The sequence below is a fragment of the Epinephelus lanceolatus genome, chromosome 24 (genome assembly GCF_041903045.1).
Source record: "Epinephelus lanceolatus isolate andai-2023 chromosome 24, ASM4190304v1, whole genome shotgun sequence".
Taxonomy (NCBI): domain Eukaryota; kingdom Metazoa; phylum Chordata; class Actinopteri; order Perciformes; family Serranidae; genus Epinephelus; species Epinephelus lanceolatus.
Genome location: NC_135757.1, coordinates 20,745,382 through 20,812,477, shown reverse-complemented (window position 1 = coordinate 20,812,477; position 67,096 = coordinate 20,745,382). Strand labels below are relative to the sequence as shown.

Genomic DNA, 67,096 nt, shown 5'->3' with positions numbered 1-67,096 from the left:
CGGCAAAAATAGAAGTTCTGCGTATCTGTTGCGGAGGGCTCCGGAGTGCCGGAGCTGAGACGGAGCCGGAACGCAGCACAGCCGCAGCTGGTGGAAACACACACATTGACTAGAATTGAATCCTATCGGCTCCGCTGCTGCGCCGGAGCGCAGACGCAACCAACACGCATCTGGTGGAAATAGTTAGTTAATAGATAAGTTGTTCAACAAATAGATAAACAGATAGAGAAAAGATGTCTGGTTCCAGCTTTCTTTCGGGTTCAAAATATGAATATTTGCTAATTTTCTATGATATTTAATAACTTATTTATTATTAACCTTTATTAAATTTATTTATTTATTTTAGAAAGAATATCCCATTTCTAGCTCCCTTTGCGTTCAAAATATGAATATTTGCTGGTCCTCTATGATATTTTTTAAATTTATCTATTTATTTTTGCAAAAAATATCTGGTTCCGGCTTTCTTTCGGGTTCAAAATATGAATATTTACTAATTTGCTATGATTTTTTTTTTTACTTATTTATTTATTTTAGCAAAAAATAACTGGTTCCAGCTGTCCTTTGGGTTCAAAATATGAATATTTGCTAATTGTCTATGGTATTTATTTACTTATTTACCTATTTTGGCAAAAAAAAAAAAAAAAAAAAGAAAAAAAGAAAAAAGATAATAACAATAATAAAAAAAATCTGGTTTCAGCCTTCTTTTGGGCTCAAAATATGAATATTTGCTCATATAATTTGATATTTATTTGCTTATTTATTTATTTTAGCAAAAAATATCTGGGTCCAGCTCTCCTTTGGGTTCAAAATATGAATATTTGCTAATTTTCTATTATATTTCTTTACTCAGGCCTATTTCAGCAAAATAATAACTGGTTCCAGCTTTCTCTCGGGTTCAAAATATGAATATCAGCTAATTTTCTATGATATTTATTTACTTATTTATTTATTTTAGCATAAATGAACTAGTTCCAGCTACATTCTGCTTCTAAATATGAATATGTGCTGCCTTTCTGCGAAAATAAATGTGGTTGTGCTTTGGAGATTTTGAAGATGTCAGTTTGCTCTCTGGGAAAACCCAAATGTAATGGAATGGATTAATAATTGATTCATCAATCTAGAAAACAATCAGCAGAGTAATCGATGATGAAAATAAATAGTTGCAGCCCTAAAATCACTCTAAACAAAGTCTCCTAAAGTTCACTTAAGAATAGGTCTATTATAAAATATATCTTACTGAGAATTTTTCACAGTGGTATGTAAATTATGACGTCCATTGCTGATAAACTGATCTTAAAATGAACAACCATTGCTAGAAACCTGTTTTACTACTTGCATAATAATTCAATCACTGCCAAAACTGCACCGCGGCAATAAATGAGTGTTACTTAGAGGTGAGTTTAATTAGAGTCGACACCTACCTGACCTGATAGCTCCACTCTGTCCGGTTCACATCACCGTGCAGTCACCGGGAGAGCTTCTCTCTTTTGTTGATGAGACATCCAGGAATAAATAGATACCCGCAGGAAACCATCCTTTGCAAATAAACGCACGCCTGCGGTGATTATCGCTGAGAATCACAGAGTCAGTCAAAGAGTCCGGATCCAACTGTTTGATCGCAGTTTCAAACCTCCTGTCAGTGCAGCTTTGCAGCAGCTGTGTGTCTGTCGGTGTGTGTGTGTGTGTGTGTGTGTGTGTGTGTGTGTGTGTGTGTGTGTGTGGATATGCGCAGCGGCGCAGCAGTTGTACCGCTGTGGTCCCTGTGATCCTCTCACTCCGTTAAACGGGATCCCTGCTGATTCAGTGCTGAACCTGCGACTCACCGGGAGCACTACTGTTACTAACCCCACCCCCCTACACACACTCTAACTTTCTGACGGCACGACACTATCCACAGATTATCATCCACTCTGTCAGAACCCATCAATATGATGGCAATATCTTTTCCCCCAGTGGTGGAAGAAGTAGTCTGATCTTCTAGTTGAGTAAAATAAGCAATAGCACAGTGTAAAAATACTCTGATAGCCTACATGTGAAAGTCGTGCATTCAAAATGTTCCTGACATAAATTATTAGCATCAAAATATACTCTAGATATAAAGAAAAACTGACTCATTTTTGCAGAATGGCCCATTTCAGAATCATATTTATTACATTACTAGATTGTATTGATGCATTAACGTATTTATCACTTTAATGTTGTAGGTGTTAAAGTTGGACCTAATTTTAATTACCTCAAACAGTCAGTAGTTTTATCTATCAGGGATGCACATTAGATTTTTGCCGATATCCGATTTGCCGATATATAACAACTAATTTGGCCAATAACCAATACTGATAATAATATATAGCCACTTCTTTCCCTACCTAATTTTAGTGACCATCAAGTCTCTTCTGTAGTGACATCATATTATGCATGTATTCTATTATCGTGATGCAGATGGAGACATGAAAAACAATACATTTCACTGTAAGTAATTTTCATTAATTGTGCAAAATAAGGAAAAAGCATGGTGGCTAACCCAGTCTCACTCTGAAGTCCTCAAAATCTGGCACTTGGGCAGTGACTTGCGGTGTCAGACATCATTTAACGTTGGTATGATACATGGCCCGTCGCCATTATATTTTAACAGTGCTTGGTGCACCAGGGGGAAACACGGCGGGACATGAACTAAAGTTGAGGCGGTGAAAGTCTAAGTGAGCCAGGTGGGAGAGGTGGTGGATGGGTCCAACAAACACCAACTTTCACATGTTTGAGCGGTGTTTGTGTCCCATAAGATTATTAAGCCAAACCCTGTTCCGCTGTCCTAAACCTAACCATGTGCTTTTGTTGCCTAAACCAAAACATGTGCATTAGTTGTTGGAAGAAAAAAAAAAAGTTAATTCGTGTTGTTGTACTGACGTAGTGTGTTTATTTTGAAAGAGACTGTATGTAAACGATAAATTTCCTGTGAAAATAGAAATGTATTTTGTAAGACTATGCATGTAACAGGCAGAACTTGACACGGTGTCCCAGAACATCAACAACCAACGTACTCAGGGTACCTTTCATTTCAAATCTGGACCTGGAAAGGCCATGACCAAACCTTGATATGTGACGAGGTCGGAGTAAGAATGTGTTGTGTTGGCAGATTCTGATAGTTCATTTCAAAGCCGATATTGGCTGATACGAATGATGTACCCATATGATCATGCATCCCTATAATTTATAATCATACATCATCATTTATTAGTTAAATTATATTTTGCATTAATAATCAAAACTGCAAAGTAACTTGGAGAGACAGACCTTAACTGTCATTGCACAAGTAGCCTACTATGGTTACTACTTCTACTCTACTAAATATAGTAGAGCAGAAGTATAATGCAGAAGAAAATGTAAATACTTAGGAAAGTACAAGTACCTCCAAACTGTACTCAAGTACAGTATTTGTGTCAGTGTACGTAGATACTTTCCACCACTGTTTTCTCCACTATATTATAATTATACTGTTCAGCAATAGTATTTTTTTAATGTAATTTTGATTATTAACTGCTGGAAGAACACCCTTCTCCTGCAACTCTCGCCTCTCCGTCCTAAGCCCCTCCCACTAGATGACCACGAGTGTATGCACACACTTCATACGGTAACCCAGTGTTTTCCATATATTGATTTACATACATTGGTTGATTTAATCTTGTTTCATTGTAGAGCTCTCTCTCTTTGTTTATTAGTCCGCAAATGAGACAAGAATTAGCTGGTTAGCCACCCTACAATCCCTTCACCTCACTCCACACTGCTGTGGACTGCTGAGCAATACATTCCCCCTCTGACCTCGTCACATATTGCCTCTTAGTTGGGGACTTTCCATGTTGACATTTGACGTGCAAGGTAGCCTGGGTACGTCTGTTAATGACAGCATGCCAACTTCAGCCTGTTACACGCATTGTGTGTTTTCATAAAACGTACTACACTGTGTGTTTTCATAGAACGTACTACACTGGTACAACACCATGAATTGATGTTTTGTATTTAGACAACAAAAGCATGTGGTTAGGTTTAGAAAAAAAAACAACAGGGTTTGGCTTTTCCTTCATATGGAAAGTGAACACCAGCCTCCCAGGTGAAAGTCAATGATTACCTGACCCATCCACGCTACTAGTACTTTTAGCCCCCTTAACTTATGTCGTTGTCAAGCATCTCTGGAGACGTACCTTTAGTTGGCTGCCAGTGCAAACCTGGTAGCACTAGGTGTCACAGTGGGCTGGTGGCCAGCAGCAGTGATGGATCTAACCTGTGTAACAGCAGCAACAGAAAGTTTGCTGATTTGGTGGTGGTTGTGTTCGGGTTGCTGCAGCTGCTGACTGGGGGAGCTGCTGATCACTCTCTGCTTGGTGAGGTGGTCTGTAGTAGTGGACAATGAGGCCAAGGATACACTGATCAAAGCTCTAGCTAACATTAGCTACTATGAACTTTAAGCCTTAGAAAGCTGATCTATTAGCAACATTTTCTCTCCATCTCTGTAACACTTTGCTGATATTAACATGTGTTTTGCTTCAACTATTGTCATGAGTCATGATTGATGAGTCCATCTTCCTTTTTTAGCGTTGCTCTGCAGTGTAGGCAGTTGTTGCCAATGCTGAGATAGCAACTTTCTCTGCAGAATTCTCCAACATTGAATTAGGCTTTCACCAAAAGGACATGCATGTCGCCTTGAATCACAATATGCTCAAAATTTATTGTGTGATTTTTGCCCACTGACACCAAATTAAACTGCCTACTTCAGCTTTAAGTGTATTTGAGTTACTTCCTACTTTTACTCCAGTGATAGGAAGTTTGTCATAGATGATGAGGAAATCCCAACAATTAGGGAAAAGTCAGTAAAGAGCTTAGGTAGGTGGTACAATGTAGAGTTGAATGATAAGGAACAGGTGGTGAAATTTAGAAAAGATGTGGCTGAAGGATTGGATAGAATAGATAAATCAGAACTTCCAGGAAAGTTGAAGTTGTGGTGTTTGCAATTTGGGCTATATCCTAGGTTAATGTGGCCATTGTCAGTTTATGAAATTCCAATATCTGTTGTGGAGAGAATGGAAAGGTCGGTTAGCTCCTACATTAGGAAGTGGTTGGGCGCTCCTAGGTGCCTAAGTAGTGTTGCATTGTATGGAAAAGGGATACTTCAGCTGCCAGTATCTAGTTTAACAGAGGAATTTAAATGTACCAAGGTCAGGACAGAGCTCTTGTTATCTGGGAGTAAGGACGTGGTAGTTAGGAGTGTGGTTCCAAATCCAACCAAGGGGAGGAAGTGGAACCCAAGATCGGCAGTTCAGGAGGCAGAGGCAGCTCTTAGACATGCAGAGATTGTAGGTAATGTTCAGTTTGGCCGGGGAGGCCTGGGGCTTAGCTCAGGTAAACCGGTATGGAATACAGCAGGCCTCAAAGATAAAAGAAAGTTGGTTGCAGAACAGATACGCAGACAGGAAGAGATAGTAAGGGGTGCAAAGGTAGTGGCCCAGGCTAAACAGGGACAGTGGTTGAATTGGGAAAGTGTAGAGAAGAGGAAGCTTAGTTGGAGGGACCTGTGGAGTATGGAGGAGAATCGTATTAGATTCCTGGTAGGGGCTACATACGATGTGTTACCAACCCCCCAGAACCTAAAACTGTGGGTAAATGAGGACCCATCATGCCCATTGTGTTCACGTACCGCAACTTTAAAGCATATTTTGTCAGGCTGTAAAGTTGGCTTGTCACAAGGCCGATATACATGGCGACATAATCAGGTGTTGAAATGTTTAGCTGCAGGCATCGAAGGGAAACGAAGACAGGTGAATTCAGAAGGTGTTAAGGATAGGGGCTTAGTAATTCAGTTTGTCCGTGAGGGAGAGAAATACAGAAGGGATAAGTTAGTGAGGAGGCAAGGGTGTGGCCGCCTAGAAGGTGCTTGTGATTGGGAAATGCAAGTAGATTTAGGGGGAAAGCCTGTTGTTCCTCAGGAAATAGTCTGTACCAGGCAGAGGCCTGACTTAGTGTTGTGGTCAGTGAGTCAACAGATTAGTTTATTTCATTGAGCTGACAGTTCCTTGGGAAGACTCAGTGGAAGAAGCCTATGAAAGAAAAAAGCTTAGATATGCAGACTTAGGAGCAGAAGCTGAGCAGCGAGGATGGAAAACTAGGATTTGTCCAGTGGAAGTGGGGTGTAGGGGATTCATAGCAAGATCAACTGTCTCACTCCTGGGGGAACTCGGAGTGCGGGGACAGAATTTGAGGAAGACAGTGAGGGAAATGTCAGATGAAGCAATTAAATGCAGCCAGTTTATCTATTACAGAAGAAATAATGTCAGCTGGGGGCCAGCAGGGGGAACTACTAAGCAGGGCACATAACTCCTTGAGATCAGGTGGAGAGATCCACTTCCTGTCAGGAGAAATCCAGGAAGAGGAAGTATTTAAGTGTGGGAGTGGCCTATTGGAATCCATTTTGTTTGAGGCCATGCGGCAAGGTGAGTGTGCTTGCTGATCCTGTAAGTCCAGTTAGCTCCTTTAACTTTAGCTTATATTGTAGTTATGCTATGTAGTGTGTGAAATAGAGTATGGTGAATGTGACAGGAAAGCTAGTATCAGCATTGCTTCTGCCTGGAGCTCGCATGTATGGAGCCTGGGTTTGGTTGAAGATGGCAGTGCTGTTTGGGCTGAGAAAGCCATGTGTAAGTAAGAAGGAAATCCAGGAAGAGGAAGGTTATTTAAGTGTGGGAGTGGCCTATTTGAATCCATTTTGTTTGAGACCATGCTGCAAAGTGAGTGTGTTTGCTGATCCTGTGAGTTCATTTATCTCCTTTAACTTTAGCTTACATTGTAGTTATGCTATGTAGCGTGTGAAATAGAGTATGGTGAATGTGCTAGTAAAGGTAGTATCAGCATTGCTTCTGCCTGGAGCTCGCATAAACGGAGCCTGGGCTTGGTTGAAGTTGGCAGTGCTGTTTGGGCTGAGATCACTGTCCAGCCTCCTGGAGGTGTCATTGTTGTGAGGGCTCGTCCTGGGGAGGTAGACTGTACAGCCTAACCCGGCGGGGGAGTGTGATAGCCTAACAAGGCTTCCTTCCCTGGGTCTACCTCCTCTGTGGTAGTATAGGTAAGGTAAAGGAGGTTGTTCGGTTAGTGTGGGGAGCAGTGAGACCTGGCATTAGGGGAGTGTCTCTGGGACGCCAGAGATCACTGTCTAGCCTCCTGGAGGTGTCGTGGGACTAACTAGACGAAACACCGGTGAAAGGAGGTTCCCACCCGATGACCCCAAAGACATGTTAGTTATCACTGCTCACGGGTCTATATAGTTAAGCCTTGCCATAATAGCTTATCGTAGGGCTTAGGAGGATTATTCACTGAGTGCTGATCCCTTTTTTTTTGTTTTTTATTAGAGCACAAACTTCTTGTGTTTATTTGAATTCACTACATTTCAGAGGGAATATTGTTTTTTTCTTTTTTTTTTTACAAACAAGATGTTAGTGAGCTGTAGGGGTGCTGGTAGATTAATGTTGTTACCTTTGGACAGAGCCAGACTAGCTGTTCCCCCTGTTTTCAGCATTTGAGCTAAGCTAACTCATCAAATTTCCCCCAGAAAGTGAATAAACACAAGTAAAAGATTTTACTCTGTCCACCACTATAATCAATGTATATTTTTGGTAAGTTGTCAAGTAAAAGTACAAAATATTTCTGGTTACAGTGTTTGAAAATGCTGACATTAGATAGTTTTTTTGCCATTTATATCATTACAAAATTACATTTTTGCTGCACAGGATAAGTGAGAAAAGTTTCAGTAACTTGTGATGGACACTTAGCATCTTTTCTGGTATTTACTAGATGAAATGATTTCTGGACAAAAATATCTGATTGGACTGAAAATGACTTTTTGTCACTGCCCTATTGTACAGTGATCTCTATCACCTATAGAATCTACCCCTTTCACTGCACCTACTGATGCAGCAAATTTGAATTTCAAGCTCACTTGCACCTTTGAACAACACCTGAATGTTTTCTTTATGTTTGGGAGTCCCCTCCTATAATGTGTGGTGCAAAAATGACACTAATGGGCACTTAGTGCAGCTTTAAAGGGGAAAGCAAAGTTGCAAATAAACCTTTTAAGCATAGATGTGCTAAATTGTAAGGTACCTTTTTATATTCATGCATGCAAATCCCACTGGAGCTCGTCTAAGGACCCATTTGAGGGCCCTGAACCCCGTTTTGGCAACTTAGCACTGCCTCCTCACCCGCTGCCTGTGACTGATTGTTTGCCCCTCGTGTCACACTCTGTCATTCTTCATAAGCATTGATTACAATTGTCCTGCTTTGACTGAGGACTTCAATACGGAGCCCTTCACACCCATGGTGACAACAAACCTTCTGAAATTACTCCCAGCTGTATCGCTGTGCCGCAAAGCCACCTGCATGCAGCTAGCGCTTTGCAAAGCATCTGCATGATTAAATGTGCAGAGTTCAGCCCTGTCAATTTTGCTGATAGGCAGAATCATTGATTATATTGACTACTTAGCATACATGCTTTATTGAGACAGTATCTAAGTATCACAAAGCATGCTTGTAAATGTACTCCTCTTGCTCCTTGGTAAAAGATTCACTCCACATTCTCTGATGTTTAAGATACTTGAAAGCTGCCAGGCCATTTGTTTAACACTCTTACTCACCTTGTTGGGCTCCTGGCACACTTCCTGCCTGGTAACCCATCTTAAATAAATTCCCACTCCTCCCCGGGATCACAATGATATGGAGCAGGTCCAACTTTGGGAATCTTTGTCGGGTAAGCATTATAGACTGTCGTAATGCAATTCTTGATACATATTTATCATCTACAGACTGAGCAAAGCTAGAGTTTCAACATCACTCTGTCCCATCTGCACTTCCTGTCTGCTTTGTTAGTGATGACATTGTAAAGTCACTCTCTGAAAGCAACACTGAGCTGCCCTACAGTATATATTGACCTCTCCAAAGCCACACTGAGTACATTTGATAATGCTATCCCGCTGCAGAGACTGTCTGACATTGGATTTCACTCTGCTTGCAGCTGATTTCACTCACGATGGGAGGACGCAGCATGTTTTAGCACTGCAACCCTCCAAACTCTGTGGATAAGGAAAAAGCTGGGGATACCCTCACACTTCAGGACATCTGCAGAGACTTTTAGATTTGCACATCAACCTACCTCGTTGCTTTGACATCAGTCCTTTGCATTATAGAGAAGGTTGTCTGTAAGCTGCTTACAGCAGCGCTGAGTGATAGCATGGACCCATTCCAACTGCAAGGCCTAGCCAGCACAGTGGCAGAGAATGCCTTTACGTTTTGGAAAGGCCCAGTTGGATAAACCCTTATTGAACCGTTATTGGAGGTAAATTAACTGAGGGGAGCACGGCCTACTCCACAGTGTTTTGGCCACTTGATTTGCTGATGTCCTTTTATTGTTATAGCTCAAGCTTCAGAGTGCTTTGATATTTAGAACAGCAACAAACATGATTTTTTAATTGAGCATCTGGCTTTGTGACAGATTATGACTCCTTTGCTCCTTTATATGGCCACAACAAAGGATGGATGAAAGTTTTTCTTAAATGCTAAGATTATCTGATCATTGGCTAACATTCAGTGCTGGGTTACGTGTGTTGTCAGATGAACTGTGAGCCTCTCCAGTTGTTGATGAGTTGGATGTCAACTTGTGAATTGTGATATGGAGAGATGTTAAATAGCAGTCAACTTCTGTGTTGTGGTACAGTTGGTTTTCAACCCTGACTTTGACTCCTGTTGACTGTTGTACAAATGCAGATGCACATCCCTTTGGTGAAAGCCTGATACAATGGCGGAGAATCCTACAGAGGAAGTTGTTATTCCAACAATGGCAACAACTGCCTACACTGCCAGCCCACAAAAATAGAGGCTCGCGGCTGCAGCTTCAAGTTCACATTTTGTAGCTAACATTAGCCAGATCAAGAGCTAGAGCAAGAGTGGAAGGTGTGTCCCACCTCACTCCCCACCGCTACAAACCACCTCACAGGTAGAAGAGCAGGCAGCACATCCGGAGATGGACCCCCAGTCAGTAGCTGCAGCAACCCGAATCCAGCCACCGCTGGGCAATTAGTTCCACAGCTAGCAGTTAACAGAAACAACATAGAAACAAATACATATGTCGAGACAACACACATTGAGTCAAGACAAGTCATTTAAAAGTCTAATCGCTGTGGGGACAAATGAATCCCTCAGTCTATTTATCCTGCATCTCGGCAGCAGATATCTGCATCTGGACGGAAGCAACCCAAACTCTTCATGAAGTGGGTGATCTGGATTTGCCAGAATCAGTCTGGCCTTTTTCACCAACCTCACCTTGTGCAGATCAATGAGGTTGCTTAGGGCTGTGCCAGCAATTTTACTGCACACCCTGACAATTCCTAACAGTTTGTTCCTGTTCTTACATGTTAGTTAGTTAAAAGTTATTAAAGACTCGATAAAACAAGAATAAATCTCATAAATCTCAAGAATCTCATAAAAGTACAATCCACATTAAAACCATGGAGCTTCCGATAAAAATACATCTGCTGATGAGCCTTCTTACAAAGTGAGTCCACATGGGCTTCAAAAGTCAGCTTGTCATCAAGAACAGTTCCCAGCAGTGGCGTGCACAGACTTTTTGAAGGGCAGGGGCGAAAAGAAAAAAAAGGGCACATACAGCGCGTTCATTTTCAGTTAAGTAGATGCCATTTCCTGTATTCTAGTGCATTTTAACACCATATTAGCACCAGATAATCCAAACTGGTTCTGTGAGATATAGTTCTGGCTCAATATAGATCAAAAAAGGGCCCAACATAAAAGTCGTTGCAACAGTAATGTTTTTACCACCCAAGAGGGCAGTTTATCATGTTTTAACCAGCCAAGAGGGCAGTTTAGTGTGTTTTTTGGCTCCAAAGAGGGCACTTTAGCGCACATTTTGGCTCCCAGGAGGGCACTTTGGCTCCCAAGAGGGCACTTTAGCGGGCGTTTTGGCTCCCAGGAGGGCACTTTAGTGCGTGTTTTGGCTCCCAAGAGGGCACTTTAGCGTGCGTTTTGGCGTTTTTCAACAATTGGGCCATGACGGGGGGCGACTGCCCCCTGCCCCCCCCCCCCCCCCGTGCACACCACTGGTTCCCACGTATTTATACTGGTTTACAATTTCAACATTTACAACATTTCCAGAAATGACCACAGTTAAGGTAATTGTACTGTTCTTTCTAAAATCAGTAGCCATCTCCTTCGTCTTTGATACATTTATCTGTAAAAAGGAGGACAGTGAAATCCCTGACTACTGGCCCATGATCAGGGTTGTCACTGCTGAGGATGACTGAGTCGTCAGCAAACTTCAAAATGTGATGCAGTGGATGCTGGCTGTGGCAATCTTTGGTGTATAAAATAAATAAAATGGATGAAAGAACACAGCCCTGAGGAGAACCAGTGGAGGAGAAGAGGACATCAGAGAGTACCCCATTGCCCCTCACTCGCTGAGACCGTACAGTTAAAAAGTCCATCAGCCAACATATGAGGCCAGAGTCAATACCAAAAAAACACTGTAACAAACATTGTATTTCTAAGCTAAAATATGGGGTTGAATACAGTTAAAAGCAGATGAGAAATCAATAAAAAGTAATTTTGCAAAAGTTTTTGGACCCTGTCTTAAAATCATATTTAAAAGAGTTCCTGTTGCAATCCTCAACTCCCTGCCTGACCTATAGCCAAACTGAAGTGGGTCCAAATGATCTTTAACTTTGGATATAAGGACCTCCTTAATAATCTCTTCAAATGTCTTCATTGCTAATGAGGTAAGGCCAACAGGCCTGAAGTCATTCAATGACTGAGTCTGGAGAGACTTAAAAAGAAAACAAAAGATGTCTGCCAGCTGCAGGGCACAGTTCTTCAGAATGCAGTCTCTTATGCCATCAGAACCTGAACCTTTCCTCTCTTTGGTCTTACGAAAGAGATTAAAAACAGTTACACCATCAATGTGCGCTGTGACATTTGAAGACACATTTTCATAACCAGAAAGCTCCTCAGTAAAATCATAAATGTTAAAACGACTGTAAAAAAGATTGAAACCATTAGACAACAGAGTCCTTTTGGTCGACATCCCCATCATGGACATAACCCCCACCCAAGCCTGCTGAGAGTTATTGGACCTGAACATGTTCTCCACCCTATCCTTATAATTTACTCTGGCTATTTTCAGTTCTTTCTTCACTTGTTTCTTAAGTGCATGGTAATGAGTCATATCGCCTTTATTTGGAAATCTAGGGTTTATTGTAAGGAAATATAGTGATAGATTTACTGGGAACCACTGATTCCTCACAAAAGGTGACATGTGAAGAAACAGTGTCTGTGAGTTCATCCAGGCCAGTGCATGCACTTTTAAACATATCCCAGTCAGTGCAGCTGAAGCGGTGGACAGATTCCTCCAGTCAAACTGGAACTAAGCGCTGCTCCGGCTTGTGTTTTCTCAGGACAGGTCTGTAGGACAGAACCAAATAAACAACACTGTGGTCTGACGAGCCAAGTGGAGCTCTGCACAGGGATTTATAAGCGTCTTTCACCGTTCCATAACACAGATACAAGTGCCTCGTAAGTCGAGTGGAACGCGTCATATTGGTAGAAATTACAGAGGGACTTTCGGAATCTGCAGTGGTTAAAATCCCCCATAACCAAGTTTGGAGCGTCCGGAGAGATTCCCTGGAGCTGCTGCACAATCCTCACCGTAGCCTGAGTAGCTAGATCCACATTTAAGACTAGACTTAAGACTTTCCTCTTTGATAAAGCTTATAGTTAGGGCTGGCTCAGGCTTGCCTTGTACCAGCCCCTAGTTAGGCTGACTTAGGCCTAGTCTGCCGGGGGACCCCCTATAATACACCGAGCACCTTCTCTCCTTCTCTCTGTCTCTGTCTCTCTCTGTCTCTCTCTCTCGTGTCCTATTACTGCATCTTGCTAACTCAGCCATTCTGGATGTCACTAACTCGGCTTCTTCTCCGGAGCCTTTGTGCTCCACTGTCTCTCAGGTTAACTCGTATTGCAGCGGTGCCTGGATAGGGTGATGTGTGTGGTTATGCTGCTGCCGTGGTCCTGCCAGATGCCTCCTGCTGCTGCTGCTGTTATCATTAGTCATACTTCTGTTATTATACACATATGATTATTGTCACATATGTATACTATCAGATATTAATATATACTTTCAACATATTGTACCACAGTAACCAGAACTATAATTATAATATTATTACTTTCATTAATGTTGTTGTAAACTACTGTCATTACCTGCATCTCTCTCTCTCTCTCTCTCTCTCTCTCTCTCTCTTTCTGTCTCATTGCGTCTTACGGATTACTGTTAATTTATCATGTTGATCTGTTCTGTACGACATCTATTGCATGTCTGGAAGAGGGATCCCTCCTCAGTTGCTCTTCCTGAGGTTTCTGCCCTTTTTTTTCCCCGTTAAAGGGTTTTTTTGGGGGAGTTTTTCCTTATCGGCTGTGAGGGTCCAAAGGACAGAGGGATGTCGTATGCTGTAAAGCCCTGTGAGGCAAATTGTGATTTGTGATATTGGGCTTTATAAATAAAATTGATTGATTGATTGATTGATTGATTGATTGATTGATTAGCCTTGGGATGGATGTAAACAAGTGTAATAAAAAGCTGCAGAAATTCCCTCGGCAGATAGCAAGGGTGCAGAGACACCGACAGAGGTTCATTGTCAGGAGTACACAAAGGGCCAGATCTACTAAATGTTTGCGTGTATAAAAACGGGTGCAAACTCATTGCGCACGCAAAAAAATGTACAAACTGATTTACTAACAGTGCGCACTAAGGGTTGCGTCTTTCAAAGGTGCAAAATAGCGCGTCTGCATCCAGTTAGTACGTTGCTGCAATGAATATGCGATATGGGGCGTTTACACGCAATTGTGCGTGTGCTGGGAGGAGAAAATGTAAATATATTAATTTACGATGAAACGATGAAACGATGAAAGAAGACGCAGAGTGCGCATTTTTCACACTCGTGTTTTGGAATGAATGAGGAAACAATCATTAAAACATATTGCCTATCCAGCATTGCCATTTTGGAACTGTCCCGGGTCAGTACATGATTCTTTTATTCTGAGAAACAGTTTTCTGTTTTTTAAGTTGTGAGATGGTGAGTTTGGAGATGGCTGGCTTGTAGGTGAGTCAATTTGTAAAATCCTTTGTAAAATAATTATATTAAAAACAAGAGGGTGTTTCATATTGATTCATATGTTTTTTAAGATGATAGTGCATACCCCCTACACCCCTTCCTCCTGACACCTGTTCTCAACCTGTCCACTGCCGGAGAGATAAGGTACAACGAGGCCCATATCCGCACACGGAATATTGTGGAGCGCACCTTTGGAATCCTGAAGAGCAGACTGTATGCTGTAGATTAGAATACAAGTGCTAGTGTGACCCAATAAACTGCAGAGCATCGCAAAGTTAAGCAAATCAACATTTATGAAAAAAAGATGATTGAAATCACTTTTTATATTCCAAACATTATTATCAAACGAAATACTCAGTCTCATTAACGTCTAATTATGTTAAGCCACGCAACATCATATCAAAGACACATTGTTTCAGTCACAAAATATATCAGGCTATAGCTCTAACATTTATTGTGGCAAAAAACAAAACTAAACAGTTCTTTATCGTATAGCCTATTTTACACAAAATGAATATTCACAGCCAATATAAGAAAACTTAAACGTGACAGTTGAGTGTATTATTTGTGTTTCCTTTTACACAGGTGGAACTTGCCCACCGTGCGCACCTCTCCGGTCCCTGGCTGTTGGTCACAGATTTCTTCCCATATAGCGTTCCTTTGTGAGACAGTCAGTCATTTGCGCATATGCACAATGGATGCGCACATGCGCTACCGTGAGGCGCGCGTAGAATCAGCTCGAGGAAGGAGAGAAGAAACCTGACCGCCCATGCGTCGCTGCAGTGATTGACAGCACTCGACATCTGAACAATCAGAGGGGTGCGCTGGCAGGCACTTGCAGAGCTGCAGCAGGTGAAGAGTTGTCGACATGTCGTCCAAAAGAGCCTCAGGAGTATGTGCGGGGACGGGAGGGCGGGCGGGCTCCACAGAGGGGGAGACCCGAGCCTCGGGGGTATGTGCGGGGCCAGGAGGTCGGATGCTCCCAGAGAGGGTAGAGGGAAAAATACTGTATAGCTAAATAAGATGAAAATAGAAAAGAATGTCTCTGTATTTTATTTCTGTTTTCAGTGTTTAATTAAGGTGGGAGAGGCGGAGGGTTGAGGGAGATCGGACGCCTCCAGAGAGGGGAGAGGGAGAAATATAACAAAATAAGTTTAAATAGGAAAAACCTGTCTCCGTCTTTTATTTTATTTTCAGTGTTTCATCAAGGGTGGGGGATTGAGGTGGTGGAAGTTACTTTCTTTTGATGAGTAATTGATGGCTATTTGTTTATTTATTTATTTCAGTTTGAAGTTATTTTTATTTAATATTTATTTATTTATTTCAGGTTGAATTTTTTATTTTATTTGACTCATACAGCCAAACTACTGTATCTACAGTACATTTGTTATTGCCAGTAAAGGTTGTCAAGTTAAATGGCAAGTTGTTGTATGGTCATTTTGTACCTATGATACATTTGGGATGGGGGCCTCCAAATAAAATTTCGCTTAGGGCCCCAGTTTGGTCAGGGGCAGCCCTGAGCTCATTTAAGTGTTTATTGGCCTCATCTAGCAACACCTCTAATTCCTTAGGGTCGAATTTCACTTTGCTCTTTCTCTCCAAACTCGCCATGCTGCAAACCATACAACACGCAAAACCCTCATTTAAATAGGGTGTCTCCAACACGTTTGCACCTCTTGTCATTTACCCAATCACTCTTAGTAAATCACCCGCAAACCGCGGTTCAGCCCCACGCGCAAAATTCTAGATTGCGCAGGCAAGTTAGTACACACAAATTGGGATCTTAGTAGAGCCGGCCCAAAGAGTTACACCAGTTTTTATTCACGTAAAGATATAAGCCTCCACCGAGTGATTTGCCTGTCACCGTGGAGACTCTGTCCAAATGAATGGGCTCTTCAAAGTCCTCAATCTCCAAGTCAGACTGCAGGTTATAATCCTTCAACCAGGTTTCTGTCAGTGCAAGGACACAAGCGCTTTTATACTCCGCCAGATATTAGCCTGAAGCTCGTCAATTTTGCTGCGGAGTGACTGGACATTTGCCGTGGAGGTCTCTATCCGGAGAATATCCACGGGGAGAACTGTGGAGGGTTCCATGGAGCCCACACCGGAGTCCCGCAGGAGGAGGAGGAATTCCCGACCATACTGCAGACGTGCTTGGTACTCAGAGTCCACCCAAAAAGGGCCAAAAAAGTGTCAAAAGGACCAAAAAGTATACCACCAGAGGGTGAGTCATCATGATTGTTGCTTCCTACCGTACACACACAGGTTGGTAAAGGATAAAGGATAAAAGACGATAAACCGTAAAGGGACAAAACACAAAGCACACATGCACAACTACTGCTGCCTGTCACCATAACCAGAGCCATCAGATGCAGGCCCTCTGCTCTGAGGGACTGGATGGCCTTAACTCTACGCCAGATCACCAAACTTCCTAGTTCTGCTGTTACACTGGTTAGACCTGATGCTGCCGCCAGCCACCAGCCTGCTCTGACACCCAGTGCTGGGAGGTTTGTGCTGGCTGATTTCAAACCCCTACAACCACTGGCTAAGGGCCCGATCACACAGAAAGGTTTTTGTGTTGCAACGCACCTTGCATTTCTGGTGTTTTTACTGGAGCACTCTGACCTCCTCAAGTTGAAAAAACTTCAACTCAGAGCAGAAAAGCGCCTATGCCATCTCCACTTTTTTTTCCCATTGTCCAATCTGATGATCTGAGAGGTGGGCCATCTGTGGTGGTCACGAGATCAAGTTTATAGTTGGTAAACAATGACATTTTTTTTCCCCCCGTTAAAGGTTTTTTTGGGGGAGTTTTTCCTTATCCGCTGCGAGGGTCCTAAGGACAGAGGGATGTCTTTTGCTGTAAAGCACTCTGAGGCAAATTGTGATTTGTGATATTGGGCTTTATAAATGAAATTGATTGATTGATTGATTGATTGAAGGAGAAAGTGGTGGTAGCATTTGCTGGATAACCAGAGCTATACGGCCCGATGATAGATGGCAGGTTGTCAAACTGCCCCGAGTCATCCTAAAACATGCTTGGAAATGGCCAGCATCAAGGTGAAGCAACTGGACCAACTGGTGGTACTCCCTGTGATCTACCCTTTTTTTTAGGGTCTCGTGTATCCACACAGATTTCCGTTTCCCTGTGCCAAACAAAATATTTGCTGACAGCCTGTCACCCTCAACCAGAGCTACAGCAAGTACCCTCTGCCTGAACATTTTAGGAACTAGCTATGAATTACTATGAGAAAACAAAACAGTAGATTGATTACACAGGAAGGTTAGGGTAAGGAGGTGATGGGGTGGTTGCAAAACACTTTCTGTGTGATCGGGGTCTAAAGGTCCATCTCCTGAGCTGCTGCCCACTCTTCACCCGGGGAAGCAGTCCAAAGTGGTGAGGAGCAAGGCAGAAGGACTGTGGGGTGGCTTGCTACCCTATTCTTACCTCATTTGTGGTCTGATAAACAGAGAGAGCGTGGCAAGGAGGTGTTGAGTGAACTAAACTAAATTCATTCATTCATCTTCTAACCGCTTCATCCTTTTGAGGGTCGCGGGGGGGCTGGAGCTGACATCGGGCGAGAGGCAGGGTACACCCTGGACAGGTCGCCAGACTATCACAGGGCTGACACATAGAGACAAACAACCATTCACGCTCACATTCACACCTACGGACAATTTAGAGTTATCAATTAACCTAGTCCCCAATCTGCATGTCTTTGGACTGTGGGAGGAAGCCGGAGCGCCCGGAGAGAACCCACGCTGACACGGGGAGAACATGCAAACTCCGCGCAGAAGGGCTCCCACGCCCGGGATTGAACCGGCAACCCTCTTGCTGTGAGGCGAGAGTGCTAACCACCACACCACCGTGCCGCACTAAATATAATGCTATATTATAGCTACACTATAACTGAATAAGATTAAATAAACCAATGTCAATCGATCAATGGAACACTGGATTTGTGTATGAAGTGCGTGCATATATATCTTGTGGGAGGGGCTTGGGACAGAGAGAAGAGAGGTGCAGGAGGAAAGAGGATTTTCAATTTCTGCTGCTCTGTTTGCCTTTCCAGATTTCTGCCTTCCCCAGCTTTAAATTCTATGCTGTAGTGCTGACATGTATATATATATATATATATATATATTAATATAAGTTAATACCCTGTGACTTTCTGTTATTCAGTGGCAGAATGTTAATCAATTTGTCATAACTTCTGTGTGGCAGGACCTGATTCCTCAGTCAGGCTCTTGGTCAGCTGCAGGGGCAGCCCGTTAAACTCTCTGAAAGCTCTGCGCTGGATCTCTGCCAGTGGTATCCCCTGCCTACCTATCAACCTTTCAGACAGCTTCCTGGCTCAAAATGTTCTTAATCTACCCTTGAATCCAGCCCCGAACCCAGGAACCATAATTCGTTTAACTAAAACTGTGGGCATCCCCTTCTCAGAAGCATGAAACTTCTCTCTAACCTCCCTCTTTTAAGCTATCACTGTTCTGTTATAAACTCAGTGCTATTCTGGCCATCATGCATGATTTCTCTGCTCCACCATACACTGTATAATAAGACCAGCGTTCTGCCCTTGAGGATCTTCTCAGCCTCCGAACAAATCCAGACACAGAACAAAATATCCTTCTGGATGTGTCCTGAGGTTCAGATGAAGAAATCCTCTCAAAATCCTGTGTTGTTTTTTTTTCTTTAATGCAAACACTGTCAGGTTCACAACGGTATTAGCAGAGCTAAAGAAAGGGAAAATTGCCCCTTGGATTTATCTGTTGTACTTCTGCCTAATCCAAGCAAAGTTCTATAGATGCATAATTTGACAGTGCAGAAGATGGTGTATCACATGCTCTTGGAGAGCTGCCCGGGAGCTGCCTGAGGTCTGGAAGTTCAACATCCACTCTAGGAAAGCAATTTAAAGGTTCAAAGGTGAGCCAGCTCATATCAAGTCTTTCACTGCAGAGGAGAGAAACCTTTGGATCTGTCTGTTGCTCACTAATTTTAGAGTGACAAGTGACGTCTATACAGTTGTGTGTGACTGTGGACATTGACAAGGAAGTTACCAGTAAGCTGGTTTAAAGTGTCAGAAATATGATTGTTTTTCTTAGAGGAAGGGATGAAAGGAACAAATTTAGGCGTGACCATAGTATGAGTGAGAGCGTATTGCACTGTTTGTATGAAGGTTTTGGAAGTGAGCTTAAAAAAGAGAAGTAAATGCATTGGGGGAAGTAAACTTTTTGGACAAAAGGTTATGGATAAATTATACAAAGCTTTTTATGAGTGCCCTAGCCAGGTGGCCTTCCTGGATAAACTTCAACCGAGCATCATCAGTAAAAATATTTGTAAGAAATGTGAAATGAGCTCAGGTCATCAGAGTTAAAGGTTACGGGTTTTTTTTTTTTGGTTTTGAAAATGCACATTAATTTGCATTTTCTTTTACCACATTTCTGGAAATTTACAAAAAAAGATTTAATATACATTTGGATGGAAATCTGGATAATGTTTTAGAAGAGCAAAATCACAGACTCTCATGGACTGTTTGTACGCATACTTATGAAAAGTAATGCAGCACAGAATTGAGTAGACTGCAATCACATGATCAAGGCATTGATGGAAGTCAAGAAGGCACTAGTATAAATGATGAAAGTCCACATAAGGAGACAGGTTGTGGTGGTGGATTGTCAAACAAACAGAACTTTTCCCCAGCAGACCAGTATTTGTGTCCTGTGTGAAACTGAAAGTGAACTTTGAGTTATTTTAAGGTATGTCATTACTTTGTCACATTACTTTAAGAACGTACCTTTACTTTAAAAAGGTAATGTGATGACATCCAACTATTTAAACTGTTTCTTTTAACGTAACCTTCATAACTTTACTTTCATAAACCTAACCGACTTAGCTTAATTTACCTTAACCCTAACCCTAACCTATGTATCTTTACTTACCTTAACCTAACCTACCTCACTTTATCTCCTTAAACCTATATTACGTAACTGATCTACCTTAGTTTACTTACCTTAGTCCAGGGGGTGTCAAACATACGGGCCGCGGGCCAGAACCGGCCTGCCAAAAGGTCCGGTCCTCAGGATGACTTTGAAAAGTGTGAAAATTGCATAAATTCCTTCTTTTTTTCAATATAATGCGCTGCTATTCCTTTATTTATTTATTTGTCCACTAGGCGTCGCACTGTCCAAATAAAAGTAGTAAGCCCCAGGCTGGATCTGTTGTGGATCTGTGAGTCACGTGACAACATAGTCAACGCTGACTAACGTTACATGCAGGAGCCTCCGGTGGAAAATGTCTATCAAAAAGGAGAAAAGTTGACATGGAGTGTGAGATTTTCCAAGAAAAATGGACCTGTTCGTATTCATTCACAGAGGTAAATGGGAAGCCAGTGTGCTTGGTGTGTTTGCAGCACCTTTCAGTGCTAAAGGAATATAATATTTGACGACACTATCAGACTAATCATAGCAAAAAATACAAGAACTTGCAAGGACAACTGAGAACAGACAAGATAAAAGAACTGCTGGCAGTTTTGAGGAAACAGCAGTCTGTCAGTCAGTTTTTAGTCATAGCCGAGAGATCAGTGATGCAGCTGAAACCCTAGCTACCTTATTGCTAACAAAATAGCATCTGTATCAAAGCGGCAGAAATCATGTGCCCTGACAAGCGCCAGGCTCTGCGACTTAGATTCTTGTCAATCTGACAAGAATCTAAGTGGCAGAAAGGATTTCGGATCTTGCTGGAGATTTGGACGGTCAAATTACAGACAAAGTTAAGTCATTTGTTGCATTCTCGGTTGCAACTGACAAGAGCCCGGATGTTACTGATCTTGCTCAACTGGCCATATTTGTGGTGTTGATGAGAGTTTGACTGTAACCAAGGAGTTCCTTGAGTTGGTGCCAATGACAGACACCACAGTGGGGAATGACATTTTTTAACTCTCTCGTTGGAGAGCTGGACAGGGTCGAGTTCGACTTGGCCCGCGCTGTCAGCCTGGCTACAGACAGTGTGCCATCAATGATCGGTAAAAAAGCAGGTGTTGTGACAAAATTCAGAGAAAAAGTAAAGGCTGCAAATGGAGGGCACAGCTTTTGGACTTTTCACTGTATTTTGCACCAGGAAGCATTGTGTTACAAGTTGTTAAGAGTGGATCATGTCATGGAAGTGGTTGTCTGAACTGTTAATTACATCCGAGCCAGAGTTCTGAACCATCGTCAGTTTGACAGCCTTCTTACTGATAAACACATTACCCATGGCCTGCTGTACCACTCTGAAATCCGGTGGTAAATATGTGGTAGTTTTACTGGTCTGGCCCTCTTGACATCAAATTGGGCTGCATGCGGCCCCCCAACTGAAATGAGTTTGACACCCCTGCCTTAGCCTAACCTACTTAACTTTACTTTCTTAAACCTTACCTACATTCATTTACTTACCTAAACCTAAACTACCTTACTTTACTTACTTAAACCTGAACTACAAATGTACATAACCTTACTTACCTAAACCTAGCCCATGAAACTTTAGCTACCTAAACCTAGCCTATGTAACTTTAGCTACCTAAACCTAGCCTAGATTAACACTGATTGGAGCAGGTATCGAGCAGCCTTGAGCCTGGGGAGATAATGTCTTCACTCAGTTGACATATGCTGCTGCCACTGTGCTGTTGGTTCTTACTGGCACGTGATAGCCTTGCAGACTCGGGAGAAAATGCTGGAGGGCCAGGTGAATGGCTCTGAGCTCTAGAGCATTGATATGCTGGCCCTTCCAGTGGGAGCTCCAGACCCCACTGGTGCCCCTGCTGTCGTGGAGTGCGTCCCACCCCTCCAGGGATGCATCCGTAGAGAGCACCAGACAGCGCAGTACTGAACCACGCATAGCCCCCTCAAGATGTTGGCTGGGTCCTGCCACCACCTGAGGTCCGCACAAAGCTGCACGGTGATGAGCACTGCTGCCTGCAGCTGACTCTGTGGACAGAGCCCCAGGCTGAAGAGATGCCTCTGGACTTGACGCATGTGTAGAAGAGTCAATGGCACCACTTGTACCGAGGCTGCCATAAGACCCAAGAGGCGGAACCACAGCCGCAATGTGGCCCTGGCACCCAGCTGAAAATGAGAGAGGCAGGCCCTGATGGAAACCTGCCTTTCCTGTGCAGCATCACCAACCCAGCTCTGGCATCCAGCCACATGCCTAAAAACTTGTTGGTCTGTGCAGGCCTGAGACTGCACAGGCCCCAGACCCTGAATGTGATCCAATAGCACAGACACATGATGGTGGCACAGCTCCTCTGTCGGTGCATATATTAGCCTGTTGTCTAAATAGTTCAGTATCCTGAGACCCTGCTGCTGCAGAGGCCCCAAGACTGCATCCATGCACCTGGTGAAGGTGCGGGGTGCCAGTGAGACGCCGAAGGGGAGGACACAAAATTCAAAGGTTTTTCCCTTGAAGCTGAAAAACCTGAGAAACCTCCTGTGCCCCTCCCAGATTGGGATTTGAAAATAGGCATCCTTGAGGTTGACGGTTGCAACCCCTTTGCCTACCCGGACAGCCTGCTTGACCCTGGACATTTTGCACTTCAGGAGCCTGAGGAACTTGTTCAGCCCCCTGAGGTCTAAGACAGGCCTGAGTGTCCCGTTCCACTTCAGAACAAGAAAATAGAATAAAATAAAATAAATAAAATCCTGCCTGCTGATCTTCTTCCTTCACTTCCCTGATGGCTGACTTCGCCACGAGAGTGAAGATTTCCAAGCGCAGGACCTTCCTATGCTGGTGGTCTGCAATAATGGAAAAAGCAGCCACCCTCATCAGAGATGGAGCACTTTGGAACTGTAAACGATACCCCTGGATCACTGTTGAAACAATGACCCAGGGGTATCGTTTACAGTTCCGATACCCCTGGGTCATTGTTGAAACAACCCAGGGGGGCAAGGGAAGGCTGGGGATGGCTTGGGTGGCCCTTGGCCACTGCCATGTCCTCTGCCCCATTTAAACTTGCCTCACCATGCTGTGTCCAGCAGGCCCTGCAGATCTTCCTGCCCCCAAGCGGGCTTGGGCTGCTGAGGCCTCTGCCAGCCCTGACCTTGCTTCAAGGTGCCTGACACCTCCTCAGCACAGCAACGGGCTTCCTGGCCCTGCTGAATCATCAGGCCCAAACAAGGCAGATGGCTCAACAGGCAGTTTGAGCAGGCATGCCCTATCCTCTGGCTGCAGCATGGACTGTGACAACCAGAGATGGCGCCTTGCCTCCCAAAAACTTGCCATAGCACTGTCAGCTGCTTCACTCTGCTCTCTCATTAACTTTGGGACAAGTTGTCAAGCGTCAAGTGACGAGACACATTGTAGTTCAGCTATTAGATCCGTACTACACTCCTCCTCTAGCTGGCCAACCAGATGGTGCTGGTACAAGGACAGTATGGCACCCGTGTTTGCCAGCTGTGTCTGGACTGTCATGGCTCCATGCATTTTTCCCAACAAGACATCTATTACCTTGCAGTTTCAACTCGGGCAGTTCGCCTTGCCCAGGAGGGACTTTGACAGAGCCACCAAGACAGCCAAAGCCTGACTCGTGGGGGGCAATGGCCCAAAGCCTATCCTCCCTCGATTGTCAACCGCAGCCATATGCTGCCGTCGGTGTTGTAAACCGACTCCTGACCACCTCCTCGAAATCAGAAAGGAGAGGAACAAGAAACAGTGTGGGTCGCCCCCCTGTTTCATTATCGAAACAGGAAGGGGCAGGGCCCTGACCAGCTGGCAGGTCAAGACCCAGAGCCAAAGCAGCCCGGCCAATAATTTCATGAAGGAGAGGTGACTGCTAGTCATGCGCTTTTAGAAAGAACCTGCTGCTCCTCTGAGGTGAACTCATCATTCTCTTAGGGCCCATGGCCAATAATGTCTATCTCCTCCTCCGAGCCAGGGGAGGAGGGGTTCCCCTATCCAACCCAGCAGAGGGCCCAGGAGCAGGGAAGTTCCTATGTGACACAGTCCACTCACCCCCAACTGTAATAATGGAGGTGGGGGAGTACCATGATGGGCCCCCATCCCACACTACCGGACCCGCCAACTTAGGATGCTTAGCTGGTTGCAGGCTCTGAGAAGGAGTTGGTGGACATCTGCCCCCCGACTCTGTCGGGTTTCGAGCAGGCAATCAAACCCCCAAGGAATGTCACAAGCTGCCCCCACACTTGGTCGGGTTTCAGCCAGCAACTACCTCCTAGAGGGACGCAGCATGCTGCCCCCTGACTAAGTCAGACTCGAGCAAGCTGCTATGCCTCCACTGTGCGTAAACAGACAGCTGCAATACACAGATATGGCAACCCTCTCAACTGTTTCACTCGTTATTGTCAAAAAGAAGAAACAGCATTTAGCTATCCTCGAGAGGGACCTGTGAAGGCCAGCTCTCCAATCTAAACGAAGGCAAGTGGACAAAATGCTAAACTCTCTCTTTTCTTTCTGCTCTCATGTCGACTCAGACAGGTGGAAATCAATGAATCAGTGGCTGCATGCACAAGGTGGGGCAAAGTCAAGCAACCCAGCATAAATGATCATTTCTTAATTGCAAATAGCCTCTTGTTTGATAATATTTCATCCCAAGGGATCTTCATATGAGAGGATTTATTTTGTCATTGATTTATTATTGAATCATCCAACTGTCTGTACTGTAGCGAATGAAATAAAGTGGTGAGAGAGCAAGCTATGATTGGAATAGTCATCCTTAGTCATTCTCTAATTAGCACAAATTAAAATTAAATTAGAGATAATGATTATAATTATAAGAAATGATAGATATTCCTAATTTTAAAGACCACAAGGAACCCTACTTTGACAACCCATTCTCTAAATGATAAGTATCTCTAAATTGTATCACTGGTAATATTTCATTGCCCTTTTTACCTGATTTTAATGTTTGTTTCAGTAAAATTGCGTGGCTATCTTTTTCCTTTTTTTTTTTAAAGGATAGATGAGATTCCCATTTAAACCTCATCATCTCATTACCATAATCACATTGCTATACAATAATTAGCTGTATTCAATAACTATCAAAATCTCCCCAGGGGGACTTTTGCTCGGCATAAACCAGTGTCAGCTCATGGGTCATCAGGCCTTAATGTGTGCACAGGGATCGTGTCGAAATGATCTAAAGTCATTCGTTTTCCTAAAGAGGCAGCAAAGAGAAGCCAGAGTAAAACAAGTCACAGAAAGAAAAAATGAAACTTTATTTGTTTTTATACTTACCAACACTTTGAAATTAAAACCTATGTAATTACCCACAACTAATATAGATCTGCACATAGCAAATAAATCAATCAAAAATAGTTACAAAGTTCTATCACTTTTTTTTCCTCCAACTGCAATACACAAAACAAAAGCTGAAAAAACATGTCTAGTCATTCTTCTTTTCCTGTTGTTGCTGCCACATGAAATGTGGTTAAAATAAAAAAAACATTTTTAAACAAGCTACACAGCTCTCCTGTATCTAAGCTAATAATAACTGAATAAATAATTGCACATTGCACCCTATTATTGCATTAGTTGCAGTTTGTTTCAAAGTTGTAGTATACTCAGGCATATACACAAACGTAAATACAGTTTCCAAACACTGAGTAACACATGAATATTGATGTTATTGAAATCACACTGCCATAGCGATCAAATTCAAATAACACAACAAGATCTTTGTCAAATGCACGTGTCAACCGTGCTAATAAGCATTAGCAATCCTTGCTTTTCTGTTTTTATTTCTTTCATATGTGTACTAATTTGAAGCAAACATTTCAATGGTACACATGCATTGATAACAGTTGTATAAAAGCCATAATACCCTTGAAGATGTTCTTTACTCGTACAATACTCTTGGGAAAGAATGCCCTCTTAGGTATTAGCCAACTGTTCTAAAAAGCGTTTGCCCCCCAGAAACATAATTTCATTTAGTTCATTTGACAAACATTCCCATTAAAGTACAAGCTATGACAACTCAAAATAAAAAGAAACACAAATTCATAATTTCAATGCTAGCACTACTACTTGAGTTCACATCAAAATGTAAGAATTATTGCAGAATAATCATTGACTATGCATGGTTCAGTATAGTGATACAGCATTTGTCCATTTACATAATCACATTTATGTCATCAAAGCGCTTAAGACCCAAAGTTACAGAAAAAGTTCAACACTTAAGCAAATATGCTCATTTACTTTCCTGCCAAGAGTTAGATAAATACAATACCACTGTCTTGTCTGTATGCCTAATATGAAATTACTGCTAGCAGCTGGTTAGCTTAGCTTAGCATTAAGACTGGAAACAGAGGTAAACAGCTGGCCAGGCTCTATCGAAAGGTAACAAAATACACCTATCAGATCTTCTAAAACTCAGTTATTAACAATCGTGTTGTTTATGGGCAGTTATGTGCCAGGCTGTTTCATGGTCAGGACTATTATCTTACTGGAGTCTCTGATGGTTGCTGGTACCTTGAATGGGGATAAAATTATTTAATCTTGCGGCCCTTTTAGATTTTGCAATATTAATGGACCAAATGGCTGATCCGGGACACTTTGTGGGGGTTGTGACGGTCAAAAAATGCATCCACTAATTTACAAATGTGTCTTTTGCCATGAAAGTCAATGGAAAACAGTCTTTTTTGACTGCAGAGCATCATATGACAGACCCGGCAGTTGTTATTACACTATTTTGCCACCACAAAAATTGGCTTTAAAGCCTGACGTGCTCCCCTGGGGCCTGCCTGGTCTTAGGTTGTGAGGTTAATAGGTCTTTGACATCATGAATTTAATTTATTTCATAATATTTCAAGCACTCTGAGAGTTGAATTTGCTTTCTTGCAGAGAGTTAGCTCCCTGCTAAATATGAAGCTACATCCAGGGAACATTTAGCGTAACTTAGCTTGGCACGAAGCCTGCAACAAGGGGAAACTGTTACTCTGACTCTTGTGATTAAACACACTAGATTTAACATGCTACTTAGTAAGCTTTAGCAGCTGGTAAAGTCATTTATTTAGCTTTGCAGAGCCAGGTAGATGCTCCCTTCTGTTTCCAGCCTTTATGCTAAGCTAAGCTAAGCGAAGCTAAACTAAGCTAAGCTAAGCTAAGCAGATCATATTTAGCATACAGACAGAGGGATATCAATCTTCTCATCTAACTCTTGATGAGAAAGCGAACAAGCATATTTCACAAAATGTCAAACTTTTCCTTAAAGCTCAGCATAAGCTATTGTAAAATAAAACAAGAGTAGTGGTATGTATGAAGAAATTGAGACACTGAAAATGCAGAATGCTACTGTGTTGGACAGTAGATCATGTGATTCGACAATAACATTCAACAGCTGTTTGTCTTATGTCAAAACTGAATTGAGCTCAGCTGTTCGGAAATGAGATGACTCAAGCTGTCCCAATAGTATTTAGAGCATCTTCATGAGTCGAACACGCGAGGGATGGTTGAAATACTGAACCATACCAAATATCATCCACACCTCCCTCTCAAATTAAATACAATACAACAAAACTAACTTAGCTTAAGTTTCATGATCGACAAACAAAAAGTCATATGTGCATCACCACACCATAAATAAATACATGCTGGTTTTACTGAAAACCAGTGAAGCAGTACTAATTGTCATCCAACCTGTCCTTTTTCAAATAAAAACAATTAAGTTGCTGACAATAAAAAGACATTCAAACCTAAAGCGTCAAATCAACCGTATGACAACAAAAAGACAAGATGAACAATCTTGAAAAAGAGACTGAGTGGTCACGTCCGCCCAGGCCCCGTGGGTTCCCCCCAATGAACCCCTGAACATTCCTTGGCCCAAAAAATACCATTCGGCTTCGTCCAAACGTTTAGGCCTCTTTGCCACGAAGAGTCGGCTTCTTTCCCTTGTTTTTTGCTCTCTTTTAAAGCTTTCACAGGGACCCGTAATTTATCTGAGACAAGGGAAGGAAGCCGAAAGGTTTGGACGCAACACTTGGCTTTTAAGTCCAACTAATTCCTCCCACATCAGAGGCAGTCCAGAGTAAAGTGTTGAATAGTCTATTGCATGAGCGCCGCGTAGTCGACTAATGTGCTAAATCACAATAGTCCTTGTACAAAACAAATACAGTATAATAATAAGTAAACAATCATTTAAATTTTCAGTTAGTGTTTTAGCCACTGATTTTTCACTAATTCCCATTCATGCATCTATATACTAATAATTGGTGTTGATAGAAGGAGGCTATGTTGGAAAGTTTTTCATTTGGGCAGGGAGTAGGACTAGACGTGAATGGCCAAAAATGCTGAAAAAGTTTGCGGAAAAGAAAGGAAGCACAAAGATATAATTATAACATTTAAAGGAGCACCTACACTGAACAGGTTTACTCAAATACACAACGATACGACACTGAACACATGCAATATAAGCAATAATGTAAATACAGGAAATTAACATGAGAAGGGAGGCTCTAGGAGTGATACCATTGGCTTAAAAGGGTCATGTGATGCAGCAAAGAGTCATGGGTAGAGATTGGATTTGTAAGTAGACAAAGATGCAAATTAGGACAAAAGCAGAACAGTCCAATTTTTTTTTGTTTTTGAAATATATTATCAAAATTTGATAATTTGGCTACATCCCACCACACACTCTGCCGATAGCATCACTGCGCAGCTGTAATATGCAGATAACTATGTTCTACAAAAATTCTCAATCTTTTACAAGTGTATACTTTTAAACGATGTTCTATGACGCAGCACTGACAGAGAGAAAGAGAAAGCAATAGATAGAGAGAAAAAGAAGAGAAAGATTAACACAAGTTGTTCCTAGTAAACATTCAACATGCTTCAACAGTTCTCTAAAAAAACTAATCAACAGAGAATTTATTTTTTGTATTTCTTTTTTTTTTCTTTTTTGTTAATTTAATTTGGCTCTCTGAAATCAAAATGAGCGCCCAACCCTCCCTGATGTATAAACAACTTTGAATCAGAGCGGGAAGGCGGTCAGGGTTTTCGGAGAGCCAGAGCCAGAGTCCGAAGGGCTTCATCAGGATTGTCTGCGGTAGTCAGTCATTGGAAAGGGCCAAACGGAGGAGTCAGTCAGGGATCTCAGGATGTGGTCATGGAAGATGGGTCATTCCACATGGCCGCCACGTCTCTAAACCTGAGGGAGGGTAATTGGAAAGTAAGAAATTAGTAATTTTCCTACATCTGTACAAGAAGGCTACTACCATTGATGATTCCATGTGATCACTTCACATCAGACCACTTTAACAGCAACTAGCCCATTTCACACATGCACCACAAACCTTGAATTATAGACATTACCCAGAGGAGCTGTATGTGAGAGCATAAACAAATTAGTTGGATTGGACATTTCATGGACTTTACCTTACCGGTTCCCTCGTGAAAAGTTTGTGTATTGTTCAATTGAGCCAATGTATGATTGAGTAGGTAATTGTCTGAAGAATTCACAGCAAGTGGGTGGGCTTGTTGATGAAGTTTCTATCATGTGGCTTGCACAAAAACAGTAGAAAACAAACGAGGGTAAAGAAGATGGGTCATTTACGCAAAGATGACAATGAATGAATGATAATAATTTATTTGAGGAATTTCAGTCAGGATTTAGAGTGCATCATAGCACTGAGACAGCACTAGTTAAAATTACAAATGACCTTCTGATTGCTTCAGACAAAGGACTTGTCTCTGTACTTGTTTTATTAGATCTTAGTGCGGCGTCTGACACAATTGACCATCAAATTCTACTGCAGAGACTGGATCACTTAATTAGCCTAAAAGGTTCTGCACTAAGCTGGTTTAAATCTTATTTATCTGATCGTTTTCAGTTTGTTGACGTTCATAATGAATCATCCTTACGTACCAAAGTTTGTTTTGGAGTTCCGCAAGGTTCTGTGCTCGGACCAATCCTATTTACTCTATATATGCTTCCTTTAGGTAACATCATTAGAAATCACTCTATAAATTTCCATTGTTATGCGGATGATACTCAGTTGTATTTATCGATGAAGCCAGAAGAAAGGAATCAATTAACTAAACTCCATAACTGCCTTAAAGACATAAAAACTTGGATGAGCACCAATTTCCTGATGTTAAATTCAGACAAAACTGAAGTTATTGTTCTTGGCCCCAAACAACTCAGAGACCCTTTATCTGATGACATAGTTTCTCTAGATGGCATTGCTCTGGCCTCTAGCACTACCGTAAGAAACCTCGGAGTAATATTTGATCAAGATTTGTCTTTTAATTCTCATTTAAAACAAACCTCACGGACTGCATTTTTTCATCTGCGTAATATTGCGAAAATTAGGCCTATCCTGACCCGAAAAGATGCAGAAAAATTGGTCCACGCTTTTGTTACCTCTAGGCTGGATTACTGTAACTCTCTATTATCAGGTAGCTCTAGTAAGTCCTTAAAAACTCTCCAGCTAATTCAGAATGCAGCAGCACGTGTACTAACAGGAACTAAGAAACGAGATCATATTTCTCCTGTTTTAGCTTCTCTGCACTGGCTCCCTGTAAAATCCAGAATTGAATTTAAAATCCTACTGTTAACTTATAAAGCTCTAAATGGTCAAGCTCCGTCATATCTTAGAGAGCTCATAGTGCCATATTATCCCACCAGAACACTGCGCTCTGAGAAGGCAGGGTTACTCGTGGTCCCTAAAGTCTCCAAAAGTAGATCAGGAGCTAGAGCCTTCAGCTATCAGGCTCCTCTCCTGTGGAATCATCTTCCTGTTACGGTCCGGGAGGCAGACACCGTCTCCACATTTAAGACTAGACTTAAGACTTTCCTCTTTGATAAAGCTTATAGTTAGGGCTGGCTCAGGCTTGCCCTGTACCAGCCCCTAGTTAGGCTGACTTAGGCCTAGTCTGCCAGAGGACCCCCCCCCCCATAATACACCGGGCACCTTCTCTCCTTCTCTCTCTCTCTCTCTCTCGTATTCTATTACTGCATCTTGCTAACTCAGGCATTCTGGATGTCACTAACTCGGCTTCTTCTCCGGAGCCTTTGTGCTCCACTGTCTCTTTGATTAACTCATATCGCAGCGGTGCCTGGACAGCGTGACGTGTGTGGTTGTGCTGCTGCCGTGGTCCTGCCAGATGCCTCCTGCTGCTGCTGCCATCATTAGTCATTAGTCATACTTCTACTGTTATTATACACATATGACTATTGTCACACATGTATACTGCCAGATATTAATACATACTTTCAACATATTGTACCACAGTAGCCAGAACTATAACTATAATATTATTACTTTCAATAATGTTGTTGTAAGCTACTGTTATTACCTGCATCTCTCTCTCTGTCTCTCTCTCTGTCTCATTGTGTCATGCGGATTACTGTTAATTTATTATGCTGATCTGTTCTGTACAACATCTATTGCACGTCTGTCCGTCCTGGAAGAGGGATCCCTTCTCAGTTGCTCTTCCTGAGGTTTCTACCGTTTTTTTTTCCCCGTTAAAGGGGTTTTTTTGGGGAGTTTTTCCTTATCCGCTGCGAGGGTCATAAGGACAGAGGGATGTCGTATGCTGTAAAGCCCTGTGAGGCAAATTGTGATTTGTGATATTGGGCTTTATAAATAAAATTGATTGACTGATTGATTGAAAATGTCGAAGTTGAGAGATGGCAAGATTTTAGAACTTCTGTCAGTAAGGGCCAGAACCGAAATCATCAGACAAATTCAAGGAACGACAAAAGACTGTTATTTTGTTATTTTTGATCAAATTACAAACCGTCTACTTGACCACAGTACGGCATGCTCTGCCCAGGAGCTACCTCTCACCCAAACCAAACAGAATATTTCCAGAAGGTGAGAACTTGTTCTAGACCTCTGAATCCAACCACTCCACTGACAATGTCCTGAACTGATTCTCCAGACATTGTCCATGGCTCTCATTGACTCTGACCTTGCATTGATGAGGTACTGGGCCAGGCTGATGTTGGCGGGGGTCCCTGTGATGGTGATCTGGCGCTCCGATGACCCTTCCATGGCATTAGCAATTTTGATCTGTGCCCCAGACATCTGACGGATCTCGTTGATTTTGGTTCCCTGGCGTCCGATTATGCAGCCTATTAGCTGGGAAGAAAATGGGGATTGGTCTTAGGATGGCCAGAACACATGGAAGATTCACACATTTTTATCTGATGAAATATTCGGATGGACTCGATATGATGCACAAGTGTACGGGCCAGGCATTGTCCGCCTTTCAACCGTAACTTTTCTTCTTTTGGTCCAAGTCAAGTCTTTTCCATTAAGGACATTCACTTTACAAAGCTGACTGCCTTTGGCTGTACTATATCTCTGCTGTGGAGAAGGAGCTCTCAATAGTTGTAGCTGATCAGCTGTCAGATTGTGTCACTGGAGGCTTCAAGAGGAAGCCAGGTTTAAAGATAATAAACCAGCGTTTTTGACGTTGTGGTCAAACAACATTTGTGAATTTGTGCTTGGATAGCAGTTAGCCCCTGACCAGTGTTTCTCTTTCATGCAGCTATTCTTGGGAAATTAATTTATAATTCAGCCAAACAATTAAGAATTCATCATCCTAATCTCTCTGTAAAATCTTAAATATTCAGGAAGGAGTCAGTGGATATGATCACAGTGTCACATTGACCTTTATGGATTTTCTGAAAAGTCATCATCCTTATTTAAAAAGATATTTAAATAAGGATGTTCTAATTTAAGGTTCAGCATATTGGCAGTAGTGGAGACAAACTGGCACAAAGTGGCCACAAATTATCAAAACTGCTGAATAGTTTTATGCAATAGTGTGGACAATGTTGTCTTTAAAGGTGGTGAGCGTGCATTTTACATATAAATGAACAGCAATTATATTCAAGCCTTCACTAAACAAGTTAACACAATGCTGATTAAGACTATGGTCACCAGGGAAAGCTCTCTGTATTCGTCAGTATACCAGGGTAGTGGTGTCTGTAGCAACTTTCCCACACTGGTGCTTTGGAAATATGCGATTAATGTCAAACAGCCAGAGCTAAAGGGGAAAGGAAAAGGGAAGGGACCATGGCAACAGAGCAGCAGCGAGAAGAATGGCCAGCCCATTCTCATTCCCAGGTTGTCAAATACCAGCCTGTTCACACTCCCAACTCATCAAATACCACTGCTTTGTCAGTGATTTCAGCGTCAGGTACCTATGTACAGAGGCACCTGTCATGGGGTTATGATATGCACTGGACCGGCTACAATCAAACTCGCCAAATACCGCTGCTTTGTCAGTGGATGTTGCCATCAGTCACCTACGCACTGAGATGCTCTTGAGGACAGTATGATATACACCAGGAGGTGGCAATTTTTCTCACTGCCAGAAACTACTGTGTTATAAAGAGCAAGAAAGCGAGAGAGTCAAATAAACACTGGACTTTCACCCAGGAGCTGGCTGCTTGTTTCCTGTGTGAAACCAAATGTCAGTGGCTTTATTTTAATAACAATGTAATGTGCTAGTATGTGTAGCATGCTGCACTAGTAACGTATGTCACATGACATGTAACGTGTGACATAACATTATGTTATGAACCGTACTTATTTTAAGGCAAACCATGATGTTTTTTTCGAAACCTAAACAGGTGCTTATGTTGCCAAAACTTAAGAAAATACATGTAAAAACATAGTGTTTTACATACGTAGTATGTTTATTTTAAAAAAGACTATGTACCTATAGGGCAGAAATTGTACATTTCCTGTGGAAATGGAAATATATTTTGAAAATGCACAATGCACGTAAGATGCATCAGTTGAGATGCTGTTTGTGCATGTCCAAAGCCAATGCAGGAGGATACTTAGCATGTCATATTAGATGTTTAGGACCACTGACAAAGCAGTAATACTTGAAGAGTTGATTTGAACAGAATGCAAATACTAACGCTTTGTCACACCCCTCAGCATCTTATACAGATACTAAAGGCAGCATTTGGCGTCTCTATGAGATGCACTGGGCTTACAACTAACACCAACGTAAACCCATCCGCGGTACTGTAGCATTGTTCCGACCTCTCATTAGTCTGACGTCCCGTTGTTCCGATATGTGATTATTACTGTATTTGTGTACCATAGAGGATCAGCAACGCAACAAAAGTAGGCTACTGGTCGAGATACAAGTGTCATAGAGAGGAGAGAATGAAACACCATAACCTCCTGTTATTAACTCTGGGGTTTGGGTTGTGTGGGGAGCTCTCCGCGGTGCTGAACGGCTCCCGGCGGGCGTATTTCTGCCTTGATGGTGCGCTGCGACCGGCTCTGGGTCAGCTGGGAAAAGCTTGAGGCGAAGCAGGCTCACAGCTTATGTGTTTGCCACTTTCTTTTTCATTTTAACCCACACCATGATCTTTTCCTAACCCTAACCAAGTGGTTTTTGTGCCTAAACCTAACCAGACCTTAACCACAGGGCATCATGATGATTTCGGAACAACGGGACTTCGGAACAATGGGTTTAATATGGTCGGAAAAATGGGATGTCGGACCAATGGGCTGTCGGAATAATGGGCAGACCCCCTCATCTGCGGCACTACTTGACCTTGAGAGCAACTGACTTAGTGTACAGAGCCTGAAAGTCGTCATAGGGTGGGACGGTGGATGGGTCAGACCAAACAAGATGTAACATTACCTAAGTAACAACAGGTTACAAACTTATTTTAACCCAAAATGGATTATTTTTTATTATTTAAGTACGAAACCTAAACGCAACTGTTTGACATTACATGTTGCAACGTGTTTCACCCGGCTACTGACGTCACTCTCCTGCGCCTCTCAGATTGCCAAATCATTTTTGAATTACGGGCACTATTTTTCAGGGCAGACCACAAAAACGAAATAGCAATGTCCTCTTTGTTTTCTTTTTGATTATGGCATAAAATGTGCAGTCTTGAAGAAGAAAATGCAAATGCAAATAGGTTGATTGATTATTAACTTTATTTATGAGTGAAATAATGCAGCCACATTCTTAAAATGAAAAAGCATTTCTGCAAATGCATTTTAATTTTCAAATTTTACATTTCAAATTGAATTTTGGTATCTATTTGCTGGGGCATATTTTGAAAATTAAATCTCAAATGTCTTTTTCTTTTTCATTTTAATTAAGTGAAAGAATGAACAGTCTTGAAGAAGAAAATTAAAATGCAAATGAGATGATAGATGATTAATTTTATTTATGAATCAAATAATGCAGCCACATTCTTAAAATGAAAAAGCATTTCTGCAAATACATTTTAATTTAAATATTAGTCACGATTTGCTTCCATACTGGTACACATTAAAAGCATGCATTCAAAGTGTTTGTGCAATTACTCCTACTTCCAGAGGGGGGAGACAAAATCCCTGCGCTCCAGCTTTAAATACATGTGATGCTGGAGGCAAAATGAAGACTGTTATCATTTAAAAATGTAAGCTCATTTAGTTTTTGATGACAGATCTTTCATTTTAGATAAAGGTCTTATTTGCAGTTTTGTTTAGGATGTCACAATTAATTCAACAAATGACAAAAAAAGCATTCATAATAAGACAAAGTTATGACAAATATACTCACATCATTGGGAATGGTGAGTTCATGAGTACTGGCCTGGTTACTGGCATCCAGACCTGCTGCTGAATACAGGAATCAGACAGAAAGAGAGGAAGGAAGGAAGAGGACATAAAATAGAGTTTGGCACAATGGGGGAGTGAACAGCATTGATGGGTTGTCCTGGCTATTCACCAGTAGCATTTCTTTGTCACTGGAAAGTCTGACTCAACCATGAGCAGAGCCTACATACACTATATAAAACTCCTATCACCTGACAAGCTGGATTGTTCTCTCTGAATGGGAAAGAAAAACACTCTGAGGCGACTGTATCATTAAAGAAATAAAATTCAGGGAAAACCAAAGAACAAAAGAAACCTCAACATCAACAAGAGCAGACCACCAGCAGGCCATGTCAATGGCAGTGCACCACAGAGACCATTAGGAGGAGAAGGACGAGAAGAAGAGAGAGCCAGGACAGAGACAGGAAAGGAAGAGAAAGAGAAAAAAGGAGGTAGAGAATGTGTTTGTCTCTACAGGTAAAAACGAGAGAAGGAGCTTTGGTAAAGAGGGTCGTCGTGTAGGTGGGTACGTACCGGGGAAGGCAGGGGTGGTCTGTCCGAGGGGGGTAAAGGGGGTTTGCTGCATAGCCAACTGGTGGAGCTTGCTCAACTGCTGAGGGGGGGAGGAGGAGGACAGCAGAGCTATGAGGTCATCGTTAAAAAACACACTCACACACACGCACACAGATACACACACGCACACAGAGGTCTGTCTGAAATGCTACAAGAGTAGAGAGAGGATCTGAGGAGAAGTTACAACACAGACAGGTGAAGGACAAAGACTGAGATAGAGAAGAGAGAAAGAAAAGAAGCTCATAGAGGACTTGGCCTGAGACTGGGATGATGGAGTGAGGCTGGCAGATAGAATGTTTGCTAAGCCCCGTCCCTTTTAGTTACTGTTGTTTTACCAGTCAAGCATAGATACAGTCCGTGTCTGGTCATTGTTAGGGGGCATGGTGAGGGCTAAGTCAGTCTGTCAATGCTGGGAAAGCACAGTTTATAAACTCACATGAGAAATGGATACATTTGCGATATATATGATTAATTAAACTTACTATAACATCAGTATCCTACAGCTATTAATGCTCTGATGTAACAGACTAGTTTTTTGAGTGAATTCCTTGCATGTTTCAAGACAGTATAGCAGCGCCAACGTTACTCAATGTCATTCACCAATGTTTTGACAATGTGCTGTTACATTATCATGCAGGGACCTTGAAACTAAAGTTACCTTGGAGAGGCCAGTCTCACTCCGAAGTTGTTGAAATCCAGCGCTTGGGCAGTGACTTGCAGTGTCAGAAACCAACGAAAAAGTCGGCATGATACATGGCCGGTTGCCATCATAGTTTACTGCACTCAGTGGCGTCAGGAGGAAATATGGCGGGACAAGGACGAAAGTTAAGGCAGGAAAAGTCAGACTAGGATGGGCGGGGTGGTGGATGTGTCCAACAAACACTGCCTTTCACCCAAGAGAGCAGTGTTTGCATCCTGTAAGATTCTAAAGCCAAACCCTGTTCTTTGTTCCCAAACCGAACTGTGTTTTTGTTGCCTAAACGCAACCATGTGCTTTTGTTGTTGAAGCAAAAAAAGCTTATTTTGAAAGAGACTGTATTCAAACTGTAAATTTCCTGTCAAAACGGAAGTGTATTTTGAAAGAAGACAATGCATGTAACAGGCAGAACTTGGCACAGTGTCCCAGAACATCAACAACCAGCGCATCCAGGGTACATTTCCCATCATATGTGGACGTGGAAAGTCCATGACCAAATGTCAATATGGCACATGCCTTGAGTGTTTATGCTCCACTCTCACTCAGTACTGGTCCAGCTTAAAAAAATGTTGTCCCCATCAGTCACTTAGACAGGTTGAAAAATACCTTTTTCTCTGGATTTTTAAGTTTATTTGATTTGCAGAAAGCCACAGAATAACTCTTCTACATGGTGGTGAATGCTTTGTTTTTTCCCCTTGGTGTAAAAAAGTTGATGTTTTGTTGCTGTTCTCTTAAATACTGACTGTATGTCATTTAATCCAGTCTGGATCCACACATACACAGTTCCTTAATACTGGAGTTACATGTACATCCATTTGCACTATTGCACTACCTAGCACCACTAAATTTTTTCAATTAAATTTTTGGACAATAGGTTCTTGATTTCAAAAATTAGCTGCATGAGTTGCTTGAGGGAGCTCTATGCAACATTCAGAACATTGATATAGTGGGGTAATGGTAGCCTGGCGTTGCCAGACCCAATTCACAAAACGCGAATGGGTCTGGACACGGACTGTATGTTTCCTCTATTCCCAAGGGGCGGTATCAACAGCTGTCACTCAAAGTGCCCCTTCACGCAATTGGAAAGACGGAAAACCAATCAGAGTAAACGAAACGTCTGACGTAGGCTAGCACAACGTCACTGTAAACAGACCAGCAAGCTGCAGCGGAGATGAGCTGTGATGATGTCTGGGAAAGAGTGTTGCCGTCTTTTCAGATTTCCTCCTCACTGTGGACTCCGAGTTGCATGGCTGTGATTCAAAGCTTGGTTGCTTCCCTGACCTGCTCCTCCATGAGAGCAACTAGCGGAGAAACAACAATAGCCACTGAGTTTTCACTGAGTCCCATCTTTTTCCCGATCAACGGAGCCAGTTGGTAAATTAAACTTTTACCAAACCCTGTAGGATGGACGGCAAACACATCCTTTTGTTCAGTAAAAGCTTTCAGTGCAGCCGTTTGTTCTGCTTTTAAAGAAAATATACATTCCAGTTCGTTCAACACATTTACCATCGCAGTTTCAAAATCAGTAGCCATGTTAGTTGTTTACCAAATGCATTCACTCCGCTACTTGTCCCTCCTATTCTGATGATGTGCCTGCCCCAAAGTAATAAACGGTTGTGATTGGCCCGGTAAGCTTTAACCGATGCCAGAATGCGCCTTTATGATTGCATGGCCAGACTGATCTGCAGAGGGAAATAGAATATGAGCTTGCAAGATTAGGATGGTTTCACCAGGCTAGAGTAATGGCGTCCTGAGCAAAGAATGAAGTTACGATACCTCTGTGTGTATTGTAATACAAGCTTCTCTCTGGTCTGTTATGGCAGACAGCTCTGCCCTGCTCTCATACGAAGGCTACCGCTGATATCAGAAAGGCAGTGGAAGCATAGTGTCCACCTTTGGTTCCTCCCCAGTTAACACCAAGAGCTGTCAGAACTGTCACTGTTGAAGTAGCTTAAATATGCACTTGACAGCTGAATATATTTGGGACTGCCTGTTGTTTCGAAGACCCAAAATTTTGCAGCCCTGTTAGTCTGAAAAATATCCCATAGGACCGAAGCCCATTTCTTCCATAGCCCGCTATCCCAAAAACAAATGCCCAGTGCTCTGAATCGCCGTTTCTCTAAAAATACACACTCCCTTCAGTTAGACAACCCAGTCACCAGAAAAAAAAAATGTTTGCATTGTACGTTTCTGTAAACCATGGATATGTTACATTTGCCAACAATAGTATGATGAATGTGTGGTAAGGTTTAGGAACAAAAACCACTTGGTTATGATCAGGATAAGATCACGTTTTGGCTTAAAGCATCCACATTTGTTGGCACGAAAGTTGCTGGAAAAGCAGGAATGCAGTGATGAAAACACCTGGGATATTTGGCTCAAACGTCACTGGGAAGCTGACTGCAGGGAGTGTATAGTTTTGGAAAAAATCTGACTTCAGTGAAAAGGGTGTTTGTTTTTGGCATAACAAGCTGTTGGAGCAATGGGCTTTCGACCCAATGGGACATCTTTCAGACTAGTGGGCTTTTGAATTTTCTCAGGGGTGAAAGTTGGTGTTTTTTTTGCTGCCTTAACTTACATTGTTGTACGGCCACATTTCCACCTGATACTGTCAGGAACTGTTACAGACCAACAGTGCTTGGCCACGTATTTTGCCAATGTGAAAAGACAGCTTTTTCGTCTGTGTCTGACATGCAGGTCACTGAGGAGCGCCAGTATTTGATGACTTTGGAATGAGACCGGGTTGGTGTAGCATACCATGATGTATATCACACGACTTTACATTACAGTAGTATAGCAAAAGTACTTTTTTTAAAGCCAAACTATGCCTAACCTCGTACTTTCATTGCCTAAACCCAAGGAAAGAACCTGTAAATTTCCTGCAAAAACAAAAAAGACACAATGCATTTAATAAGCTTAAATTGACATGCCGTCCCTGAACAGCCAAAACATGATGCTGGAGGGAAGAGCGTCATAGTTTGACATTAAGGGCCACTGACCAAGCATCGGTAATTGATGAGTCTGGAGTGAGAACGTGTTGAGCTTCCTTTTAAAAGCTAATTCATCACAGTAATGTTTTAAGCATGTAGTCTTTTAATTTTATGAAAGTAACATTATGAAGGAGTCAGGAACTGTGAGTTTTAAAAGCTTACATTAAAGGGCATCTCCATCATCTGAAATCAGCCACCAGCGCTGCCTTTTACAGCTACATCAGTCATTGTTTTATTCCGGTTTGTCTTCTGCTTCTGATTTTGAATTAATGCTTTTTGTCAACTGACATTTAAGTATTGAATGTCAGAACAAAAAAAAGCTTTCAAAAATATGGTCCCAACTGCGTTTCTATAAGGCTGTAACATTCCGATGGATGACTTACTTAAAGCAGGTTTTACGTCTCAGGTTGATTGTTATGTTGTGCTGACATAAAGTGGAACCACCAGCCACCAGGCCAAGCCCCATGAGGTTTAATGCCAAACAAAGGGCAGGGAGGCAAGAGTCAGAAAAGTTAGAAAGATATAGGAATTACATATCAGAAAAAAAGCTGTATTAATATTAGCAATTAATATTAATATGGGCGGAAAGAGAGTAAAGAGCCTGCGACTGCAGCGAGACAGAATTATGGAGAGTGAAGTGTTGACTGCCTGGTGGGGTTAGCACTCACATCTGGATGTGGGATGGCGTACTGTCCTTGAATGGTATAAGCCTGCAAACATGAGGAGAAGAGCTTATTGTTATCACGTTACATCATCACAACAAGCTGACCAAAACAATACATATACTGTATTTAATCCGTTTAAATCTGTTAACTCTACAACAAATGGAGACTGGAACAAAATGCAATAGAAGAAAAATGAGAAACAACACAAGCACTCTACAGACTCATATTTTTAACCTTATCTTCCAAGAAAGTCATGCAATATAGTTCCCTGACTGTTCATCAATCAGATCCAGTTGAACTAAATCAATAAAGGACAGCTCAGACAGTGGGGTGGTGGCAAGAAGAGTGTGGGGAGAAACCAGAGGAGTGGCCGCGAGGGGAGTAATGTGACTCAACCTATTGGATGTGTAGTTTATAGGGGCCACAGAGGTCAGAACTGAGCTAAATTTCATTTCATCAGTCAAGACGGCAACCACAGCACGACTGTAACCAGGAGATATATCATGTCAGCTCTTCCAGGCTGCTTCTCAATAATGCCCTATGTAGAAATTTTAAAGAAACTAGAATTTAATAGAAATATGTTGAATGTTTATTGGCTAACTGTCAGCTTGTTAATTGATGAGAATATCAAGTAATGTATCAACCAGAATGCCAAGAATATGCTATCTGCAACTTCTTAATTGTGAGGGTTTGCCATTTTTCTTTGTCTTTTGTCAAATATTTCAAAGTTTTAGATTATTTAAAGAAGATTTTCCCCAATCTTAAAGCTACTTAAGAGAAAAACTGAAATGTTAAGAAAACTGGATATTAAGGGGTAGGAATTTCTGGTATCAAGAGATGAAGTGATTAGTTGCATTTTCACATGTATTAGCACAGAAAGAGTAGCTGATGTGTCTGCATCAATCATCATGGGGATCCTAATAAATACAAATACAAACTGACTTGTGGATTAACAGTAATCAACTGTAATTTTGATAACCCTTATAATGTGTAAGTCATTTTTAAGCAAAAATGCTAAAAAGAGTAATTGGTTCTAGTTTTTCCATATATAAATATTAGCTGAATGTGTTGGTGAAGAGTCTCAATCATCCAGGTCAGGGTGATCTTAAGTGCTATAGGCAACTGGACTTGTTTGAGTTTCTTTTTTGATGTTTCACCTCTCACCTTCACCTCTTCTTCAGTTCTGAAGAACTGAAACATAGAACGCCTTCAGGAAACCAAAGCAAGCCCAGCTGCCTACAATATAGCTCTTAAGATTACCGTGACCTGGATGACTAAGAATCTTCACCAATATGTTACTTAACGTTTGGGAAGAATGCCCTTCTAATGATATGGGAATACAGTACGAAAGATCAGAACTGAAGAAGCCTCTTGGATGAGAGGTGAAACGTCTTCAAGAAACTCAAGTAAGTCTAGCTGCCTACAGTACAGCACTTAAGATTAGCTCAATGTCTTAGTTTCATATCATAGTAAACTCTGAAAAGGTCTGTTGGTCCAGGCATTGGAAACCTTTCCTATCAAAAAAGCCATTTTTGGTCCATAAGATCATCTGTCTGGAGCTGTAAATTAAATTTGAGCTTCCTCATAAAGGTTACAGCCTATTAAGCCCAAAGCTTCTCAACATCAGTAATAGGTCTAAATGAGTATTCATTCATTAATGTGTTTAACCACAAGGTGGCTACTCTGCAGGGCGCTATTATGATGATGTGGTACTTTAACTTTGTAGCGTTGGCAGTAAAAGCAAACAAGTCTGTCGGCGCGCTTTTAAATTCTCAATTTTCCTGCCACACCAAGCTAGAGAGATTAAAGACCAGCTTTACCTATAAAGGTTCAGCAAAAGTTAGAGGAAAAGGTACCAGACTGTAAACGTGATGCACATTTTAGTTGATGAAATGTTAAAACTTTTTTTTTATGTGTAGGCTAGGGGTGTAAGTATAGACAGTGCAGGTAGGGCAGTTGTTCTAGGGCCCATGGGGTGAGAGGTCCCATTTAGAGTGGGCCCTCCAACTGTTAGGCAGACTACGGGCCCTTGTGAGTAATTTAGATTGCCACCATAGAAATATGCCTTTAAACCCACCTCTATCATGGTTGTCTTTTTTTATTTTATTTATTTTATTGTCAAATAGCCAGTAGCAATTTATAATATATATGCTTACTCTACATAGATTATAAATGAAGTATAAGAAAATGTTCAATTAAATGAATAATTCCTTGTTTTCTTTGGTATGCAATGATGATTTCTGACTGATGTGTATGTTGGTGTTGAATGTCAAGTCTCTATTTGATCATGTGACAATAACATTATACAGTAGCTAGTTTAGGCGCATAAAAAGTAACTAGCAGGCCTCATGGCCCATCATAATAACGTGCACTGGGGCCTGTTGTAATTACTGTACACCACTGAAATAGGCTGCGTATTTTTACAATAGGAGAATGTCAGAGTTTAGGCCTACAAGATAAGATATGATATGATAAGAGATTCAGGGCTCTAGTTTCCTGGTGCGGCGCAGGGTGGCGCAGGGTGGCGAACCCCACGCAGAGCTAGTTTCGAGCAGCGCAACCTGAGGCGCGCTCAGTTTGGTAGTTTGGCAGACCGAGGTGCGCTGAAATGGGTGTGGCAGCGCAGCAGGGAGAGGTGTTGACAGATCCAGCTTGGCGCAGTGACAGTTTCGTGCCAAAAGGCTTCGCTGAAGGTGCGCTAAAAGCTCGCCAACTGAAACCAGGTCTACTGTCAGCGCAGGCGGAGCGCAACCAGTGTAAGCTGAAGTTTGGCTGACCGGCGGACAGTGCGCACACGTCACCAAAACCTCACAGGCAGGTTTCCAGAATATCAGGCACATCAACGATGCAATAAATACCCAAAAACACTATTCAATGCAACTATCTGCAATCAGCACATAAATGTATCTCTATATCGACTGTCCCGTCACATCTGATGTCAGATCAAAGGGGACTGGCACCGTTTGGCACGTTTAGCACGTGTAATGGAAACCCAACCTGATTTGACTAACACAGCTGCAAACTAATGCGTTCACATCCCTCTCAGCCAACCACAAACAGCCACAGCATCAGATAGGGAGTATATATTCAGCATCTGTCATCTTAGAAAAGTCAAAAGAAAAGAAACAGGGTGAGACTGCGAGAGAGAAAGAGAGCGCGCGCACAAGTTAAACGCAACATTGATTTACAATTGTGGTGACCTCCTCCCAGGCTACCTTTGCATCATCAGCCCGTGGAGGTCTGCTCGCAGTTCCGTATATTCGGACACTGCGAGCAGACCTCCCGGACCAAAACATCAGTTTCCTCCTGGGAGAAGTTTGGCTGTCTGACGCTGCTGCTCTCTTCTGCCATGGCGAATTGAGTAAACTCTCATTACGCCTTCATGCAGCGCATTTAAGGGCGAGGAGAGGGGCTCATTTGATTGGTGTGATGTGAATGGGCTGTGTAAAACCCACTCCACGCCTTCTCTCCTCCCTCTTTCCAACTTGGGCCGGTAGGAGGGACGGAGGTGGGATAGAGGAGTAGCTGCGCCAAGCGCACGGTGCGCCAAACTTACAAAATCCACCTGGCCACACCCAGTTGGCGAAGCGCAGGTGCGCTGCGCCTCTGCCGCGCCCGGTCTGCGAAACTAGAGCCCTCAGTGTGTTAGTCATTTTTTTATGCTGAATTTCTTAGTTTTTTTATATGATAGGAAACTGTTGAGTTTTGTTCAGTTGGTCAAACAAATATTAGAAAACCGTAATGGGCTTAACTGTCTTTTGATTATTTTTGAGATACAGGGGCATAGGTTTTGTTTTAACACTAAGGGGAACACATATGAAAGGGGGAGTTTGGGGTCCTCCGCAAGGAAATTTCAAATAATGGTGAAACAGGAGCATTAAAAAATCAATTTTCCTGCATTTTTTGTGAATTATTATGCACCAATCCAGGCATTTTTTGCATCAATTTATGGTGTAAATGTCTTGATTTAATCATTTTGTTGTTTTATCTGTTCATTACTATGCAATATTTAATCCTCTGCACTTACTTTTTGTGCACTTTATGTCATCGTGTCCATGTTGAATATCTTGCAAAATGTTCTTTACTGCACCTACATTTGTGAGTAACGACATTTCATTCACTGTATACTACTGTTTATAGAGAATATAGACAATAAAATTAAATTGAATTGATTTCACCAAATTAAAAGTCACAGGCTACTTTAATGTTTTAACTGGGGAAGACAAATGCATGTGTTTTAAATATCCTGTCCCCTGCGCCCACCCCTGAAATCTACACCTATGTGTGGACAATAAGATTACTTGATTAATAATGTAATCATCATATTAACTGATAATGAAAACAATAAGTTGTTGCTGCCTGATGTGAGATGCTGTTAATGGCAGAGTTACATTTATACCTGTCTCGATGTCCCTTAAATATTACCTTTGAAGTTTGTGTTGTTCACCCTCATCTCCTGTCATTCACATCCAGTCCACTAGCCCCTATTGAATTTTCTTTGCTCTGCAGATCACCTGATTTAGTCCTCTGTCTACACACCTGCATACCTTTAACCTCCTCTGTTTACCTTTTACTCTCCTACCTGGGTCAGTTTTCATATTCTTGCTGAATAAATCAATTTATCTCAACATGAGCAGGATGTTAAGTTTACTTTTGGATCCAAGTTTAAAATTAAAGATATTTTACCCCAACTCTGTTAGCCTAATTATTTCTGTCCCAGTGAGACAGAAGCATTCAGATTTGCTATTTTGTGAGTAAAGTAAAATTTTTTACCTCTGTCCATTCTGGATCATTAAGGAGTCCCAGCAAAGGGGAGCACAAGGATGTTTTCACCACCTCTGCTCTCATCAATTATCAGGTAATCTTGTTATTTATATTCCCTGTGTTGCCATTTAGCCCAGTTCTGGTTTGAGTGGCTGCAGGTGATGGATGACAATGAGGGCACAGTAAACAGCAGTGATGGTTTCATGCTCGTCAGGGGCGGGTGGGGTCAGTGAGGAAGGGAGGAAAAGTGAGTAAAACCTGGTGCGACACTAACAGGCAGTGGCTGGTGCTGCAGTAAGAGGCTGAGGTTGGCTGTGGACGCCCCCAGTGGGTCTGCTCTTACCTGGCCACCTGAAAAAATGACAGGGGTGGAGGCAGGCTTGGGGCGGTAGGGGATGGTGGCACCTTTCGGTGGGGACTGAGGAGAGCAAAGGAGGAGGAGAGAGTGGGGGGAGGAAGAAGAAGGAGGGGTGAGAGGTGGAGAGAGTGTTAGAGCAGAGAGAAAAGAAACAGAAAGAGAGAAAGAAAAGAAGTTGCATAAAGTGAAAACCAAGAGGGACAGTGCCTTAGGGAAGACAACCTGTGACACCCACACAAAAGTGCTCTTCACTGTGTGTTCATGCTGACATCAAATGTCCAAATCATGGTTCAGTGCACAACTACACTTGTATTTACCTGGAACACTTTCAACTGGATAATGATGATTACTGTGTTTTAAATAACGTTTAAAGTCCACATTTTAAAGACTTACAGTCATGTCACATATCTCCTAGCATCCATGGCTGGTGCCATCATGAAGGCCCAACGGAGAACTGGCTGTGCAGATAGTTCAAATTAATGGTGCAAGAAAAAGAGAGACAACTAGAAAGAGTGTAGCCCTTTGATCCAAAGCATTATGACTTGTGTGTAGAGAAGAGTCAGCAGCAAACAGTTGGTTTTAGGCCAATTTTGACAAGCAACTGTGAGTTTCTGCTTTATTTTTTTACTGTGAAACTGCTGTTTCATGTGACAATGCCAGGAGAATCAGTCTAATCAAATTTGTTGACTCAAAAGTTTGGACCCAGAGAAATATTTTTCCTCTTCGACTGTTTGAGATATTGTCCGAAGAGATGTCTGCCTTCTCCAGTATATTAAAACATAAAAATCATTTGAATAATTCAACAGCAATGTCCCTTTCCAGAAATCATAACCTGGTTACTCTAGATAATCCACAGACCTTGTTGTGAGCAGTTTCAGGTCTTTCTACTGAACTACACGGGTAGAGGAAATGTGCACCTACTCATGGATGAGAGGCTTATACTCATGACATTGTGAGATGTAAACATTAATGCCATCCTCCCTGCTGCCACCCTAATGATGAACTTTATTTTAATTCTGTTGAGTTTTACAGGACCTCCTTCTCCTTTGGGATGCTTTAAGATTGTACTTGGATTTTGGAGATAAGAAACGACCTGAGTTAACTGTCAATGACCTGCTGAAAGGAAATTAAAGCTGCCTCTTCTTCTGAACCTTCTATTTTTGCCTGTTGTATTGAAGTGCCCCACTTCAGCCTGCCTCAATGAGCTCTCATGACATTACAGGGTGTAGTTCAGTAGAAAGTTCCTAAACGAAACTGCTCTCAACAAGATCTGTGGATTACCTTGAGTAATGGGGTCATGATTTCTGGAAAGAGACTTTGCTGTTGAGTTTTTCAAATGGATTTTTTTTTTTTGCAGCACCACAAACTGAGTGCCATATAGTTTGATAATACTGGAGAGAAGGCAGACATCTCTGCAGCCGATATCTCCAACATTTGGCAACTCACGCCAAAACAATCTGATTTCAACCTGATGAATAGAACAACAGGTAAGAGGAAAAGTATGTATTTTTGATTTTGGGATGGACCGACCCTTTAAGATTTTTAAGGTTTTGCTTGTATTTGTAGTTGCATGTTCATCGTTAGTGGCGCAGTCCACCATTCAGATTCACAGATAGTGATGCCCAGTTGGCTGTAAACTTAAGGATTATAACTGTAAACTACTGTATCTTTCATATCAGGCATTTTAGAAACAACATACTGTTTGTTGAAATGTAAATAAAATTTCTTTTTCCCCCTCCCCTCCATACTGTACCTCAAGCATCACCACACATATCTGTTTGACACACTGGATGATGGCTTCTGGGGCCCCTGAAATGGTCACTGCTCTCTCGGTGGAGTTGGGGAGCATGTCACCTGCAACCTGGACCTGAGCTCCTGTGGACTAAAGGTAGGAAGAATATTTATTAAATCTGAATTTATATGACGAAATGTACATAATGCATAGAGGATTATGCAGGATTTAAAGCTTAAATGGGAACTACATGAACCAATACGAGATTTATGGCTGATGAAATCCTCTGATCTTTGTAGAGAACACTAATATAGAGGGAAATATTCTTTGTACTCTACCTCTCTCATTTCTTTGATTTTGGAGCCTCCCTTGCCAATAAGAGAGCCACACTGGCTGGCCGGGACAACGAGCCTCAGGGTTACAGGTGGTTTACTGGTGGCTGGACTGTTGCTCATAGAGTTGATGATATCCTGATGGGAGGAAAGACCAGGTGTTATCAGTTAAATGCATCAGTTACTGTATGTGCAGTGGTGACTTCAGAGAAATCAACCTTCATGCGTATATCCTGCAGCAGTAGAAAGTGTGGAAAACTCTCTCTTGGATATGTGTTTGTGCAGTGTTGTGGTATTACTTTTACTTAAGTAAAGATTCTGACTTGCTCTCCCGTTAACATCCAAGTGTTTTATTATCCAAACATACAGTAATGTCTTACAATAACACATACTGGACTTTGATAAACATATAATGTGTTATAGACACTTTATCATGTCTTTATAAACTGCTTCTAAATTATAAATAGTGGGATTAAAGTATGGTTCATCTAAATGTGTGCATGTGGAAATTACTAGTATTGCCCTCCTCTCCAAATTGGCATGTACGCTTTCATTCCTAGCAGAGGTTTATGTGTAGTGTTTTGGAGACTCTTTGGTTTGGTCCGGCAGGCTGGAAGCGTGATGATACGGCGCCCAAATTAAAACACAGTACTGGCCCACTTTCAAAGGGTGCTGCAAGGTTAGATCAGCACATTTCTGTCCTACATAACACGGCGAAGCCTGCTTTGTATTCCATTTGGAAACCAGACAGTATACAGACACTGAAGCATAACAGTGTTGGGATGTACTTAAGTAAAAATTTAAGGAACTTGTACGTACTTGTAATATATATTTTTCTTTCATGCCACTTTATATTTTTCTATATACTTTAATATACTTTAATGCATAAATGCCAAATATTTCATGGATCTAGCTCCTCATATGTCAGGATTTTAATTCTTTTAAATAATTTTGAGGTTGGACTTTAGTTGAAAAAAAACAAATGTGAAGGCATCACTGTTTTGTGAAATTTTCTAAAACAAAAAAATTAATTGAGAAAATAATCAGGAGATTAATCAGTCTTATACAAAATAGTTATAAAACATCCTGCTTCTACATGAATCCATAAGTATAATAATATCATAGATAATACTATAACAATCAGTGCCTTTACATGACGTTAGAGAAAATCAATTTATTGTATCAGTCAGACTACATTTTAAATACATGTAAACTTGTACAGTAAGTCCAACATCAAATTTCTCAAAGTTGGACTAACACCCAGATAATTAGATCGGGAGCTGAATTACTCCTGCATGTATACAGTCAGTCGGACCCAAACTGGCCTTGGCTCTCTGTGCATGCTCCACAGTGTCTGCTCCAAGCTTTGACCCGGAAGTCGAGTTGCATTAAATGCGTAACAGACGAAGAAGCCGATAACAACTCAGTGAAATCTACATCCAGAGCTGTGTATTTTTGGACGGACGAGGAGACACAGTTCATGGTCCCTAAAGTGTCCAAAGGAGCCAGAGCCTTCAGCTATCAGGCTCCTCTCCTGTGGAATCATCTTCCTGTTACGGTCTGGGAGGCAGACACCATCTCCACATTTGAGACTAGACTTAAGACTTTCCTCTTTGATAAAGCTTATAGTTAGGGCTGGCTCAGGCTTGCCTTGTACCAGCCCCTAGTTAGGCTGACTTATGCTGCATTCACATGGAATCAGGCAAACGGCAGATGGCAAACCAGATGTCATGTTAGTGGACGAGAGAAGGACAGTAAAACTTGGTCGAGGCTGGCAGAGAATACCGTCTACGGCAACGGTAGACGGCAATGCCGTCCAAAGTTAAAAAATTTTAACTTTTACCGTTCACCGGCCACAGAATACTCGACCGGATGTGACATAGTTCCAAAACAGAAAAAAAACATGGCTGAACTCGACAACGAAAAGCTAGTGCTTTTGGTGCAGCAGCACCCAGAATTATATGACCAAACTTTAAAAGCCTATCGTGATGCTTCCAAGAAGGCGTACATATGGGACGCGATTAGCGCAGAGCTGGGTGGAGTACCCGGTATGTAATATGAAACGTAATGTTATGAATTGCTGTATTAGCTTAGCGAGCTATCTGGCTAACGTTAGCTCTCTGTAGCCCAAAAACATCGCCATAGCAACAATCATGTGTCACGAGTCACGTGTGTCTCATTTTGCCGTTGTGCCGTTCCGTTGGACCGCTTGTTTATTTCTCCCGTTGCGTCCAGCAGATGTCTCCTGTCTGCCGCCTGCCTGATTCCATGTGAATGTGGCATTAGGCCTAGTCTGCCGGGGTACCTCCTATAATACACCAAGCACCTTCTCTCCTTCTCTCTCTCTCTCTCAATCTCTCTCTCTCTCTCTCTTTCTCTCTCTCTCTCCTTTGCTAACACTCATGTCCTGTTACTGCATCTCGCTAACTCGACTGTACTGCATGTCACTAACTTGGCCTCTTTGTGCTTCACTGTCTTGCAGGTTAACTTATATCGCAGCGGTGCCTGGATAGTGTGACGTGTGTGGTTGTGCTGCTGCTGCAGTCCTGCCTGATGCCTCCTGCTGCTGTTACACATATGATTATTGTCACATACGTATACTATCAGATATTAATATATACTTTCAACATATTGTACCACAGTAGCCAGAATTATTATTATAATATTATTACTTTCATTAATGTTGTTGTAAGCTACTGTCATTACCGTCTGTCCTGCATCTCTCTCTCTCTCTCTCTCTCTCTCTGTCTCTCTCTCTCTCTTTTTCTGTCTCATTGTGTCATACGGATTACTGTTAATTTATCATGTTGATCTGTTCTGTACGACATCTATTGCACGTCTGTCCGTCCTGGAAGAGGGATCCCTCCTCAGCTGCTCTTCCTGAGGTTTCTACCGTTTTTCCTTATCCACTGCAAGGGTCCAAAGGACAGAGGAATGTCGTATGCTGTAAAGCCCTGTGAGGCAAATTGTGATTTGTGATATTGGTTGATTGATTGATGGTCTGTAAGCTGAAAGAGTTAAATATTTTGAAATACATGGATGGGAGGAAAACGAGGAATGGTGACCTGTTCAGAAAAGTGGCGAAACAGCTGGACGATGCTCGATTGTTTGGTCAGTGATGTAGAAGGTGAACCACAAAAAGGTCCAATACTGACAAGCTGAAAGGGGCATATCACCACCTGTTGTAGCAGAGTCGGACATACTTCAGTCAATAAATGGATTCTCTCCTCGTACTTGTATACTGGGACAAGGACAGTAGTCCAATTAAATGGCCTAGTTGAGTCACAACTGTAGCTCGACTTAACTGTGCATGTAAATATACAGTCACAGGGGACATTTCTCTGCAATGAGTACTTTTACTTTTAATTCTTTATGTACAATGTCCTGATTATACTTTCACACTTTCACTTAAAGAGGACATATAATGCTTATCCTTATTTTTTGTCATATATATATACATATATATATAGATAGATAGATAGATAGATAGATAGATAGATAGATTTAGACTTTTCTGAATACCCTGTTTACAAATTTTTTTCTACTTTGGCAACGAGATGACATCAGCTCGTTAGGGATTTTTCTGTATAATCACCTGCTGCATGCCCTGCTGCAAGTGTTTACATTATATAGCTACAATGCTACTTGAGGCTACATGCTAACATCAGGGAAAAATGTTGTGCAGATTTTGGTTTAGAAGCTTTTACAGGTTGGCCTAATTTTCACAGTAAAAGGTCATTCCGTGAGTGCTAGTAGCCTACACTACTACAGTAGTCTTGGTTGCTAATGTTTTTAATTTCAGCCAGATTTTGAATCATATTCCTGCCGCAACATGTCTGGTGGTGAAAATTTTTATTTAGAAACTTTTCTTCATGTCTTTTCACATCTGAATGTGCCACTATAGTTTGTTATAGTCATTCCTCAGCTGCAAGTACACTGCTACATGTAGCTACATGCTAGTGTCAGAGAAACATGTAGCCTAATCTTATTTGCTGCTTTTGCTCATTTCTCCCCAATTTTGAATCATATTCCTGCTGGAACATGTCCAATTGTGAAGACTTTTGTTTAGAAGCTTTTATTTATGGCTTTTTTATGGTAGAAAGTGCTGCTATTCCCTGTTACACTCATTCCCTGCCTGCAATAATGGCAAAAAGATGCCGAGATATGCAAGAACGGAAATGCTGACCAATCAGAGCAGACTGGGCTTTTTTGGGAGAGACACTTAAGGCCCAAAAACACTGGCGGCGAATGCTGTGCCTCAAAAAACATGCCCCTATTAATTTCAATGTACAACCCCACGCCAGTAGCTGCTAGATGTGTGTTGGCGCTCCTGAACGGGCTGCCCACTGCACTTCACCCAACTATCCCATGTTCTAGTAGAAACACCAAATACAAGTATGAACCTGAATAGGAACAAAATAGGTCCCCTTAAAGCAACATTTTCAGTGCAGGAACTGTATTTTTACAGTGTAGTGTTAATGAATGAATACTTCCTCCACAACTGTAGCATACCCAGTGTTATTGACTGAGACTTGTGGTGTTTATATGATGGATGTTATACCTCCTCGAACTTGTAGGCTATCATGGCAAAGGCCTTGAAAATAGCATCTGTTGGCCCGGTGATGGTGACTATCCGTTCAGGGCAGTTCCCCTCTGAGATGTTGATGCGGGCACCACTCTATAAGGTAAAAAAGATGCACGATTATGGGACAAAACCTCATACTGGGAGTGTTAAAAACAACTGATCATTTGCAGAAAAGTTCTACATACATCTTCACGCATTTTCTTCACTGTTTCTCCTTTCTGGAAGTAAAGGAAAAGAGATGTTATTAAGATGTATTTCTCCCAGGCGTTCTGATGCTTTACATGGTCTGATTGTTTTGTCTGTGATAAATACCTTTCCTATGATGCTCCCAACCTCCTGCAGAAACACAAAAAATGTTAGGTGTATTTGTGCCACAGGGGGCCTTGAAATGATCTATTTTCTTCTGACAGATAATTAGATATAAAGGCAGTGCAAGAAAAAAGTTACAGAATAGTTTAGAAGCTTTTATTTTGTTTTCATACCTTGCCGTGCATCAGCAGCCTGATGGTGAGGGTCACATTCAGTCCACCTTCTGATTGGACCTTGATGGGCTCCATGTCGGGATTGGATGTGAAGGAAGGGGCGTGGTCACGTGAGAGAGGAGTTCAAGGGCCAACGCGAGTGTGATGGTGGAGTCAGCCAACCGGTCACCTGAAAACGATACAGAAACACCTGCTGAGATTAGGCTGGTTTTAATTTTCTTCTTGCTGTGTCTCCTGGCTGTGGATGTGGATGGACACCGAGGTACTCTAGTTAGTTAAGTCAATGTGAATTTTCAAATCAGAAATGAAAATATAAACTGGTACATTATTTGGATAGTTTTATGTTGATTGTCGTCCATCAAATGACAAAAGGCAGGATACAAACCATGCAAATCTAACACGACTATTACTGTTTAACACTTCTTAAATTCACTCAAAGCTTATTGCTGGATAGCAAGTTTAGAAGTTTAAAGGGATAGTAGGTATTTTTTGAAGTGGGGTTGTATTTGTTACTCATCCAAAGTCAGTGTATCACTTACAGTAGATGGCGGTCGACATGCCCCCAGTTGGAGAAGCAGGCTTGAGTGTACAGGAGCAAAATGCATTTAAGCCACATAAAAAACCAACATCAGTGTAAGTATACAATATATTTAGAATATTCTTACAACTTTACCTTACCATCAGACAGTAATTTTCAATGCAGAAGCCGTTAATAGCTTCAGTTCCCCTTCTACTCTTGTCAAAGCCACCGGATTCCATTGAGAAAAACAGCAATTTAACACGGGAGCTGCTGGTATACTGCTGCCGCAATCAGTTTGTGTTATTGTGTGACTTTGGTGAATCCTTTAAAGACTGAAGTCACAAATAAAATAAACACAAAATAAACAAACTGAACGAGGCAACAGTAGACCAGCAGCTCCTGTTTTCAGCAATGTTGAAATACTGTTTTTCTTATTGGAGTCTGGCTTTGAAGAGAGTGATATAACAGCCTCAGTTCCCCATTGGAAAAGGCTGTCTGACAGCAAGGTAAAGTGGTGAAAATATTCTTAATATATCATACACTTTAACTGAATTTTTTTTTTGTTGGCTAAAATATATTTTGCTGCTGCCCAGCAGTATATTGCTTAGCTTCTATGTTGAACTCCTGCCTGCTTCTCCAAACTGGGAGTATGCCAACCACCCCAAGGGTAATTACTTCATACAACCCCATTTCAAAAAAATTCCACATGCCTTTAAGCACATAGGACAACTGGAATACAATGTGACTGCAGAGGTACTTGTTTTACAAAGTGAAGTTTACCAACCAGGAAACTGAGGTCCTGAAAGCTCCTGGTTTACTATGTAGTTTGGGCTAAATGTTCACAACTAATGCACAATATATACTTAAATTTAAGAAAGGATAATTATGCTAATATTCTATAATTTCTTGTCAACAAATCCCCAAAAAAACAATGTGTTACTCCTTCTCTCAGTACTCTCTGACTTCCCTATCATCCCCTTCTTATTCCCAGGTCATCAAAAACAGACGCTTTGTCACTACCCTCTGCGTTTGATAGCGACGCACAGGGCACCATTTAGCATCTCTATGTGATGCACAGCTGAAACACATTGTAACACATTGCTTATGTTGAGAAATGGTTGTGGTTAGGTTAAGACAACCACACTATGTGGTTAGGTGAAGAACAAAGATCATGTTTTAGTTTAGAATAAGTAATTAAATGCGACCTTACGTAAATTATATAAAGTTAACATTACGTTAAAACAACAATGACTTTTGCTTTGACACAGGACATGAACTTCGATCTCCTGGGTGAAATACTGTTTTTTTTTTAACCAGCCATCTCCATGCCCTCCCTCCCTTTGCAGACTTTCTTGCTCTTTATACAATGTTAGTGACTCGAAGCGTCAAGTATTGCTTTGGATGGGTCTACACTGGGGTTAGCTGAAACCCTTGTGCATCTTATAAAGACGCTAAAGGGTGCATTTGGCGTTGATATCATGAAGTGTCTCTACTTGACAACCTGAATATAAGAACAGGCTGTCCCTTCTCTGCCTGCGGCACTCCACCCAAACCCTATTGGTTCCTATGGTAGATGTAAAACTATAGAAATAGGCTACAATTATTCAGTTTTATTAATAAAAGAGACTCTGATTTCCTAAAACAGCTGGTCACTGTACTTTTTAGCAAACACTACTCGAACTGGTGTAAAAAGCAAATTTTTTGGGGGGACTATTTACAGCTACGGATTGATAAATACTTGGTGGTCCAATGGGTGTTTTTAACAGCAGGACAGTTGATGTAGGGTTGAGTCATTCTGTGTTGATGGTGATGAAGGAAGATGTCAGTGCATCAGTGTGACTCTTGCTGTTTTTCCAAACAACAATGGAGCTTTATGACAGAGAAATAAACTATATCAGTATATCAGGCTCTGATAGGCACAAGACACTTGTTAGTAGATCATTCAGTTTTGGTTTAGTCTTGTATTAAGACATATACAGAATACTAGCAAACCTATCCTTTATCTTCAGATTGTGTTATGAACTTGGAAGCCCTGTCTTAAAGATGGTCTTAAAATCTAGTTTTAGGAATTTACGTTTTGTGCTTATATGTTGCATTTTAATCAAGCTGGGTGGTAATTATTTTAATACAGTAAGAACTGCACAGGAAGAGGGATAAAAATGGGTTAACTCAGGCCTAGTGTCTAATTTTTACCCCAAGGGTGAAATCCCAAGATGATAAAATTCATTGTAGGGTGTAAAAATACTCCAACAATCCTGGTTACAAACAAGTTACCATGTCCCTGTCTGCAGCACACAACAGTTTGCAACAAAAAGCCATCGAAATGTAGGTCAGCATATGTCTCTTCAGTCACGAGATGAGCCATCGAACGCTGAGCGCCATATTTATTTTTATCAAGCCCATTTCAGCTGGAACCCATCTAATTCTGGCTGACAAGTGATGTAATGACTCAAGCAAGTCTTCAGTTAGCAAAGCGGCCACAGGAGGGTGCTGCAGTCCTGACAGTGGAGCTATCATTCACTGCAGTCAGGGCTGGCTGGTTTTCATATGGTGCACATTTGAAACTTTTGTGTTACGAGATCGATCCGAAATGTCTTCAGGTATTCATATTGTGAGGTTTTAGAGAATTTAAGGTCACCCTGCTTTAGTTAATGGCTCTAAATGATGGCAAAAATACCAAAATTTGCCACTAAATTTGAATAGATACCCTTTTCTCTAGAAGAGGAAACACATTTAGAATGTGAGATTGCAGGCACTCAACTTTTAAGTCGATGATAATGATTGTAGATGATGTGCTTTACTTCTTAATGATAAAAAATGAATGTAAATAAAGAATAAATTAATGGAATACGAGGCAGATTAAATTAACTGTTGGGAGTAAGACAATGTTAAATTAAAATGAATATTTTTCGTACCAAGAAAATAAAAATGCAGGCAGGGACCTTCACATTAAGTACTCCAGCTACAGTTTTCTACAGTGTGAGTTTAATAAAATGATAAAACATATGAAGGAAAACATCTGCAGCACTAAATCATGTATTTTGCAGCTAGCTAAAAGACATAATGTGGGAAAGAAAAGCTCCTGAAGCAGCTGACCTTGACTGAAGAGACAGTTAATGTCACCGTCTGCCAATCAGAGGCATTGTTGCTATGTGGGAATGAAAATCACTCCCCTCCCTTCACCGTGTGATCACTAATTAGCCGATTGAGTTTATAGTTATGGTCTTGAAAGGGAAAATAAATAAGAATGTCTGACATTAGTCAAAGAAAATCAATTAAATGATTGGACCTGTGGCACAAACTTGAAAAAGTAGATGTTCCAGTCCAGCCTTTGACCTTGCTGTCACCCTCTTGAGGCTGTCATCACTGAAACAACAAGCCTAATTTAACAGCTTAATGCCCCTGAATGGTGCTCATGTTGGCTAAAGAGCTATACACTCAGCCCAGTTACCAGAAGAAAATGTTGGCATTGTACGTTTCTGTAAACCATGGATACATTTTTATGTTTCATAAGCATGATATCAACATTTCTAAAGTGATAGTAAATATGAGCTGACTTTGGGGAGGGGATGACGATGACAATGATGATGATGTGTCACCAAGGAAAGATGCCTGCCAATCTGTAGACCACTGTTCAAGACCAACAAACAACAAAACTGGTTGTTATGCAGCCTGTTGCTGTCTTGCAAGCGAGCATAGTGCCATGAAAAGCAGTTGTTTTTTAGTTAATCAGTGTTAACTAACACGATATTTTTATCTGTGAATGATAAGTCAAAATAAACGTTATTATCGTAATATCAGAAATATTGGAAAGAATACTAATCACAAATTCTTAAAGCCCAAGATGAGGCATTCACATGCTTTCTTTTGTCTGACTAGTAGTCCAAAACCCAAAGATATGCAGTTCAGTGTCATATAGGACTAATAAAACACCAGATATTCATATTTACAAGGCTAACAACACAAAATTTTGGCATCTTTTGCTTAAAATAATGTATTTATTGGTTAAAAAAAACAATTTTCCATTTATAGTAGCATAATTTCATTTCAATATCACAGTTTTTTTTATGTCTGAAATTTTGAATTATTCATTATTTAAAAGAACCTTCATAAAGGTTCATGCAAATACTTTGTAATATAGTTTAATTTGTTCCATTTTTCTGCTGTATATATGTGTATAAATAGAAAAATAATAATTTTACGACCTTGTAGTGTTTTATAATGATATTTAAGTAATTAAGCCTAAGATTTTTTAAATTTTTAGAGCTGTATTTTGGGTTTCTAGTCACTCTACTGATTGTTAAATTGGCAAAAGGATTATTCAGACCGACACCATACCTGTGGGGTCAGGACAGTTTAAAAGGTGCTGAACCAAGTATGAAAGTCAGGAATATGAAACTGGTTAATCAAATAGTTGCTTTGTCATGACAGCACATTGTCAGTTTTTTAAAATGACATTCTTTTTTTGTAAAAGTATGGCTGCAGCATCAGCCACTGGCTCCAGAAATGATTCCTCCTCTAATCTACGCTGCATGCAGAGCCGAGAGCTGAGGGATGTGTTGGTTGGAGGCCAGGGGAGGTTCGCGAGATAAGGACAGGGATTCTGTTGCCAGCTGTCTCTCCAATCTCCCAGAGGAGACCAGATTACATAAAAAGCCTTAATCCGGGTTTAAGACCCAAGCCAGCGGTGCGTGGTCGGGGGGGGGGGGGGGGGGGGCCTGGGGAGCTGGGGTGGGATCCAAGATTGACGACAGGATTCAACATTGATGATAGATGGCACAGTATTCAGCTACAAATTGAGGTTTTGAATCTGACTTTCACTCCAAGATTTCTAAATAATTTGTACATGCTTGAGGCCTGTACCTACATCCTCTCCCCACTTTTTAACAATGAAAATCTTCAAAGAGCCTTCTTCACTGTGATTAAAACACTGAAACTCTGCTGTAGATTTAGGTCAACAAAAACGAGTCTGTTGGACCATGGAGATGAACGAGGTCAGCGTTAAGAGCTGCGTTTGAATAGCTGTCCTCCCAGACTGTATTTTGCTCATACATCCTGTAGCATAATAGAATTAGGTCAAGGCCCTGTGAATCATTTGCCCCAATGGGCTAAAACCTTCCAGCAATTCACCAGTTTTTTTATTTTAAGGTCTGAATTTTTGCTGCATTTTTAAAGCTACCAAACATCCACCCAAAAGCCCATATTTCTGACCATATTTCATGCTCCCTTGTTTTTCTGATCAAACACATTGTGCATGCATTGATTTTGTAATTTCACTCCCCTGTGTCTTTGTTAATCAGGCAGGAAGTTGGAGGGGGGAAATGAGAAACACAGAGAGGGATGGCAGGGAATTTTTCATGACATCTGATGGGGAAAGTGGGTCATGCTCGGTGTTGCAGGGCTGCTAGCCTCCTCCTCTATGGCGGCTATTGAATTAATCACGCTTTACGCTCGGCTGGACAGCGCAGTGCACAAAATGGCTCCCCCCCACCACCACCCTCCTCCCCTCGCCTCCCATCTCTTCCCTGCGTCTGCTCTGTGCTCGCCACAGAAAAGACTTGTGCATGGCTCTTGAAGAACTTGAATTCAAGGTCTCTTTTTTATCTCTTTATGGACTCCAAACAATGAGGCGATGCTGCTCTTATGCAGAGCCACCGGGGTGTAAATGATGCAAAAACACTCAAAGCAAAGTTAAGGGGAGATATTTGGTGTGTGGAAGTGCATTTTTAAGGTGCTTTGGTGAAGGACACTGATGCTATTCAAAGTTATTGGTGATTTAAAGGCATAGGAATGTGAGTTATTTAAAATATAGATTATCTGTCTGTTTGTTGTGCTGGCTTTCAAAGAGAGAAGGCAAGGATTTCTGCAGTTATGGCGGTGTCTCATTACAGCACTCACTACATATAAAACTAGACACCTCTCTCACTCTGCAGTGCACTGCAGGCCGAGAGCTGCTGCACAGCTAAGTGACTATCAACTTGCTCTGGCCCCTTTTGACATGATGCACTTCACTCTGTCGGAAAGTGTTTTAAAACTGCAGCATGTATCCCAGAATATCAAGAATATGAAAATGTTTTCAAGACTTGTCTCTCTTGTAGCTTGAGACACATTTTCTTTGTTTGTTGGGATTTGTAGAGAGATTCAGCCCAAAAAAAGCCACTTTTTAGCCATTTTTACAGATTTTAGATGCTTATGTGGACAGGAAACAACTCTCATAAAGGTAAAATGTAGATTTATCAGTTCAGTAAAAGTTGTTGTTGTTTGCATTTGCAGATAATTGGATGGAGTCTCTGTCCCAACCTCCACTATGCGCATGAACTGTGCACTTAATTTATAAATTCACATTTTGGGACATTTGTAAGGTATTTAGTCCTCAAGCTAGGTGTAGTGTTTTGGGATTTTGGACTGCAAATATGGGATACTTTCTGCTGATGATCATTACTTAAAATTTACTCAGATTTAGTGACTCCATCAGATTTATCAGGGTAAATTTAGACGATTATATGACACTAAAATTATCCACTGAAAGCCCAAAAAACTACTTTAAAAATAGAAAATTAAAGTGAAAAAAGGCAGTAATGAATTTAAAATCCTGTGCATGTTTGAAAATGTTTTCTATGTAGTCATATGGGAAGAGTAAAGTATGCAACATCATCTTAAAATACGTTTTCACATCATTATGCTCCCATAAATGCATCACACAGTTCTGCAGTCAATATAATAGCTGACAGACAGACAGAGAGAAAGAGAGAGACATCTGAAATCCTGTAAGGAAAATCATTAAATGGACGGCCGGCAGTCTAATCTAGGCCAAAGCCGCTGTCATCTGTTCCATCCTAATCCACATATCTACAGATATGTCATTATGATGTTTTGATATAAAACCCTCCATGACTGTACAGCAGAGCCTTAGCCCAAGCTGCAGGGCTGACAAAATGAATCTGCAGCTGAAGAGCAAAATCTTTCATTGGAAGCAATATTGAACAAAAGATTTTAAGTGAGAGTCTCTTTTCTTTGGTATTAATATATGGACAATGCAAGGGTGTTGGTTTCATTTCAACATTAGGAGAGGGTGAGTACATATAGAACAGGGGGTAGGAAATTGTGAGCATCAAACACTTAATGTCCTGCATTCTGGTGAACTTTTATGCATCAATTAGTACTTTTTCTGTGTCAATTTAAGGTGAAAATGTTTTTAATTTTGTCACAATATGAAGGCAAACAAAAGTAGGGATTAGTGTCCCCATCATCCCTCCTGGAATCTCTGCCTATGACACTGTTTTTAAAGGGAAAAAAAACAGCACAAAAAATGGGTTTTGTGCCTCTTTATCTCTTCGATTAAAAGCCGTGACATAATGCATTTTATTGCAAAGTATCAGGGAGTTTTCCTTTCCTGTGAATGTGGTATTGTAAGTGAAACAATTTGTCATTGTTTATGGTCGAAGTTCTTGTGTGTGATGTTTTGCATTTGGAGAAAAGCCAGTACAGAGATTCAGTCCGTGCCACTGCTAAGCAGACTTGCCCTTAAAAATAGTCCTAATGAATCCCAAACTCAGTTTATGTGTTCTGTTCACATGCTATGAAAGAAGGCGTCCAGCTCTGAGCTCTGTGACCTTTTTACAGCCAACTTTTTTTTTAAGGATTCATTCTTGCCTTGTGTTGTAGATGTACAGCTGCATTCTCAATCATTTAACGTAACATCATGCTGTAAATTTGATCTATATTTTTATGTAAGCAGTAATTTCTTTAAGAGTTTGAGTCCAGGTGGGCAAATGGTGGTTTGTCAGTAAAGGATGGTGAGTCAGAAAGTTTAGGAGGACATGTTTTAGTTAAGTGCAGAGCGTGGCAAGGTAATTTTAAAGGTAAACTGTATGCAACTATCAAATAACTTCCTTTTAAAGAGAAACCAAGGATAGCTCTATGCTGAGGTGTAATTTCCACTTTCAAAATCCTGTTTGTCACCCGAGCACTTTCAAATCTTTTTCATCAAAGAATTGCACAAAATACGCTCCTATTTTTCCAGCCATCAGATCCTGGCTTAAAATGTGAATTTAGTGACTGATTTTACTCTGGTATACTCACTAAAATGCCACAAAGGAGAAGCATATTCAGCATATTTACAACTATTCTGGCAGAATTTAGCATGACAACTAATTTAATAATTTCCCAGATTTTGTTTTGGCTTCCATAGTCCCTAAATGAAAGTAAAAATACAGGAAATAGGATTCAAATTGTTATTTTTTATTTCCTCAGGGAGGACTCCCCATTTTATTGTGTCCCTCTTGACTTCTCAAACCAAAGTTATGCCCTTGTCGTTGTGGTTCTGCTTTTAGTTTAGTTTAGTTTATTGTGTATTTGACAGGGACATCACACAATCAGCAAAATTGCACCAGATTTAGCTATCAGCTAATTCACAATTCACAATTCACAATTCACAATTCTGTTTCCCTTTATATTTGTCATTCCAGATTTTTTTTAATCTTTATTAGTTTCTTGGCGAATACAGGTACTATCTTTCTAACCAATGGAAAACATGGTTAGGTTATATTTGCTGTTTATACTGTATGCATGGCATGCTTTTAAATTTGGGTGGCTCTAAGCACCATATCTTATCCATGCTGTCCAAAGCTTACATATGGTAATAAATAGATTCTACCATGTTGTCAATTTCCATGCAAGCTTTTTGGTTGTTCTGATACCAATACCAGTTTCAGACATACCTCCTATATTACTAAAAATTCTGGATCAGGTATCGGCAAGTTTGTGAGTCTATGCACTGATCCAATAGCATATGATTTATTGATAAACATTTAAGTAGTTTCACACCTGGATAAAACAGCAGTTTGGAAAAGAATTCTTCTTTGCTGTTCCATCAAGGTGCTGTGCGGCTAATGGCAACTACTGAAGATCTGATTTCCGGTAAGTACTGGAACGTTAGCTGTAAGCAGAATTTCAGCGATTTGGCAACATTTCACACTGGATAGATGGATGTTCTACTGTATGGTATTTACTCTAAGTATGTTTATGTTTTGTAAAGGATATAACCTGATTCATACCATAAAACAATGATAGCAATCATTTTGCATCCACACTGGAATAGTAGTATACAGCTTCTAATTTTCTTTTGGCCGATACACAAGTTTTGGTATTGGTATCAGGAAGAAAATAATGGTGTTAGAATATCTAGAAGAGTTACCATAAGTGTAACAGTGTAACAGAAGATTGCACGCAATACAAGGAAGAAAGAAAGGCAGATGTATGCAGCTGCAAGTCAGGCAGTTAATGAACTGGACCAGAAGAGGAGTTTTACTTGTAATGTACCCAATATGTTCAACCCACGACCGGCGAGATGTCCTAGCGCACATGTTTGTGCTCCAATTAAAGGCGAACAAAAGGAAAATTAGCGTGCATGTAGGGCAGCGGAGGGGGAGCACAGAGGGTGACCTCGTTGATCCATATGTTTTCACAAGATCTGTTCAAAGCAGTTCCGCATGAGGGAACTTCTCACTTTCATTGCCTTTTTTAACTCGTTTAGAGAGCAAAAACATCATGGAGACAAAGTTTGTCACAAGGAAAGCAACAGGGATGATGACTCTGAGGAGCAGGGATAAAAAAAAGGATGATAAATGATTGGTGGCGATGCTCACTCCTGTCAGATATAGTAACTGTAGGCAGATCGAGCAGAGGAGTTACACTGAGGCCCTCAGTTTACTGGTATATGAGCAGCTCTTGTCTCATCTGGCGCAGGCTTTTGTTGTATGTGGTGTGGTGTTTTACGGCGGAGTGGAGGGGGGGCGTCTACCCCATCGGCCTTCCTATACGCCACTATGACAGTGCTCTCAAGAGCTGTCAGCCCACATCAGCAGCCCAGCATCCTGATAGCTCAGCCTAAATCACAATCAAAACTGTGGCCACCACATCCTAACCACAACCAGTCAAATCAGAGAACGCAACGAGCAAAGAAGACACGGGGATCAACTATCGTCAAGTGGCTTTAAAAGTACCTCACAGAGTACTACAGTACGTGTTGGCTTGAAACAGTCCAAGGGTGAGGGGGTTCCAGTGAGTCGGCGCTGGCAGCAGCACAGTGTAAAGGGCTTTACAATGCAGGCACACCATGTTGTGCTGTGAATGCGGTGCTAAGAGCTGAGCGTTAAGTCGGCCATTTTAGATTTGCCACAATTTGTAATGTGAGATCACTGCTTGTCACAAAGTCATGGCTTCCATACGCCAAGCTTTTCGCCGAGCAGTCATGCAGAACGGGTCCAAAGCATGTCCCCGTTACTTGGATTTATCGCTATTCCTACCAAACCCCTTTCAGCCGTTGCTCTATTTTAGCATTGTCACCTCCAGCAGGAACATTTGTCAGCGCACCACTTTCATTGCTTTTTACCCAAACAAAGGAGTTATTCAAACGCAGTGTTCGATCTGACGATGAGGTAATGATGAATGACATTTTTGGTGTATGACTGGCCGAGAATAAGGCCATCAGCTGCGCTAATATCAGTGTGACGATAATTGGAATAATGATCTTGGAGAAGAAATGATGTACCAATTCCACTGACCATCAGTCCTACAATGAAAAAGGTCAATGTAGCTTCATAGTTAGCAGTAGATAAACAGCAGTTCTTCCAGTTATCATTCATGTTCCTCATTCGGCGCTAATTCTTAGACAATAAAATCGCTCATGCTTGAATCTAAGCCAAGACAATGAACATCCAAACAATGATCATCAACAGACACCTGAAAGTAAAATCGACTGGCCGTATAATTGACTATTCTCTTGGGAAAACCAAAATATTTCCACACCGCATCGCACACTGAGGATAACTTTAGAAAATGTTAACTCGATCTACTTCAGATAACTAGATCAGATAATGAGTCAATAAGTCGCACTGTGTCACAGCTCATTATCAGGATAATGATTGTTCCTGACTGTGGGTAGGTTACCAAGTTAATTAATTATTGAACGGCTTTAACCGGCTCAGCATGGACCTGTATTTCATGCAAGTTTTCAACAGTTTGATGCTTGTAAAGTCCAGAAACCATCTTTTCTGAAAATTAAAAAAATAAATTATGCATGTAGCATTCTAGGAAAAATGCCAAAGCACATCTTGACCAAAGATTTACCAAATGATTCTTCATAAGAGCCATAAAAAGAGGGTTTACCTTTATGTAGCGCAGGATACAGTAGATGACTATCACTTTGGGCGTTGCAAGATTAAAAATCGCAAAGGGAAAATGATTTTTTTTTTCCCCTCTTTCTTTCGCTCTGCCCAGGACAAACTCTGCCACCCTATTGGTCCGTACCGCAGGGTCACATGAGCAACCAGAAACACGTGACAGTTCTCAAAATTATGTGATGAAACCAAACTGACTGGCATCCTCAATGAGCACAGTTTTAGTTGCTGCGGTGCGATAGTCTGTTTGTCATACTGTTTGGTGTCACGTGTAAATAGGCCGTATGATGAGGCGTAATCTGGGTGACCATCACCCACCGCCCCCCCCATCCACCCCCCTTCCCTCAGCTGCAACAAAAGCGGGGCATGCCCAGTGAGGCACACGGGCATCAAGGGGGCACGTCTGGGGATGAGTGGGTCTGAATCAGAAGTGTAGCCTCCGGGGTGCTCGTCTATCCCAGGGGAGGGTTGAGCACCCCTGAAATCCACCAAGCTATTTGTTGTCAATGCTAATAACAATCGACACAAAAATAACCCTGCAACACTTTCAGATAACCTTACATTTGAAACACTGAGGTATCACTACAGTCTCGGTCAGGACAGTTGAGGAACTTTTCAATGCACCCAACCACTTCAAAGAAGTAGAGGTCAAACCAAATGCACACACGCTCAGACACAGTGCCCAAACACACCACTGTAGCATGCATATCCTACCCAGTCTCTCTGTTCCTCTGCTTTTTAATCTGCTTCTATCTGCAAGTGTGTATGTGCAGAATTACAGAGCTTTGGAGGCATCCCATCCAGATTTTTTAATCCAGCACAAATCCCGCCCTTGTGTCAGATGGACAGTTGTGTGCAGAGCTTAATCTGACATTATTAGGGTTGGATGGCTGTAATGAGGCTCCCAGTATGCATGTGCTCTTAATTTGTTGTACCTATACAAAACAAAATGGTAACCATGCCTTACCTACCCACCTGACTGTAAAATGGCCCATGGGATAAAGTACAAATAGAGCATTAAATCTGCTCCACACTGAATCATAAGAGGCAAAGAAAGAGTGGTAAAATGGAGCACCACGTCAGAAGAAATCTGCTTTATATTCGAACGACACTGTTGGCTCACCTTCAAAACCCAAAACGAAGACTGGTGGCAGCACTGGGAAAATGACTACTTTATATAACATCCTTGTATAATTGAGTAAAGTCTAATCCTTATTAGTGCTAAATGTGGTCTGTCCTCAGTCTTTGAGAAATTACATATAATCTGTCAAAAGTTGTTTGATGGAGTAGTATTAATGGATTACAGCACCATAATAAGCCATCTAAATTAAAAATGAAAAGAACAAAAGATCTTTATCTTCATCTTTCAGGCTAAAAGCTAAAATTATATCTTGTTTGAAGCATTTTCATAAAGTCCTTTTAAACGAAGCACTTCTTTAGGTCAAAGGTCAAACTGCTTACCGGTTAAGATGTGGGGAAGCTCCTTATCAGGAGGAAGGAGGTGCAGTCTGGGAGTTTAGGACCAAGATGGCAGATTGTGGGCACACTAAGGGCTGGGGCAGCTCCCAGGGCCCTATAAGTTGACTAACCCCCCGCCCATGGCCTCCAGCAAGGTGATGAACCCCCCCGTTACCACCCCACCCCTACCAGAGCTGAGCTCCACATAAGCACCCATGTGTCCTGTCAGGGTGCCAGGGTCCTAATGGAGGCAGAAGGGTGTGAAGGAGAGAGGGAGGTAGATCATAGTGACAGTCAATCCAACTGATTGTTGGTTGTAGAAGAGTGGTGACAAAAGAGGGCTGAGTTGACCCCATTGGTACAAATGTAGTGTGAAAGAAGTGTGAAAGTGTCTTATAATTCCCACTTTTTAAAATGATTTTTGCGCTATTGGTATTCCATTGACCAACACTCTCATAACCTTTTTGGAAGTCAAGCAATTTCAACACATTATACCAATGGGGCATTTTACAGGAAGAAGTTGTTTCCTACATTTGTCTTTAGCCTTTAACCCCTTGAAACCTGGAGCAACATCACTTGCCTTGCGCTGCTTTCAGACGCCTTTGTACAAGTATTTAAACCTTTGAACTCTGAGCAAATTGGTACGATTTTTTTCAAAAACATGGGAGAAAAGGCAATGAGCAACTTAGTAAGAAATGTCCCACAAATTGCAAAAATTAATAGATTTAAAAAAAAAATGTTTTCTTTTCAAAGTAGAGAAAAAAGTAAAAAAAAAAAAGAAAAGCTGGGGGAAAATTACATTTATAATTAACAGTATTACATATTTAATATTATGGTGAAGAATTATTGTAAATAATTAATTTTCTCTTTATACTAAAGAAATCATAGGAAGAAGGCAACAAATTACTGAACAGAAAATTTCCCCAAAATAAGAAGAAATTAGTTGCAAGAAAATTACTTGAAAATGAGCCAAAATGAAAAGTAAAAAACAA

General features: G+C 41.4%; 1 protein-coding gene across 3 annotated transcripts; it reads right to left on the bottom strand.

The window, feature by feature from the left end:
• Nucleotides 1–25,388: 25,388 nt before the first annotated feature.
• LOC117250040 (poly(rC)-binding protein 3-like) lies at nt 25,389–66,205 on the bottom strand. Of its 3 annotated transcripts, none has more exons than XM_033615996.2 (13): nt 66,108–66,205; nt 52,947–53,115; nt 52,777–52,800; nt 52,650–52,682; nt 52,441–52,557; nt 47,886–48,017; nt 47,569–47,697; nt 45,732–45,875; nt 40,697–40,738; nt 36,303–36,381; nt 35,734–35,792; nt 32,107–32,276; nt 25,389–29,338 (listed from the first exon to the last, which is right to left on the bottom strand). In XM_033615996.2, the coding sequence occupies exons 2-13, from the start codon at nt 53,019–53,021 to the stop codon at nt 29,284–29,286; spliced, it is 1,059 nt and encodes a 352-aa protein (XP_033471887.1). In that variant the 5' UTR covers nt 53,022–53,115; nt 66,108–66,205; the 3' UTR covers nt 25,389–29,283. The 3 variants fall into 3 exon arrangements, with proteins under 3 accessions (XP_033471887.1, XP_033471886.1, XP_033471889.1); XM_033615995.2 differs by lacking the exon at nt 66,108–66,205 and adding an exon at nt 64,636–64,904; XM_033615998.2 differs by lacking the exon at nt 66,108–66,205 and adding an exon at nt 64,636–64,904 and having other exon boundaries at nt 36,303–36,378.
• Nucleotides 66,206–67,096: the final 891 nt, after the last annotated feature.

Bases quoted from the DNA above. Each gene is read 5' to 3' on its own strand.
- LOC117250040 (XM_033615996.2), bottom strand. From the start codon at position 53,021: ATGGAGCCCATCAAGGTCCAATCAGAAGGTGGACTGAATGTGACCCTC. The intron at 40,739-45,731 runs GTTAGTGTCGCA...TCATGTTTGCAG, and splicing joins TGCAGCACCAGCCACTGCCT to GCTTATACCATTCAAGGACA. The intron at 36,382-40,696 runs GTGAGTGCTAAC...TCCCCCCCTCAG, and splicing joins ACGCCATCCCACATCCAGAT to CAGTTGAGCAAGCTCCACCA.